General features: G+C 50.1%; 5 protein-coding genes across 6 annotated transcripts; 3 read left to right on the forward strand and 2 right to left on the reverse strand.

Annotated features, from left to right (window-relative positions):
• Positions 1–4674: 4674 nt before the first annotated feature.
• On the reverse strand, positions 4675–12139 carry LOC142818163 (olfactory receptor 5AP2-like). Of its 2 annotated transcripts, XM_089774290.1 has the most exons (2): positions 12124–12139; positions 4675–5621 (listed from the first exon to the last, which is right to left on the reverse strand). In XM_089774290.1, the coding sequence occupies exons 1-2, from the start codon at positions 12137–12139 to the stop codon at positions 4675–4677; spliced, it is 963 nt and encodes a 320-aa protein (XP_089630416.1). The 2 variants fall into 2 exon arrangements, with proteins under 2 accessions (XP_089630416.1, XP_075768307.2); XM_075912192.2 differs by lacking the exon at positions 12124–12139 and having other exon boundaries at positions 4675–5637.
• Positions 12140–12337: 198 nt separating this feature from the next.
• Positions 12338–14157, forward strand: LOC102456873 (olfactory receptor 10A2-like). The gene is made up of 2 exons (XM_089774431.1): positions 12338–12364; positions 13201–14157. Exons 1-2 carry the CDS (start codon positions 12338–12340, stop codon positions 14155–14157), a joined length of 984 nt encoding a protein of 327 aa, XP_089630557.1.
• An 8171-nt stretch (positions 14158–22328) lies between these two features.
• LOC102457117 (olfactory receptor OR9H1-like) lies at positions 22329–23327 on the forward strand. Its single transcript, XM_006122756.3, has one exon. It carries the CDS (start codon positions 22329–22331, stop codon positions 23325–23327), a length of 999 nt encoding a protein of 332 aa, XP_006122818.3.
• An 8762-nt stretch (positions 23328–32089) lies between these two features.
• LOC142821315 (olfactory receptor 10C1-like) lies at positions 32090–33085 on the forward strand. Its single transcript, XM_075912193.2, has one exon. It carries the CDS (start codon positions 32093–32095, stop codon positions 33083–33085), a length of 993 nt encoding a protein of 330 aa, XP_075768308.2. The 5' UTR covers positions 32090–32092.
• A 5933-nt stretch (positions 33086–39018) lies between these two features.
• LOC142821316 (cytosolic phospholipase A2 gamma-like) lies at positions 39019–57570 on the reverse strand. Its single transcript, XM_089774432.1, has 12 exons — positions 57553–57570; positions 57113–57226; positions 55152–55294; positions 53908–54106; positions 51977–52094; positions 50683–50823; positions 47681–47800; positions 47068–47193; positions 43509–43604; positions 41597–41751; positions 40799–40973; positions 39019–39188 (listed from the first exon to the last, which is right to left on the reverse strand). The coding sequence occupies exons 1-12, from the start codon at positions 57568–57570 to the stop codon at positions 39019–39021; spliced, it is 1575 nt and encodes a 524-aa protein (XP_089630558.1).
• Between the last annotated feature and the right edge of the window lie 3494 nt (positions 57571–61064).

Raw genomic sequence — 61064 nt, forward strand, 5'->3', positions numbered from 1 at the left:
TCTTCCGTGTCTCATGCAATCTCTCTCTGCAAAGACTCCTACATTTTGCTGTGGCCACTCCGGCTCTCCGGCGCGACGCATACTCTTGTGTGCCTGGCACGGCACCTCTGCGCCTGCCGCGCTCCACTCCTCCCCGGGTTATATGGAACAGCAGCCTCCTCCCGGCATCGGTTGGACGCTCCCTTTGGGGCCACCAAGAATGATGGCGTAACACGTGCCCACGTGCAGGAGTGGAATTCCTGGGCTGCTTGTTAAACCGGAGAGTCGCTCCGATCCCGGCGGAAACCGCCAGGGAAATCCCCCTTGTGTGTGTCAACACACGCCTGGTGCATGGGATTGTGTTCGGGCTGGCCCGTCTCCGGGAGGGGACAGTGGAACTGGGGGATATTCAGAGAAGGGCAAGAAAGACGATGGTGGTTCTGAAACGGCTTCTGTCTGGGGAGAGAATACAGAAGAGGGCTGTTCCATTGAGAAGAGAGATCACAGATTCCTAGAACACTAGAACTGGCAGGGACCTCGAGAGGTCATCGAGTCCCGTCCCCTGCCCTCATGGCAGGACCAAGCACCGTGTAGATCAACCCTGACAGGCGTCTGTCCAACCTGCTCTTCAATATCTCCAGAGATGGGGATTCCACAACCTCCCTGGGCAATTTATTCCAGTGTTTCACCCCCCTGACAGGCAGGAAGTTTTTCCTAATGTCCAACCTCAACCTCCCTTGCTGCAGTTTCAGCCCATTGCTTCTTGTCCTGTCCTCAGAGGCCAAGCAGAACAAGTTTTCTCCCTCCTCCTTGTGACACCCTTTGAAAACCGCTCTGATGTCCCCTCTCGGTCTTCTCCTTTCCAAGCTAAACAAGCCCAGTTCTTTCAGCCTTCCCTCCTACGTAGGGTGACCATATTTCCCTATGCCCAATACGGGACACCAAGAGGGGGGAGCTGCTGGGGCTCGGGGCTTTAGCCCAAAATGGGGGGGCTACCGGCACTCAGGGCTTCAGCCCCACAGTGGAGGAGGGGGGAGGAAACGGGATGGGGTAGGGGCTGCCCGGGAACGGGGCTTTATCCCCACAGCTGAGGTCACCTGGGAACGTCTGGGTGCACACAGAGGGAAGACACACCTACCCGGGTGCTTTCTATGTTTCTCCCTCGGCTCCCTGCCCGACTCGGGATGCCACGCTCTCGTGCCTGTTTTACCGCTGGCCACGACTAGGTGGCTGCTGTGCAGACTGAGGAACGTATGGACCAGCAGGGGGCAGGCCAATCCAGGACGTTTTGCCCCTTTTTAAGAAAACGGTGGGACACGTGGAAGCTAAAACGCGGGGCAGCCCTGGTAAAAACGGGACAGATGGCCACGCTACTCATAGGGCAGGATCGCGGCGGGTGCTGAACCTCACGCCAACCTCTCTCTGCACTGCAAAAGTTTGTTTGGTGCCTGCGCTTCTGACTCTGGGCAGGCACATGCGTCGCTCCGGTTGTCTGGACACCTACCTCCGTCCTAAGCCCCAGCCAGCCCCTCAAACAGGGGACAGGTCTCCCTCCTTCACCCCCACCAGCCGGAGGGCTCAGAACATGCCGACCTCCAAACAGCGGAGGAGGAAGCACCTGGCCCCGCTTTAGGAGATCCCGATTCAATTCTGCCCTCTGAGTGACTTCAAGAAGGAATATGGCAAACCCCTCTGTGTCAGCTGCCTGCCTTAGTCACTGGGCTAGAGGGTATCCTGGAGGGAGAGTCCCCCCTCCTATTGAAACTCTTGCAGTTCAATTACCTTTTTCCTTAATTACATGGGCCGGAAAAAGAAGTAGAAAACTGCTCTGTCTCTCGCTGGACTGGGGCTGAGAATTCCAATCCAGATTCAAATTCTTTCTCTTACTTCTGTTTAAAACTAACAAAAGGCCGTAGTTCCTCACATCAACCTGTGGAACTCCTCGCCAGAGGATGTTGTGAAGGCCAGGAATTTAACAGGGTTTAAAAGAGAACTAGATACATTCATGGAGGTTAAGTCCATAGATGGCTATTAGCCAGGATGGGTATGGAATGGTGTCCCCAGCCTCCGTCAGAGGGTGGAGATGGATGGCAGGAGAGTCGTTGCTTGATCATTACTTGTTTGATTCACTCCCTCTGGGATACCTGGCATTGGCCACTGTCAGCAGATAGGACTCTGGGCTGGATCGACCTTTGGTCTGACCCAGACTGGCCATTCTTATGTTCTTATGAGACCTGGGAAAGGGGAGAGTTGTCCAAACGCACACAGGGCCCCAGTTCAGGGCATCCGTATCTCCCCTCTATTACCCACCAAAGGCATTTACCTTCCAGGCGTCGCCTGCCTGGGCAGAGATACACGGCTTTTTCTCCTGACTAGGTTTGTCTGCAGCCAGCCTGCACTCGGACTTCCCCGTAAGCCAGGCTGGTCTGAGATGAGAACTGTGTCCCTCGTGTCCTAGCTTGGCCATGTGGGTTTTCTCCCTGTGTGCCGCCCCAGCTCTGTGCAGGTGACTGGCACAGCAAACCTCAAGGGAGCCTTCAAAAGACCACAAGAGTTGTGAAGGGACTTTGGTTTATTGCCGACGAAGCACAGCGCTGGTCCCCGACCCTTTCGACAAGCACACTCGGTGCCCATAGGCCCATGACAATGGGCGCCAGTCAGTCGGTGGTGGGACTTTCCTCTATCTCCTCAGCTGCCAAAAACTCGGAGACTTCTTGATACACCAATACAGAAAAGTTACATGCTTCCCTCTGACGGGTGACAAGGGAGGGATCGTGGGAGGATTCCCTGTTGTGTTCCCTCCATCTGGGGCACCTGGCCTTGGCCACTGTGGGCAGACAGGACACTGAGCTGGACGGCCCTTGGGTCTGACCCCGTCTGTCCGTTCTTACGTTGAGGATGGTTAGCTACCAACTTTAGTAAGATGAAGACCTAAAACATAAGTCAACTCAGCATAGGCTTGGTCTGAGGCCTGAGGCCTGGCCACCAATGGACAAAATGTGGCTCACATAAAGCAAAGCTAAGCCGAGAGCGAGAGGCAGGCCCCTGCTCACAGAACTTGGTACAAACAGGGCTGAGAGAGCAAAACACTCAGGGTACGTCTAGACTACAGGGTTTTGTCAACAGAAGTTTTGTCGACAGATATTGTCGACAAAGCTTCTGTCGACAAAGAGCGTCTAGACTACAGCCAGTTCTGTTGACAAAGCAAGCCGCTTTGTCAACATGACAGTGTGGACGCAAAGGACAGAGTAGAAGCAATAATGTCTTCTATCGACAGAATGAAGGTTTACATATGTCGACAAAACTGCCACTCAAAGGCAGTGTGGACGCAAGTATAGTTTTGTCGACAAAACCCTGTAGTCTAGACACACCCTCATTGGCTACGTCTACACTGGCATGATTTTCCGAAAATGCTTTTAACAGAAAAGTTTTCCGTTTAAAGCATTTTCGGAAAAGCGCGTCTAGATTGTCAGGATGCTTTTCTGCAAAAGCACTTTTTGCGAAAAAGCGCCCGTGGCCAATCTAGACGCAGTTTTCCGCAAAAAAGCCCCAATCGCCATTTTCGCGATCGGGGCTTTTTTTTGTGGAAAACAGTACTATGCTGTCTACACTGGCCCTTTTGCGCAAAAGTTTTTCGGAAAAAGACTTTTGCCCGAATGGGAGCAGCATAGTATTTCCGGAAAAGCACTGATGATTTTACATGAGATTGTCAGTGCTTTTCTGGAAATTCAAGTGGCCAGTGTAGACGAGTCAATTGTAGGACCCCTATTAATGAGGCTTATTAAGTGCTAGCCCATTCGTGCTTAAGGCGGAAGCATAACTGGGAGAATATAAAGCAAACGAAGAACCTATACTTGGCTAAGATGCTTATTAGAGTTCACCCCAACTCCCGCTTTGGGCTCTGAACAGGCCTCCAGTTCACGTTGCCCTCTCCTCCATGACTCTTTGAGTCCCTTCTTCGTGCCCTTTGGGCCTTTTGATCCGGGGGCTGTGCCGTTTGCTGTTAGAAGTCCCCTCCCCAGGGCAAAGACTCGTGAGGTCTGCTCCAGGATGGGACATTTGCCTTCTCCTCTCCCCACCCCCAGGTATTTCCGTGGAAAACCGCTGAACTAACGGTGAAAATCATCTTCTGACGCGCATAAGATTTCAACATTTACAGCGGGCATGTCTCCTAGACGGGTTCCATTCCGCCCTAGGAAACCCAACTTTTCCATCATTAATACAGCGAGCTCCTAGGCCTCTAGCTCTTCGTTCCGTACCTCTTATTGGCATTCCAGAAAGGTGGCCCAGCAGCATTCCCCTCATTCGCAGCCCCATGGCCGACTTCGTCTGGCTTAAGGGTTGTGTGGGGGTGGAGGGCTGAGAGGCGGGCCCAGGAGCAGAGGCTGGGTCCACCTGCGGGAGCCTTTTGGGAGGGTTCGCAGCCTATCTTGGAGTGCTCAGTGAAAACTCACCTCCAAGTGAGGCAGCTGCTGAGTTGGAATAGAAACTAACTCTGGGATTTTGGTGCCTCTCTTTGGGCTACTAGGCACCTACATCCCTCACTGGATCTGGGACATAGAAACCGAAAGACGTAGATAGGCACAAATGGCATTTTTGAAAGCCCCCAAGCCCAGGAGGTGAACAATTGTTGGCCACTTCGAGCTCTGACTGTTCAGAATGGCAGTTCAGAGAGAGGAGTCAACCCCGTCCCCATCATTCCTTCTGAATCGCTGGGCATGCCACATATCTATGGATTAGTTTTCTCAGGGCCTCCAGGACCTCCTTGTTCCTCAGGCTGTAGATGAGCGGGTTGGCCAGGGGCGTCAGGACCGTGTAGAAGAGGGAGAGCACTTTGTTGAGGTCTCTCAAGGAGTCGGTGTCCGGGAGCACATAGACGACGATGAGGGTCCCGTAGAAAATGGTTACCACGATGAGGTGGGAGGAGCAGGTGGAGAAGGCCTTTTGCCGCCCGGCGGCGGACGGGATCCTCAGGATGGTGGAGATGATGCAGATGTAGGACATCAGGGTTAGGAGGAACAGGGGCAGGGTGTCTATGGAAGAGATGACAAAGGTCACCAATTTGACCAGGTGGGTGTCAGTGCAAGAGAGTTTGATCAGGGGGGTGAAATCACACAGGAAATGGTCAATCTCATTGGGGCCACAGAAATGTAACTGGGATATTAAACAGGTTACTATGGTTGTAGCCATCAGGCCACCCATCCAGGACACCGCTGCTAGCAGGAGGCAGAATCTGCCGTTCATAAGAGCTGTGTAGTGCAGCGGTTTGCAGATCGCTAAATACCGGTCGTAGGACATCGTGGATAAGAGGTAACACTCACTCGCCACAAGCACACCAAAGAAATAGAACTGAGTGATGCAGCCGCTCACGGAGATGGTCCTGTCCCCCGTCAGGAGCCCGGCCAACAACCGGGGTAGGATGGTGGAGCTGTAGCAGGTCTCCAGGCAGGACAGGTTCCCCAGGAAGAAGTACATGGGGGTGTGGAGATGCCGATCGACCACAACTAGCGCCACAATGAGGAGGTTCCCGGCCATGGTCACAATGTAGATCACCAGGAACAGCAGGAAGAGAAGAGTTTGCAGTTGTGGGAACATTTCAAATCCTAGGAGGTTGAATTCTGTGATATAGGTTTGATTCTTCCCTTCTCCTGTCTTCATGAGCGGGAAATGGGTCTCCTCTTCCTCAGTTTGCTGTAAGACGTATCTATTGATAGATAAAAAGTAGGGAGAGTTGGAAGAGAATGCAGTGCCATTGAACTCACATTCCTGTTCCCTTGGGCCATGGCTACACCAACCGGAAGATTGACGCTGCCGCAGTCGATGTTCCGGGTTCGATTTAACGGGTCTCGCAAAGACGTGTTCATTCGAACTGAGGATGTGTCTAAACTACACCCCTCTGTTAGCAAAGGGATGTAAATTAGACTCATCAAAAGTGCAAATGAAGCCAGGATTTAAATATTCCACGCTTCATTTGCATAATGGTGACTGCCGCTTTTTTTCGAAACAGGGCTTTTTGAAAAAAACAGCAGTTTAGACGGGGCATTTATGTCGAAAGATCCTGTACTCCTCATTACTTTCGGTGTCATTTTTTGAGGAGTACAGGATCTTTTGAAATGGGGCATTTCTGTAGAAAATGCCCCATCTAAATTGCCGGGTTTTTTTGAAAAGCCCCATTTCCAAAAAAGCGGTGACTGCTGTTATGTAAATGAAGCATGGGATATTTAAATTCCGGCTTCATTTGCATTTTCGATGTGTCTGATTTACATCCCTCTGCCAACAGAGGGATGTAGTTTAGACAGACCCTCAGAGAGCGCCCCCATCAACACCGGTACTCCTGCTTCTCACGAGTACTACAGGAAGCCAATGGGACCAAGTGCTCCAGTCAACCTCCCACTTCATGTGAAAACGTGAGTTAAGATATGTCAGCTCCAGCGATGTAATTAACAGACCTGGAGTCGCGGATCTTATGTCGACTTTTCCCTTGAGTGTCGACCTGGCTTTGGATGTAGAAAAGTTTTCCAAAGGCAGGACACTACTTTATTCAGACTTCATACAAAGTTTTGGAATGGCCGTTCCAAATGGCAGCTACACTGTTAATGTATCTCTCCAGGGTGGTCCTTACCCATACGAAGAACACACAGCTGTGTAGGGAGATGAGATGGGATAACCACGTCTGCACGCCGTATTCAAGATGTGGCACTGTGGATTTAGTTAGCGGTAATACCATAGACTTTCTCTTATTCTCTATCCCTTTCTTAATGGTTCCCAGAATTCAGGTCCCTTTTTTTGACGGCCGCATCCCATGAAGTGGACATCTCCAGAGAACTCACCATGCTGACTCCAAGATCTCTCTCTTAGTGGGAACTGCTCAGTCGGTCCCCATCGTTTCGTACCTATCGTTGGGACCATCTTTTGCCAACAGGCATGACTTTGCATTTAGCAACACCGAATTGTTTCTGTTGCCTGGTCACCCAGTTTTGTGAGATCCTTTTGTGAGACCCAGAATAGCTTACTGCCCCTGTATAAAACTATGGTACGCCAACATCTTGAATACTGTGTACAGATGTGGTCTCCTCACCTCAAAAAAGATATTTTGGCCTTGGAAAGGGTTCAGAAAAGGGTAACTAAAATGATTAGGGGTTTGGAACGGGTCCCATATGAAGAGAGGTTAAAGTGACTGGGACTTTTCAGTTTAGAAAAGAGGAGACTGAGGGGGGATAGGATAGAGGTCTATAAAATCATGAGTGGTGTGGAGAGGGACGATAAAGAAAAGTTATTTATTAGTTCCCTAAATAGAATAACTAGAGGACACCAAATGAAATTAATGGGTAGCAGGTTTAAAACTAATAAAAGAAAGTTCTTCTTCACACAGTGTGTAGTCAACCTGTGGAACTCCTTGCCAGAGGAGGCTGTGAAGGCTAGGACTATAACAGGGTTTAAAAAGAAGCTAGATAATTTCATGGAGGTTAGGTCCATAAAAGGCTATTAGCCAGGGGATAAAATGGTGTCCCTGGCCTCTGTCTGTCAGAGGCTGGAGAGGGATGGCAGGAGACAAATCGCTTGATCGTGTCTTCGGTCCACCCTCTCTGGGGCACCTGGTGCTGGCCACTGTTGGCAGACAGGATACTGGGCTAGAAGGACCTTTGGTCTGACCCAGTACGGCCGTTCTTATGTTCTCTGTACAGTCTGCTTTGGCCAAGCAAAGGAGTCACCTTAGGGCAAAGGGTAGGTCAACACCGGCAGTGCCACATCTGTGCAGATGCACCAACTGGGCCATAGTAGCTAGCGTGGTGAGGATACTCTGTGCCGACTGGGGAGGTCTCTCCTTTATTCCTGCAAGGGGCAGAAGCTATGTTGGCAGGAGAATGTTTTCGATGGACATTGCACCAGTGTGAATAGGACACGGCAACTTGTACGGCTCAGAGGGGTGTCTTTTTCACACCCCTGAGCGACAGAAGCGGGAGTGAGGACCTGTCAATACTGAGAGGGTCAGCAGGGGGGCAAAGCTCCCCTCCGATTCAGAAGTGGCGTCTGCCGAAAGCTGAGCCAGGGAGAGAGACGTTACAGGTACATAACACAGGAGCGGTCGAGGACACATTCAAACACACTTTCCTCGGGACTGCGTTCCCTTGTGCAAATCAATCCCACATCCAGCTTTTTCCAGGAGTGGATCCCTAATTAAATTCCCATGGAGATGCTGACCCCTTTGGAAATCTTACACATAGTCTGGGTCCCCCACGCCGACATGTCCCTGGACCACCATCTGGGAATGGCTGATTTATGTCTGGATGTCCCCACCTCACAGGTCCTTGGACCACCGGCTGGGAACGGCTGATTTAAGTCTGGGTCCCTCCACCCCACAGGTCCTTGGACCACCGGCTGGGAATGGTTGATTTAAGTCTGGGTCCCTCCACCCCACAGGTCCTTGGACCACTGGCTGGGAATGGCTGATTTAAGTCTGGGTCCCCCCACCCCATAGGTCCATGTACCATGGGCTGGGAATGGCTGATTTAAGTCTGGGTCCCTCCACCCCATAGGTCCATGTACCATGGGCTGGGAATGGCTGATTTAAGTCTTCCATGCTGTAGTTTGAATCCATCGTGGCAAAGCACGTCGGTTTATAGCAACCTCTCGAGTGTTAGAAGAACATTCTCGTGACTCTCTGGGTCTCCTCTTCCCCACACTACCCCCCCCCCCCAGCTCCTCCAGCCTCAGCTCGGAGGGCGGCATCCCGCCCCGTCCGAGTCTCTGCCTGGCTCGCAGGCAGGCTCTGCGTTGCGGTGCCCACAGCCGCTCTCCGCAGAGTCTCTACTCAGCAATATTGGGAGCAGAAACGGGACACGTGGCAGGGCAAAGGGGGAGCGGAAGAGAGCAGTAAGTGCACCAGCACATCGTGTGCCTGCAAGACCCTTCCCAGACTAGCAGAGACCCTCACGGTTCCCCGCAGCACCGATCAGCTGTACCTTGAATCCTCAGCATGAAGCAGAAACGTCTCCCTGGACGGGCCTAGCCGAGGGGGTCCGGATCTGCTCGGCATGGCGTCTCAGGCACCCTCACCCCCACGGCAAAGACACCTTTTGATTTGCAGCAGCTGTTCTGGCTCTCCGGCGTGATGCGCTCTCTTGTGTGGGTGACACGGCACCTCGCCGCCAATTGTGCTTGACTCCTCCCTAGGTTATAGGGGGCAGCAGCCTCCTCCCAGGGCCGGCTACGGTTGGGGTGTCCCTTGGGGCCGAGGATAACGATTGTTGTAACATTACCGACATGGACTTCAATCCCCACTGACACCTCTGCGGAATGGTCCTTTGGGTCTTGCCCCACATGTGTCAAGAGACACCCTTGAAATCTTTCCACACTGCTGGCTGCCCCATCTCAGTGAGGATCTTCGGAAATCGAGAAATAGTTCAGAGAAGGGCACCAGAGAGAAGCAAGGGCCTGGAATGGTTTCCATCCAATGTGGGAATAAAGCTTAGAGCTGATGTCTCAGAATCACACGACACTAGGACTGGAAGGGACCTCGAGAGGTCATCAAGTCCCCAGGACTAAGCACTGTCTAGATCATCCTTGCTAGATGTCTGTCCAATCTGCTCTTCAATATCTCCAGGGATGGAGATTCCACAACCCCCCCAGGCAACTTATTCCCGTGTTTCACCACCCTGACAGGCAGGAAGTTTTTTCCTAATGTCCAACCTAAACCTCCCTTGCTGCAGTTCAAGCCCATTGCTTCTTGTCCTGTCCCCAGAGGCCAAGCAGAACAAGTTTTCTCCCTCCTCCTTGTAACACCCTTTTAGCTACTTGAAAAAAGCTATCAAGTCCCCTCTTTTCCAAACTAAACAAGCCCAATTCTTTCCAAGTATTTGATCTGAGGAAGTGGGTCTGGCCCACGAAAGCTCATCATCTAATAAACCATCTTGTTAGTCTTTAAAGTGCTACATTGTCCTGCATTTTGCTTCAACTACCCCAGACTAACACGGCTACATTTCTATCACTAGGAAAAGGTGAGACAACAAAATTGTGATTCTACTCCTCTTTTCAGTCTTTGTTCCCTTACCCTGTGAGTAGCCTCGAGCTATTCCTAACATCCTGGACAGGGATTTAAGGCCCAGCATGCAAAGGGTGCAGGCTAGTAATCCCCTCCCCTCTTGGATTTGCCTCTCATTTCCAGCCTAACACCCAGCTGTTGATTCTGCTTCTCTTTGGGATGATGTTTAACATTGGATGCGGCCAGGGGCGGCGGGTAATGTAGGGAAGGGAAGGCATTGCCTTCCTAAACTCCCTAACCTGCCCAGATGCCCGGGAGGGGCCGGGCTGCACCACGCAGCAGCCCGACCTTGGCCCCCCGGCGGCCGGGGAAGTCTGGGACCGCGCCACGCGGCAGCTGTAGCCCTCATCTGGGATTGGGCAGGGCTTGGCGGGGTGTGGAGGGTGAAGGGCATGAAGGGGCACAGACGTGGTGGTTTTGGGTGGAAGGGGCGGGGCTTTGGCTGCCTTCCCCAGCTAGGCCCTCACCCACCTCCCATGGCTGCAATATAATGGCTTCATTCCTTCTGCTGCTCCGTTCTGACCTTGGGAAGGAGCCACTCGGCATGACTCCCTCTCCAAAGATTGCGAGAGCTCCTTGGTTTGGCCTGCCACTGCTCCCGACAGAGTTCCTGGTCTCACGTCTGTGCTGGGAGCTGAGGGCCTGTGTTAAGCTTGGCTTTACTCGGCAATAAATCATTAAGGAAGAGGCTTTCAATGTAGATAGTCCAGAGCCTGAATCCCATTGGATGTCAGTGGAGCAAGGCATCCGAATCCCCTAGGGCTCTTTGACTCTCGCAGCCCATGTCTCTAATATTGATGGATTCACGACCGGGCCGCTGGCTCTCCCCATGACCTCGGTGAAGAACCCCCCCTTCTATTCCCTGCCACTGAAGCTGGTCTTTGGAGGCCGAAGGACTCTGTCACTGCGGAATGAGGCATGTCCAGTGGGCAGGGCGTGGCCTCGCTCTGCTACAGGCTCCGTGTGTGGCTCAGGGTAAGTCACCTCGGGAAAATAAAAAGTGTCTCCATCCCCTTTCAAAAGAGCCAATGGACTCAATCCACAAAGGGACTCAGGAGCCTAAATCCCAGAATCAGCTCCCATGGCTGCCGTGCATTAGGCATCTGGATTCCTAACATAACATAAGAACATAAGAACGGCCGTACTGGGTCAGACCAAAGGTCCTTCTAGCCCAGTATCCTGTCTACCGACAGTGGCCAGCACCAGGTGCCCCAGAGAGGGTGGACCGAAGACAATGATCAAGCGATTTGTCTCCTGCCATCTCTCTCCAGCCTCTGACAGAGGCCAGGGACACCATTTTATCCCCTGGCTAATAGCCTTTTATGGACCAAACCTCCATGAAATTATCTAGCTTCTCTTTAAACTCTGTTATAGTCCTAGCCTTCACAGCCTCCTCTGGCAAGGAGTTCCACAGATTAATTGTGCGCTGTGTAAAGAAGAACTTTCTTTTATTAATTTTAAACCTGCTACCCATTAATTTCATTTGGTGTCCTCTAGTTCTTATAGTATGGAAACAAGTAAATAACTTTCTTTATTCACCCTTTCCATGCAACTCATGATTTTATAGACCTCTATCATATCCCCCCTCAGTCTTCTCTTTTCCAATCTGAAAAGTCCCAGTCTCTTTAGCCTCTCCTACCTGTGCCCCCAGCGCTACGCTGGACTGGCGAAAGTGGAGGCACATGGAAGCAAGTCACTTCTGGAAACTGAGGCCCGAATGTTTCTCTTGAACTCAGTGAGCAGGCGAATTGAATAGGAGGGGCCGGGATTTCCTACCAGTGGGGTAGCTTGTATGGCGTAGAAGTCTCTGAACACAATGAAGTCTTCTGAACTTCTTCTCTGTACCAGGTAGAACCTCAACCTGTTGGGCAACCCTTCGCTACCTGGGAATTTAGGGGTTGGACGGCCACCTCGGAATGTCTTGACAAAACTCTGTTTGTCAAGTGTGGCTCATGGGGAAGAGTGGAAGACTTGGAGAAGACCACCGGGGGGCTTGGCATACCAGGACATTTCCTGGGGAGATGCTAAGATGCTACCGTGATGGCCACCCTTCTTGATGGACAGATGGATGGAGAGTCAACGCAGTCCGTGTATGATGAAACATTGCATGTAAGCCATCAGAAAGGGCGTCTCCCAACAAAAGCAAAATATTCCCACTGGGAACGTCAGCCCAACGTCACTCGGAACAAAGAGTGATTCTCCATAATTAGCCCTGCTGCGTATTCACGTGCAGAAGGACATTAAATACGAGCAGGCGGCGGTACGTATGACAGGACTCAGGGAAGGTCAACTTTGCTGCTGTCGGATTCCTCACCTATGAAGGAGAATGAAGTCGAGAACCAGGTCAGTTTGTTTTAGACATTCCTTTATTTTTAAAAAATTAACTAGATTATTATCAATGGGGGAGAATTAGATCTGGCCTCAAAACAGCAGGAAGTTTAATGACAGAGAAGAGCTATTCCACTCAACTGTACAATGTTTCATTCAACATGAAGTCCCTTTACCGTTTGCTGGCCAAGAGCCTTTAGCTTGTTTTGGGGAATTCCCAGAACCCTCTTGCTCACCCAACCATTGTAGAGATCCTGGGCAGAGATGAATGGATGTGATGGTCATTGGCACAAATGGAAAATTCATTAATTAACAAAAGGACACGTTTGCCACGTTTGGGCTTGTTTCGTCTTCAGAAGAGAAGAGTGGGGGGGGGGGTTGAGAGCAGCCTTCAACTTCTTGCAGGGGGGGTCCAAAGAGGCTGGAGAGAGGCTGGTCTCAGTGGGGGCAGAACAAGGAGCAATGGGCTCAAGTTGCAGTGTGTGGCGGGGGGGGGTCTAGGTTGGATAATAGGAAAAACTCTTTCCCCAGGTGAGTGGTGAAGCACTGGGCTGGGTTCCCTAGAGAGGGGGTGGAATCTCCATCCCTAGAGGTGTTTCAGTCCCGGCTTGACCAAGCCCTGGCTGGGATGGTTGAGTTGGGTTGGTCCTGCTTTGGGCAGGGGGCTGGACTTGATGACTCCTGAGGTCTCTGCAAGACCTAGGATTCTATGATTCCAAAAATTAAGTGTGCGCACGATGGGGGCTGTAGTGTAAACAAGTAGAGTTTAAGTTTTCCTACCAATTGAACTTTGATGACCACTGCTTGCGCTAATACCTTTGTGGGGTTTTTTAAACACCTGTATCCAGCAGGTGCCCATTTCCAGCACCGCGAAGGACAATCAAAGTGCCACCACCGAGTTCATCCTGCTTGGGTTTGGAGACCTTCATGGATTGCGGCTCCTGCCCTTTGTGTCGTTTTTATTTACCTACCTGATCGCCGTCTCTGGGAACATGCTCGTTGTCTTCGTCGTCTTGGCTGATCGCAGCCTTCGCACCCCCATGTACTTTTTCCTGGGCAACTTGTCCTGGTTGGAGATCTGCTACGTCTCCACCGTGGTCCCCAAGATGCTGAAGACTTTGCTTAGCGAGCGCGAAGTGATTTCTCTCGTGGGCTGCATCACGCAGTTGTACGTGTTTGGTTCCCTGGGCATTTCCGAGTGTTTGCTGCTGTCCGTCATGTCCTTTGACAGGTATTTAGCCATCTGCCATCCGCTCAGCTATTCAACGATTATGAACTTCCGGGTTTGCCTTCTCCTAGCTGCGGGTTCCTGGGCTGCGGGTTTCACGGTTCCTTTGATAAGCATCGTTATGCTATTCAGGCTGCCTTTCTGTCGTTCCAACGAGATCGACCATTTTTTCTGCGATTTAATGCCGCTGCTAAAACTGTTGTGTGCGGGCGCTCACAAGATCGAGGTTGTGACTTTCAGCTTTGCTGCCGGGATTGTTCTAGTCCCATGTTTGCTAACCCTGGTTTCCTACTGTAGAATCATCTTGACCATCTCTCAGATCCCTTCCACCACTGGGAAGAAGAAAGCCTTCTCCACCTGCTCCGCCCACCTCCTTGTGGTCAGCATTTTCTACGGGGCCCTCATTCTTATCTATGGCGTCCCCATTGGGAATCAGTCGCCGGGTCTCAACAAAGCCATCTCTGTGCTCTACACGGTCCTGACGCCCACCGTCAACCCCCTCATATACAGTCTGAGAAACAAGGAGGTCAAGGGGGCCCTGTTGAAAATTGCAATGAAGGCGGTCGCTTTCAGAAGTTGAAGGGCTGTCCCTGACGTAGGAGGTATGGCATGAATTGCAGGTTTTGTCCATTGCTGTCAATGTAGATAGTCGCTACGTTCAAAATACTGGGCCGTATGCGAGAGTGAGTGCGAACAGCCGTTCTCTGAATTTAGCATTGATGGTTTGTTACCCTATTAGGGGTTGTGGAAACCATTTCATATTTAGCTAGAAGCCATTTGTATCACAGAAGCCATTTAAGTTGCCTGCTTCGGCACGTACGCTAGAAAGTGGACTGACCTTCACCGATGTGAGAAAATCCAGGAGGATGAACTGTTGGAATGCGTTAATGAACTATTTTGAGCTGAAGCTCCTACTCCCTAATACCTCTTTGCTGATATTAGTTTCTCTTTGAAGTTCGCTTTGACTTCTTGCCCTGGCATCAGACTTGTTTGGTTAAGGGTATAAAATACTAGGATTGATTTGTATTGGGCAGCCTTACTGGGCCCGGCTCTGCTGGGGTCACGTTTGGCTCACTTTGTGCCTTATTGATCAATAAAGCTGTTTGTTAGCCGCCTAAATACAGGGAAGTCTTTTGCTTCGACAGGGTGTTTTGTAAATTTCAGGCAGTGTCTCCTGTGATTGGACAGCTGTAAAACAGCTTCCACTAAAGTCTATTTTAATGGGGTCTCCTGTATTTGACTCCTGGTGGGATTCTGTGCTGCTGTACCATGTAGAACTTGTGCAGAATTACCGTCCTTTGCAGAATATCGTGCTTCCCCCGCAGAACCGTGGCTGCAGAGCAGCTGGTGGCTATGAGGCTGCCGGACACTGCAGAGCACAGTTCTCTAGCTTGCAGTGAGTGCCGCGCCCAGCCTGATGGGGATGGAGGCTCTGCTCGCTTTCACAGCCTGGCCTGATGGGAGAGGGCTGGGGAGACCCAGCTCTTGCAAAGCGGGAGGAAAGATAGGACCACACGGGGCTGCATCATGCTCATGAAACTCATGAAAGCAAAGGTTATGTAGGGAGGAGGGTCTGGGCTAGGGAGTGCCCCATGGTTGGGCCATAAGGGGAGGGGTTTTCAGATTTCTGGGCTGAGAGGTGCCTGTGACTGGGCTCTGAGGGATCTTCTAGGGCCACCCAAATCCCTTCCACATTGGTCTGTCAGGTCTGGCTTTGTAAAGGTATTTAGGCACCTCTGGGATTTTCAAAAGCTTTGAGGGGGCAGTCACCCCCTCAAGCACTCCCCAGCTGGATCTGGGTAGTCGGAAAGGTTTCTTTCCATCTCTGCTCTTGCTGGAATCTTCTTGTTGTCGCTGTGCGTATTAGTGACTTGTTGATTGGCATCTTGAAATAAATGATTGACATAACTAAAACGGGAGGGATTGTAATGGGTCATTTTTTACAATTGAACTATGCAGCATTTGGCCAAGTTTCTAATGTATTGGCACAGGATGGTTCATGCTTTGGTGCAGAACTCTCCTGGGGTGGCGTTTGTCCACACTTCTGTCCACTCCACACATCTGGAGTGTTGTGTCCAGTTCTGGGCCCCCAGTTACAGGAAGGATGTGGACGCATTGGAAAGGGTCCAGCAGAGGACAACCAATATGATTAGGGGGCTGGAGCATATGGCCTATGAGGAGAGGCTGGGGAATTTGGGCTTGTTCATTCTGCAGAAGAGCAAAGCGAGGGGGGATTTGAGAGCAGCCTGCAACTCCCTGAAGGGGGGTTCAAAGAGGCTGGAGAGAGGCTGTTCCCAGTGAGGGCAGAACGAGGAGCAGTGGTCTCACATTGCAGTGGGAGAGGTCTAGGTTGGATATTAGGAAAAACTGTTTCACTAGGAGAGTGGTGAAGCACTGGGATGGGTTCCCTAGGGAAGTAGTGGAGTCTCCATCCCTAGAGGTGTTTAAGTCCCGGCTTGACCAAGCCCTGGCTAGGTTGATTTAATTGGGATTGGTCCTGCCTAGGGCAGGGGACTGGACTTGATGGCCTTCTAAGGTATCTTCCAGCTCTATGGGTACATCTAAACTACAGACTTTTGTCGACAGAGGCTTTGTCGACAGATACTGTCAACAAAGCTTCTGTCGACAAAGAGCGTCTAGACTACATCCAGTTCTGTCGACAAAGCAAGTCGCTTTGTTGACACAACAGTGTAGATGCTAAGGATAATGTAGATGCAATAATGCCTTTTGTCAACAGAACTCTGTCGATAAAAGGTGTTATTCCTCGTAGAATGAGATTTACAGCCGTCGACAAAACTGCTGAGTTCTGTCGATGTTATGTCAACAGAACTCAGTGGTAGTGTAGACCCAGGTATAGTTTTAGCGACAAAAGTCCACTTTTGTCAACAAAATCCTGTAGTCTAGACATACCCTATGATTCTATGATTCTGGAAGGGGTTGGCCCGAAAGCGGCTGGGTGGCCAGCCGGAGACACCTCACAGAAGCAGGAATCTCAGAAAATGCTCCACGCTCAACCTTTGGAAAACCAGAGCCTGTTTCCATTCACTCCTTTTGGGTTGGCATTTTCCAAGGGAGTCGGCCCATTCATGTGCAGGAGAATTAAGTCTGTCCGGTCGGGACTTGTAAAGCTATTTAGGCATCTCTGGGATTTCAAACGGCCTCTAAAATTCATCAGTTGCAATGTGAGTGATGCCGGCAAGTGCTTTGGAAGGCTCCACTGGATGCCAAAACACCCATAAAAATGTGTCCTTGAATAGACCTTTGGAAATCTTCAAACTTGACCTTAAAACAGTCACTAGAACAAATCACAAATCACAACATTCACTGCAACTTCCTACCTGTCAGGGTATACATTGGAATAAATTGCCCAGGGAGGTTGTGGAATCTCCATCTCTGGAGATACTGAAGAGCAGGTTGGACAGACACCTGTCAGGGATGGGCTAGATGGTGCTTGGTCCTGCCGTGAGGGCAGGGGACTGGACTTGATGACCTCTCCTGTGCTCCTATCCCCTGTACCCTTCACTGCTAACCCCCAGATCTTCCTCCTGCGTCCCTAATCCCTGACTCCAAGTCACTTTCCCTGCCTGGTGGAGGGGCACGGGGGAAGTGGTGTGTGTGTGTGTGTGTGTGTGTGTGTGTGTGTAAAAGCAGTTAACAAAAGCCAACCCCAGCCTTGTGCTGCCCCCACGGAACGGGAGCTCTCACTCTGCAGCCGTGTTCACATGGCTCACGGCCCCTTCCAGGACTGGGTTTCCGTCTTTGCAGGAAATTGGTGCAAATGGGAAAACTCTGAAAAACATTTTTAAAATATCTTTCTTGTTTAGAGTCGGTTTTCCCCTGAGCCCTGCTGGACTTTGCCCCCAGCAGAGGGGCACGGAGACGGCGCAGGACACAAAAGGCCAGGCCAACCCACCAAATCAGACCAGACCCACAGCCCTCCCCAGACCCACATCCTTCCTTGGAGCAGCAAAACTGGGTCTTCCCCAGGGGTAATGTGGGGGGCAGGGGGATGGGTCCGGGAAACTGGGTTCCCTCCTGCTCCATGGGGTCCAAGCCAAGGAGATTACCTGGAGCAGGGAGCGCCCATCGGTTGGGTTAGCCATCCACAGGGTGCCAGGGCTGTCTCCTGCCCATCACGTTTAACGCCAACAGATACCGGTCAGCAGAATCGAACCTGTGACCTCTGGAGCTTAGTGCAGGAGCTGCTGCTGCACGAGCAAAAAGCCAGTTGGCGCCCAGCAAAGGCTGATGAGCAGACTCATTCTCCCTCTGGAAGTGGTCTCGGTCCCACTCCATGGGACAGCACCCCACGCCCAGGCGGTGTGTGGGATACACAAGATCTGGGACCCATCTCCCATGCTCCCCAGCCTCTGCATTCAACTACTGGTGTGGGGACAGAGCAGGTGCACCCGGTGGGGGGATGCGGCAAACTCTGCTAGAGGGAGAGGCATGGGGGGGCTCTGCTGGGAACCGTTAGCTTCTGTTTGTGCTGCCAGACCCAAGCTAGGTACTGGATTAACATTCCCACATAGGGCCCATAGATCCTACTCGCAGCCCCGGCTCAGTGTGCAGCGGCAGTCAAAAAAGCAACCAGATTGCTGGGAATCCTGAGGAAAGGGATAGAAAATAAGGCAGAAGGTAACCTACAGCCTCTCTGTGAACCCCTGGCTCGTCCACACCATGAGTCCAGCCCCCAAAATACACTGGCATTGGAAAGGGTTCAAAAGGGCAACAGAAACGATGAGGGGTTTGGAACGGGTCCCATACAAGGAGAGATTAAAAAGACTGGGTCTTTTCATCTTAGAAAAGAGGAGACTATGGGGGTGAGATTTGACTGAGGTCCATAAAATCATGCTTAGTGCGGGGAAAGTAAATAAGGAAGTCCGCTTTTACTGAGGGTCATCAAATGAAATTATTAGGCAGCAAGCTTCTCCAAACAATGCACGGTCAACCTGTGGAACTCCTTGACAGAGGATGTTGTGAAGGCCAAGACTATCACAGGATTTTTAAAAGAACTAGACCACAATAACAATAACTACATGTTAATAATTAATTAATCATTAATCGTGATTAATTGGCATCAGTAGTTATTCATTATTAATTCTGTGGCTTGTACTCTAAATTGCAGGCCTACATGTCTGGTGTCATGTGGGAGTAGCTAGCCTACACATTGCAATGTCTAATGCAGATGCCATCACATATTCAAAAAGGATCCAGGTCCTTAAGGAGCCCAAATCGCACCGACAGATGCTGCCTTGGCCCTGTTAAAATCGAGGTTGAGGCTCCTCAATCCGTTGGCCATGTCAACAGCACCTAAATCCCTTCACAGATCTGGGCCTACGTGTGGTCTTCGGGGCACGAGTATTGAATGAATGAATCGGGTTAGTAAAGCACCGAAATGCACATTCCTGTTTCCCCTTTATTCACGGTGTGCTCCTTGGGAGGTGGCTGTGGGCTTCTCCGGGATTTGGACAACTCTCTGGTCGCAGGAAAGTTTGGTGCCTGGGCTGAAAAAGCCCCACCATGTTTTGGCTCAGCTGTGCTCAGGCCACAGAGAGAGAGAGAAAGAGAGAGAGAGACTGCCCCTTTTCTGGGGGAGGTGCTGCTTCAGAGGGGCCTTGCAAGGCCGTTTTCCATGGGCCGTGTCTCCTTTGCTTTGACCCTGCACACTCCCCATGAGGTACACTTGGCGCTACACGTGGTGCATCACGGAGAGGTCTCTGGAGACCGACCCTCAGACGGTCACCAAGGCAGATAAAAAGGCTCTGCCTTGATGCAAACATCCAGCCGTTGGACTGAATTTGAGACACTCAGCTCTGGGTGCCAGGTAGGGGGGCTCATTTGTGCTCTGGGGGGGGGGGAAGTTGGGGGGCATTTTTGCCGTTCTGGCTCTATTTCCGGGACAATGAGTTCCACAGCTGTGACAATTCGGGGTAACAGCAGTCCTGGGAGGGGCAGAAAACATCACGCAAAAGAGCTTAATGCAGAAAGCTCATACGCTTCCCTGGTGCATCTCGTGCTGTCCCTGATCAATCGATCAGATCCTCATGTCTCACCAGCCTGGTAATGCCGATGCGCCTCATAGACTCCTAGAAATGCATTCCAGTGTTTCACCACCCTGACAGGGAGTTTTTCCCCATGTCCAACCTAAACCTCCCTTGCTGCAATTTAAGCCCATTGCTTCTTGTCCTGTCCTCAGAGGCCAAGAAAAATAACTTTTCTCTCTCCTCCTTGTGACACCCTTTTAGGTACTTGAAAACAGCTCTCATGTCCCCTCTCAGTCTTCTCCTTTCCAAACTAAACAAGCCCAATTCTTTCCGTCTTCCTTCATAGCTCATGTTCTCTAGACCTTTCATCATTCTCGTTGCTCTTCCCTGGACCTTCTCCAATTTCTCCACAACTTTCTTGAAATGTGGTGTGCAGAACTGGACACAAGACTCCCAGTGAGGCTAAATCAGTGCACAGCAGAGCAGAATTAATTCTCGTGTCTTGCTCACAACACTCCTGTTAATGAAACCCGTTAGCAGGATGCTCATAAATCAGGGCAGTTCTGCACATATCCAGCAGTATCTGGGTGTGGCTGGCTGGGAGGACAGAAGGGCGAATTTCTGAAATGGCTGGGAATGGGACAGGAGAATCAAGTGCACACATCTCCTTATTGAAGAGGTGCAAAGGGTCTGCTACACCGTCACATTTTCAGCCCCAGCCCGTTCAAGAGAGCACGGATGGAAGGGAGAGTGCGGGAAGGCTTAGAGGAATGGCACTCGGCAGGAGAAACCCGCATGGTTTCTGGAACGCCACGTTGGACCCCGGACTAGAGGGTGGGTGAGGCAGAGAGAGTCCAGCCAGAAGCGGTTGCCAAGAATTGGGGCATCCCAAGTCTTTGGATGTCCACAGCAAACCTGACAAAGCCACTCGCCCGACGCAGTTGAGAAAGCGGCCCAGTAAGTCGAGGAAACGTCGTCCCATAGACTGACATGGCAAAGGGCAGCAGGTTGCTTTTAAACGGGGTTTGATCCCATGTCAATGAGGAGGGAAAACAGCCCCCGGGACAGCAGTGGAGTTACTCCTGATTAACAGCGGGGTGTGTGAGAGGAGAATGTGCCCCATTAAAGGGTACAGCTACACAGCAGTGTTACATTGGAATAACTGACCCAACGTCAACACAACAAGCCGTTATTTCAACAGAATGTCAAAATACTGTCGAGCTGGAGCAATTCTTACTCCAGCTCCTGTAAGTCCCATTCTACGAGGAGGAAGGGAAGTTGGAGGAAGAGGGTTTTAACCTAGACTTCCTGCTGTGTTGATAGCGCCGAAAGCCAAAATCAGCTATTTTGTCTTCAGCTACGCAATTGACATAGCTGAAATTGCTTAATTCGGCTTTAGCCCTGCTGTGTACACACCCAAAAAGAGTAAAATCTGTGTTGAGTCATCAGACAACAGGGAAAAAGGGAAGTGAATCTGGCCTCCCAAAAAAAGATTATCACTTTGAAAGAAACTCACAACTGCTCAATGCCATGGTCATCTATCTATCTATCTATCTATCTATCTATCTATCTATCTATCTATCTATCTATCTATCTATCTATCTATCTATCTATCTATCTATCTATCCCCACACACACCCATCTATCTATCTATCTATCTATCTATCTATCTATCTATCTATCTATCTATCTATCTATCTATCTATCTATCTATCTATCTATCTATCTATCTATCCCCATTTCCAAGCAGACCACACAAGACACAAGTGCAGTCAAGAGGAGAAAGGAAAGAACAGCATAGATAGGAAATGCAGATACTCTGGTGACTTTTCCAGGTGATGTAGAAAACCACAGGCACAGCACAGAATCTAATCAGCCACTCTGACCAGCAATGGCAAAGTTGTACTAGCACCAGGGCATCGCGGTTAGCTGTCACCTTCTGGTCACAAGCTCATGGCAGCATTGCAAAGTATTGAGTCTTGGCCAGCTAAGCAGGGAATTTCTTAGACAGAAGAAAAAAATAAGGAGAGGGACAGGAGCATAAATTTCCTGCAGAAAGGGATTTAGGGGTCAAAGTGGGCCACGAGCTAAATATGAGTCAACAGTGTGACTCTGTTGCGAAAAAAGCAAACATGACTCTGGGCTGCATGAACAGGAGTGTTGTGAGCAAGACACGAGACGTCATCTGCATTAGTTGGTGCTGATCAGGCCTCATCGGGAAAGACATGGACGAATTGGAGAAGGTCCAGAGAAGAGCAACAAGAATGATGAAAGACCTAGAGAACGTGCTCTAGGAGAGAAGACTGAAAGAACTGGGCTTGTTTAGCTCGGAAAAGAGAAGACCGAGAGGGGACATGATAGTGGTTTTCAGGTATCTAAAAGGGTGTCCAAGGAGCAAGAAGAAAAAAAATATCCTCCTTCATCGCTGATGACAGACCAAGAAGCAATGGGCTTAAATTGTGGCAAGGGAGATTGAGGTTGTACATTAGGAAAAACTTCCTGCCTGTCCGGGTGGTGAAACTCTGGACTAAGTTGCCTGGGGGGGTTGTGGAATCTCCATCCCTGGAGATATTTATGAGCGGGTTGGACACACACCTGTCAGGGATGGTCTAGACGGTGCTCAGTCCTTCCATGAGGGCAGGGGACTGGACTCGATGACTCTCAAGGTCCCTTCCAGTCCTAGGATTCTATTCTAGGGTCAGCAGAGATGAGTCCCAGCCCTCTGTGATATTTTCCTCTCTCCTTTCCCCTGCAGATCCCAAGTATGAGCGATGGAAATGACACTACGGTGATGGAATTCATCCTCCTGGGTTTCACCGCGAGCCCAGAGCTGCGAGCCCTGCTCTCTGTGCTGTTCTTGCTCAGCTACTTCACCATCCTGTTGGGCAACGGCGGCCTCCTGCTGGTAATCCACCTCGACGCGCGCCTGCACACCCCCATGTACCTCTTCCTCAGCCACCTCTCCTTCGTGGACCTCTGCTACTCCTCCGCCGTCCTCCCCAAGGCCCTGCACACCTTCATGACGGGGGACGGGGCCATCTCCTTCCTGGGGTGCGCCCTGCAGTTCTGCGTCTTCGGCGGCATGCTGACCACCGAGTGTTGCCTGCTGGCTGCCATGGCCTACGACCGCTTTGTGGCCGTCTGCAAGCCGCTGCTCTACACCATGGCCATGTCCGAAGGGGTGTGCGCCTGGCTCCTGGCCGGCTCTTATGTCGGCGGCTTCCTCAACTCCCTTGTCCAGACCCTCTGCACGTTCCGCCTGCCCTTCTGCGGGGCCCGCCGGGTTGACCATTTCTTCTGCGACGTCACGCCCCTGGTGAAGCTCGCCTGCGCCGAGACCTGGCGCAATGAGGCGATCATCCTGGCCTCAGCCTGCCTTATCGGCATCAGCACCTTCCTCACCACGCTGGTCTCCTACCTCTACATCTTCACGGCCATCCTCCGGATCCCCTCCCCTCAGGGCCGGCGCAAGACCTTCTCCACCTGCACCTCCCACCTCACCGCCGTCTCTCTCTTCTTCGGGACGCTGATCTTCATGTACCTGCGGCCCCGGCCCAGCGATTCCGCCCAGCAGGACAAGGTGGTCTCGGTGCTCTACACCTTGGTGATTCCCATGGCCAACCCCATGATCTACAGCCTGAGGAATAAGGAAGTGAAAGAGGCATGGAGGAGAAGGCTTCCTCTCGTCGTCTGTGGGTGGCGTCCTGCCACACGTCCCTCCCCCACGAAACCTGGCCTCGGTGGAGCTTCCCGTAACACCTAGCAGGGGGAAAAGCCAGAGACTCCGTGTCATCTACAAGGGCGTTGCCACAGGACCTCAGGAGGACAGAGGTAGTTAATGGACTCAAGGGCGTGAGGTGCCCAATCCATTCACATCCAAAGAGGGCAATGCCTTTCTCTCTCGGTATCTTTGAAAACCGCTATCGTGTCCACTCTCCTTTTCAAACTCAACAAGCCCAATTCTTTCAGTCTTCCCTCCTAGCTCATGTTCTCTAGACCTTTCCTCATGCTTGTTGCTCTTCTCTGGACCTTCTTCAGTTTCTCCACCTGTTTCCTGAAACGTGGCACCCAGAACTGGACACAATACTCCAACTGATGCCTAATGGGTGCAGGGTAGAGCAAAAGAACGACTTCTCGTGTCTTGCTCACCGCACTCCTGTTCATTCAGCCCAGAATCATGTTTACTTTTTTTGCAACAGCATCACACTGTTGGCTCATATTTAGCTTGTGGTCCACTCTGACCTCTAGATCCCTTTCTGCAGGACTCCTTCCTAGACAGTCACTTCCCGTTCTGTGTGTGTGAAACGGATTGTTCCTCCCTAAGGGAGCACTTTGCATTTCTCCTTATTAAACTTCATCCCATTTACCACTCTGACCCCAGGTGTAATCAAGGTGGCAGGAGGGCGAGCCTGAAGCATGGGCTGGGTGCAAGGCCTGTGGACTGAACCAAAGTCAGCCAACCTCAGGCTCTGAGAAGACGTCAGGCCTTGCTTTATAGCAAAGGCTGGCTTGGAAGTTTATGGTCCAGTACGTGAGCTTGGCAACAACATACCTGGTGTTACTAAGGCTCAGACATTCCTAGGAAGTGTGAAGCGCTAGCTATGTACATGAATACATGCCAGGAGTCCAAGAGTACTGCAGTATTGTGTCCAGTTCTGGGTCCCCCACTACAGAAAGGATGTGGATACATTGGAGAGGGTCCAGCGGAGGGCAACCAAAATGATTTGGGGTATGGAGAGATGACCTATGAGGAGAGGCTGAGGGATTTGGGTTTGTTTAGTCTGCAGAAGAGAAGAGTGAGGGGGGATTTGAGAGCAGCCTTCAACTCCCTAAAGGGGGATCCAGAGAGGCTGGCGAGAGGCTGTTCTCAGTGGGGGCAGATGGCAGAACAAGGAGCAATGGGCTCAAGTTACAGAGGGGGAGGTCCAGGTTGGAGATTAGGACAAACGATTTCCCTAGACGGGTGGGGAAGCACTGGGATGGGTTCCCTAAGGAGGGGGTGGAATCTCCATCCCTAGAGGTGTTTAAGTCCCAGCTTGACCAAGCCCTGGCTGGGATGATTGAGTTGGATTGGTCCTGCCTTGGGCAGGGGGCTGGACTCCTGAGGTCTCTGCCGGCCCTGGGATTCTAGGATTCTAAGAAGACCCTGATACAAGGTTCTGATACAAGCTTCGCTCCTTGAATATGGGACAGGAGCAGCCCGATGTCCCCCAAAGATAATCGCAAGGCAATGGGATAGTAGATGGAGGTGGTTTGAGCCAACCGGCTGCTACAGTCTAGGGCGGGAGGGCAACAAACCTGAGAGAAGGGAAGTGTGTGACTTGTTCGTATCGGTGCATAAAGTGGTCACGGGGGGGGAGGCTCTTTGCCCAGCCAAGGGGGCCACGTAGGGCCTCACTGATAACATAGCTGAGTCTGCTGTGCCTGACGTATTATGTATCTGTAGACAAAGATCTGGGGAGCTAGCACCGGGTCCCCTGAGGAAAAGTCCTGCTCAAGCCCCTTGACCACTCAACGGAGCCTGCGGGTCTTTGGATCTGCTGGGCTGTCTCTCTGCAGAGCAGGCACAGCATCCGGGGAGCTAATTTCTGGGAACCAGATATGGACAGCCTGCGGCGAGGCACAAACTCAGTGGTTCTCCAGATGTTACCACAATGTCTACAGTCACTGAAGTGTGGACACACACACACCTGTGCATGTGTCCCCGTGAGAACACAACATAAGAACACAGACGGGGCCAGACCAAAGGTCCACCCAGCCCAGTGTCCTGTCGGCCCACAGTGGCCAGTGCCAGGTGCCCCAGAGGGAGGGAACAGAACAGGGAACCATCCAGTGACCCCTCCCCTGTCGCCCATTCCCAGCCCCTGACACACAGAGGCCAGGGACATCATTCCTGCTCACCCTGGCTAATTGATGTTCCTAAGCACCATGAATTGATCTAGGTCTTTTTGGAACCCTGTGGAAGTCCTGGTCTTCACCACATCCTCTGACCAGGAGTCGTGCGCCAGCCAAAGGCTGTGTCTGGCCAAGGGCTAGTTCCAATATTAGCTCTTCTAGTCCCATGCTATTTAGGGTTGAGAGGCTGGACTGAGTTCAAACACTTCTCCACAGTTGCTGTACCCCGGCGGTGGGCAAACCAGGTTCACCAGGGTTAGCCTTTGGCAGGCCGACGCTTTATTGACTTGCGTCTCCACAGGTATGGATGCTTGCAGCTCCTGTTGGCCATGGATCGCTGTTCCCGGCCCATGGAGGAGTGGGAAGTCATGTCCCAGTCTGCGCAGCTTCCCATGGTCCGGGAACAACGATCCATGGCCAGCGGGAGCTGTATGCACCCACACTTATTGGGGTGCAGGTGACTATATTGGAGACATCCCACCAAGGACTAACTCTGGTGAACATCCGCCATCTCATTGCCCACCCCTGCTTCACCCACCATCAAAGTTTCAATACTTGGTCCTACGTGCAGCTGTACACATGCGTGGTCTAATCTTGGAGGAAGGACATCAGCTACGTCTTATCGAGAACGTGTCCTGCTTGGAGACCTGCTGCTTCTCCGCCATCCACCAGGCTGCTGACCAATCAGAATCATAGAATGGGAAAGGACCTCGGGAGGTCATCAACTCCCACTCCCTGCCCTCACGGCAGGACCTAGCACCATCTAGAGCTACGGTTCTCAACTGGTGGTCCATGGTGACTTCTTTGGTGATCCACAGGAACATTGTCCAAAGTCACCCGGCGTGAGCAGGTACCAAAAATCTGTTATTAAGAAATAAATTTCAAACCAAAATGGTCGTCGTCTGCTCTTTTTTATCATGTCTCAAAAAGGAGGTGGTCCACAAAAATTTTTTGATTGGCCTGGTAGTCCGTGAACTGTAACAAGTTGAGAACTGGTCTAGACCATCCCTGACAGGTGTATGTCCAATCTGCCCTTCAATATCTCCAGTGATGCAGACTCCACAACCTCCCCAGGCAATTTATTCCAGTGTTTCACCACCCTGACAGGTAGGACGTTTTTCCTAATGTCCAACCTCAACCGCCCTTGCTGCAGTTTAAGCCCATTGCTTCTTGTCCTGTCCTCAGAGGCCACGGGGAACAATTTTTCTCCCTCCTCCTGGTAACACCCAATCTCACGCCCTGGGACAGAACCATTTCTCTCGGTGACTGCAAATGCTTCCCACATGTACACAAAGTACTTTCTTTTTCTTAAAAAATGTTGGGGGGTGCCTAGTGTCTTTTTCACTGGAGAAGGAAGAGATGGCGGAAAAACACCTCAACTATTTATTTTTTCTTTTTGAAAAAATATATCGATTTTCCTATAAAAGAATGAAACCGCAATGCTCGGAAACACTTTCCTTTCTTTTTTTTCATGATAAAAAATTCATTTTTGTCAAAAGAAATGGGTAAAAAATCAACCCAAAATGGCCACGTCTGGGCAACTGGAAATGGGAAATTGTGCACATCTGCAATTGCACCAATGAGACAGGCCGGACATGACTGGTGTCGCTTTATGGCATATTTTCACCGGGAATGACTAACGTGAGCTAAGACCTCTCCGTAGCATCGGTGACTCCCCTGCCAAGCACCCCGTGATATTTCCCGCACACAGAGCAATGATCTTCTAAGGCAGAGAGTGGAAGGATGATTCTTCTGGTCATGGGAGGTTGGTTGCGTCGGGGCAGTTGTTTGTACCATCTGCACAGACGCCGTAGGGCTATCGCCCCCGGCTCAGCCCCTTGGGAGAGGGACTCAAGAGAGACTCAGCCTGCCATGGAGAAGGCTACAAGTAGGAGGAGCCGTCTGGGCTGTGAACGGAGGGGGAAGAGCCGCAGAGCTCAGGTAGACACAAGGTTGTTGCAGGGAGGAGATCCAGCTTCTGCAGGACGGAGAGAGACCTGGCCGCCAAGGCTGGAGAGCTACGACCTCATCGCTGCATGCTCGGGCTGTCCGGGGGTGAGAGGTGAGCTCTGTCTGCCTGCGGGCGTTTCTCTCCCACCTTCTAGCCAGGGGCATGGGGGTGCGTGGGTGAACATGAACGGGTTTAGCCTCGTCTGCCCATCGTAGGGACCATGGGTGTTGATTGCACTGGTGCACCAAGGGGAAACTGAGGTACGTCTTGGGAAAGGTTCTCTGCAAGGTTCTGGGCCGTGGCTTTGGGCCCTGGCCGATTCACACCAGCCTGGGTGGCTGACTCATTGGAGCTATGTCCAATTGGAGCTATATCTGGAGGGAAACAAGACTCCAGGCCAGGAGAAGCTGATAGAAAGGACCATGCTGGTGGCGTGATGAAATGTAAGGGGGGATCCCCCACCTGTGGCCCATCATCTGAACCAAACTGATGAGGGAGTTTTGGGGGATGAGAGGGGAGATCAGGGATGGGGCTTCCTAAAAGAGGGAGTCAGGCGAGCCCCCCTGCTCAGAGAGATGTGGGGCGCTGGTCAGAGACCTGGGCATGACGTCCAGAGGCTGTCGGGTGACTTCTGCCTGGGATCCAGAGATGACCCAGAGTTAAAGAAAAATGGGAAAGCCAGACTCCCTAGCAGCACCAGGCAGTAGGAGGGAATGAGGGGACCAGGAAGGGCTTCCTAGGAGATTTTGAAACCCTGATTTCAGATCCATGAGGGAAGTTAATTCAAAGGCATCAAAAAGGGTGTCACAAGGAGGAGGGAGAAAACTTGTTCTCCTTGCCCTCTGAGGACAGGACAAGCAGCAATGGGCTTAAACTACAGCAAGGGAGGTTTAGGTTGGACATTAGGAAAAACTTCCTGCCTGTCAGGGTGGTGAAACACTGGAATAAGTTTCCTGGGGAGGTTGTGGAATCTCCATCCCTGGAGATATTGAAGAGCAGGTTGGACAGACACTGTCAGGGATGGTTTAGACGGTTCTGGGTCCTGCCATGAGGGCAGGGGACTGGACTCGATGACCTCTTGAGTTCCCTTCCGGTTCTACGATTCTGTGATTCTAAGGCTGCAAGGGCGGGCCTTGGTTTGACAGGGGACGGGGGGAATGGAGCCAGGGGCAGGGTGGGGTATGGGAATAGGTGCCGCTGTCAGAGGCAGTTTGAAGAGCAAGTGCTCTGAGGCAAAAGCAAGCAGCAAACACTTTCAGGGAGTCTGAGCGTGGGGACTGCAAGACTCTGTGAATGTATGGACCTCCCAGGGAACAAAGGGCTGCATCTACACGGCACCGTAGCTCAAAATAAGCAACTTAATTGTGTATCTTATTTCGATCTTATTTTGAAATAGCTTATTTTGTCATTTCGCCATGTTTTGAGATAACCGGCTATTCCAAAACATCCGTCACTCCTCATGGAATGAGGACATTGGAATAGCGAGCCCAAAATAATGGGCTTGCTGTGAAGACACAGCACAGTCAACCTGTGGAACTCCTTGCCTGGTGAAGGCCAGGAGTTTAACAGGGTTCAAAAAAGAGCTAGATCAATTCCTGGAGGTTAGGTCCACCAATGGCTATTAGCCTCTGTTTGTCTGGAGGTGGGCGACAGGGGAGGGATGTCGTGAAGATTACATGTTGTGTTCCCTCCCTCTGGGGCATCTGGAATTAGCCACTGTGGGCAGACAGGACACGGGGCTGGATGGACCATTGGTCTGACCCAGTCTGGCCGTTCTTATGTTCTTAAGACAGGGGGATGCTCCAGTATCCCGAAACAGTGCTGCAGTATAGATGTAGCCAAGATAAGGACTAGAACTGGGAGGAAACTTTCCAACTCTTGGTTTCCTCAGAAAATTACACTTTGGCAGACTGAAATATTTCAGACAATTATGGAAATGTTGGGCTGGAAGGGACGTCAAGGGTTTATTAGGTGCGGCCCCCTGCACTAAGGCAGGGCCGAATAAACCTAGGTCATCCCTGAGAGGGGCATATACAACCTGATCTTGAAAACCTCCCGTCATGGGGAGTCCGTGGAAACCGAATCCAGAGATTAGCTAGAAAATCAGAAACGTGGAAAACATTTCCGAATAGCTCACCTACATCTCCCTTGCTGCAAACTAAACCCGTTGCATCTTGTCCGACCTTGAATGGAGAGCAATTCATAGAATCCTAGAAACGTAGAACGGGAAGGGACCTCACGAGGTCATTGAGTCCAGTCCCCTGCCTTCACGGCAGGACCAAGCATCGTCTAGAGCATCCCTGGCAGGTGTCTGTCCAACCTGCTCTGAAATATCTCCAGGGATGGAGATTCCACAACCTCCCTGGGCAATTTATTCCAGTGTTTCACCACCCTGACAGGTAGGAACTTTTTCCTAATGTCCAACCTCAGCCTCCCTTGCTGCAGTGTAAGCCCATTGCTGCTTGTCCCATCATCAGAAGTTAAGGAGAATATTTTCCTCTGCCCTCCTCGTGACACCCTTTTAGATACATGAAAAACGTTGTCATGTCCCCTCTTGGTCTTCTCCTTTCCAAACTCAACAAGCCCAGTTCTTTCAGCCTTCCCTCCTAGCTCATGTTCTCTAGACCTTTCATCATTGTTGTTACTCTTCTCTGGACCTTCTCCAATTTCTCCACAACTTTCTTGAAATGTGGTGCTCAGAACTAAACACTAGAATCAATCCCTGTCCTCATTATAACAACCCTTGATATAATGGAGGACAGTTATCAGGTCCTCTCTCAGGGTAGCTCTACACTGCCACTTTTCTTCTGAAAAAGCTACACAAAATGTACTCTGCATTTTGAGTAGCTTTTTCCGACTCTTTTTCGGAAGAGGCTGTTCTGAAATTTGGCCCATCTACACTCGGCCAAATTTTGGAAAAGCCTTCACCTTCCGAGGACTCCTCGAGGAACACAGAGCTACCCGAAAGAGCGCGTTTGCTCTTCTGCAAAGAAAGCGAAAGAGGAACGGCGTTCCCTGGATACAGCAGGGTTTTTCCGGGATACCTCTGGTATTCTGGAAACCCCTGCAGTGGAGACATAGACTCAGTCTTCTTTCCTCAAGGATAAACCTGTCCGATTTTTTCCCCCTTTCCTCGTGCTCCGGTTTCCTTTATCATGTGTGTTGCTCTCCTCTGGAACTCTCCTATTCATCCACAACTTTTCCTCCTATGCTGTTCCCAGAGCTAGACACCGTCCTGCATCCGAGGTCTTACGCGTGCTCAATCTAGTTGGTCACTTACCACGTAGGTCTTAGATGTGACCGTGCTGCTAATATATCCCAGGGTGGAATTAAGCTTTTTCCAATGGAATTAGATTATGTATTGCACTGGTGATGCGCTAGGACCCTGCATCCTCCCACCAGACTTTGCTTCCCTTTTGGAGTAGCACCTTTAAGTTTTTCCTTCCTAACTGTATCCCTTTGCAAGTCTCCTGTTTGTCCAGATTGGTTTTATTCTCACCCTGTCCCCCAAAATGTCTGTGAGCTCTCCCACTTGGACATTAGCTGCATATTTTATACACATGCTCGCTACTCCCTGATCCAGTGTGAAATAGCACCAGCCCCCGGCAGAGTCTGGTAGGACCTCACTAGAAACACCCTTCCTGCCTGGCAGTGAACCAAGAGCTACTTTTTGGGTATGTTTCTTTCCATCACCTGTACATCTGTTTGAAAAATAACGTTTGTCTCTGACAGAAGCCATCTCGAGGGAAAGCGAGGGCTTTGCACCTCTCTCTGTTTCAGGCCACAGTCTTGTTTGTCCTCTCTTTTGGGAGGAAATTGGGGGTGATGGTGTTGCTGGTGTATTTGTGTGGGCAGAGTTGGCACCGAGGTTTGTTGCATGGATTGGTTCCTGAGTTAGAGTTATTATGGTGCAGGGTGTAGTTGCTGGTGAGAATTTGCTTCAGGTTGGCGGGTTGTCTGTGGGCGAGGACTGGCCTGCCTCCCAAGGCCTGTGAAAGCGAGGGATCATTGTCCAGGATGGGTTGTAGATCACTAATGATGCGCTGGAGAGGTTTTAGCTGGGGACTGTAGGTGATGGCCAGTGGTGTTCTGTTGGTTTCTTTCTTGGGCTTGTCCCGTAGCAGGAGGCTTCTGGGTACACGTCTGGCTCTGTCGATCTGTCTCCTCACTTCCTCGTGTGGGTATCGTAGTTTACAGAATGCTTGTTGAAGATCTTGTAGGTGTAGGTCTCTGTCTGAGGGGTTGGAGCAGATGCGGTTGTACCTCAGTGCTTGGCTGTAAACAATGGATCGTGTGGCGTGTCCGGGATGGAAGCTGGAGGCAGGCAGGTAAGCACTCAACCTGTGGAACTCTTTGCCAGAGGATGTGGTGAAGACCAGGACTTTAACAGGATTCAAACAAGAGCTAGATCATTTCTTGGAGGTTAGGTCCATCAATGGCTATTTGCCAGGATGGGTAGGGAGGACGTCCCTAGCTTCTGTTTGTCAGGGGCTAGGAATGGGTGACGGGAGGGATCACATGAAGGTTTCCTGCTCTGTTCACTGCCTCTGAGGAACCTGGCATTGGCCACTGCCAGAAGACAAGACACTGGCCTAGATGGACCTTTGGTCTGACACAGCCTGGCCGTTCTCATGCGTTCTTTGTTCTATTGTAGACTTTGGTCCATTTCCCCTGTAGCAGCCATGGAACTAGGAAACCAGACTTCCCTTACCAAATTCATCCTCCTGGGATTCGGGACTGTCTCCAAACTGCAGAGTCTTCTCTTCCTGCTCTTCCTGGTGATCTACCTGGTGACCATGGCTGGGAACCTCCTCATCATGGCGCTGGTGGTGTCTGACCAGCACCTCCACACCCCCATGTACTTCTTCCTGGGGAACTTGTCCTGCCTGGAGACCTGCTACAGCTCCACCATCCTGCCGAGCATGCTGGTCAGTCTCGTGACTGGGGACAGGACCGTCTCTGTGGGAAGCTGCATCATACAATGTTACTTTATTGGTTTCCTTGCAGCCACCGAGTGCTACCTCCTAGCAGCGATGTCCTATGACCGATATCTAGCAATCTCCAAGCCCCTGCACTATGCGACCCGCATGAGCAGCCGTTTCTGCATCCAGCTCGCAGCCGAGGCCTGGTTTTGTGGGCTCCTGGCCAGTTCCATCGTCATGGGTATGTTCTACGCGAACGGGTTGCAATTCACCTTCGGGGGCCCCAATGACATTGATCATTTCTTCTGTGAATTCAAACAAATAATAAATCTCTACCGCAACGTCATCTACCAGATGGAGTTTGTCATTACCATCGTGGCCGCGTTGCTGACCCTGCCCCCGTTCGTGTTGACGGTGACCTCCTACGTCTGCATCATCTCCACCATCCTGCGCATCCCCTCCGCCACCGGGCGGCAAAAGGCCTTCTCCACCTGCTCTGCTCACCTCATCGTGGTGAGCATTTTCTATGGGACCCTGAGCATTGTGTATCTGCTGCCCCGAACCAGAACATTGAGAGACCTCAGCAAAGTGTTCTCTCTCTTCTACACGGTTGTCACCCCCATGGCCAATCCATTCATCTACACCTTGAGAAACAAGGAGGTGAAGGGGACTCTGAGAAAAACGTTCAGTCGATGCAGAGAGGTCACCATCCCTCAGAAAGGACACTGCATTTCTCGAAAGATAAAACCATAGAATCATGGAACACTAGAACAGGGAGGGACCTCGGGAGATTGTCGAGGAACACAGCTGATTTGTGGTTCAGAACTCGGATGCTATGTAGCCCCTTTCCTGCTTCCTCTTTGGTACTGTGAGCTTACAACTGTTGAGGACTGGCAAAGATTTGAAACTGTAAGGCCAGTCACACCCAGGATCCTTATGTTCAGAATAAAATGTGCAACCCCGCCCCCTCCTCCCCCCCGTCTAGACTGCTTTTTTTTTTAAAAAAAAACCTCTTTGCGCCTAATTTGCCTATCTTCTTTTGGAAGCTGAGGGTAGTCTAGATGTAGCCTGAGGGATAACTAAGGATGTAGTGGTAAATAAGAGTCAACAATGTAACCCTAAATGCAAAATAAGCCAACCTCATTCTAGAATGCATTAGCAGGTGTGTTGTAAGCAAGACATTCTTCCGCTCTACTCTGCACTGATTAGGCCTCAGTTGTAGTATTGTGTCCAGTTCTGGGAATCACACTTCAGGACAGTTGTAGCCAACCTGGAAAAACATCCAAAGAAGAGCAACATGAATGATTAAAGGTCTGGAGTTCATAACCTGCTAGCAAAGAGTGACATCATTAGGTTTGTTTAGTCTGGTGAACACCGAGTAGAACCATGACAACAGGTCATGCTCTGGAGTTGACATACCATAAACCGAGCTTCACAGCAGGAGGTCGGGGAGAACAAACACTTCCATCAGCTTCCCTGAATCTTTGTGAATCAAGGAGTACTGGTACTGACCAGAGATGCCCTCCATGTTTGATTTAGCGGATCTTAACTAGACCCACTAAATCAAACGCCAGAAGCTCAATCTCCAGTATGGCCAGTGGAGACGTGGCCATAGAAAGATGTTGTAAAAAGTAGGGTGATAAATTATTCTCCTTATCCAGCCTGGACAGGACAAGAAGCAATGGGCTTAAATTTCAGGAAGGGAGGTTTAGGTTGAACCTTAGGAAAAACTGTCTGGGTGGTGAAACACTGGAATTGCCCAGGGAGATTGTGAAATCGCCATCATTGGAGATTCTTAAGAATCGGGAATGGTGTACATAATGCTGAGTCCTGCCTCATTGTAGGTGCCTGGACTAGGCAACCTATTAATGTCCCTTTCTATGACTGAGCATAATAAAACGTGTATGGATCTGTAGGAACAATTAGGTACAATCCTGCATTCTGCTTCCCCCTGCCCCGACAATGCACTGCATTGAGAAATTTGCTCCATTTAGCTTATCAAGGGGAAAGTTCAGAGGCGACTTCATAACAGTCAATGCATATCTACTGTGGGAGGATATTTCTGATCAAAGAGACCATTTCAGTGTGGCAGAAACAGGAAGTAGAAGATCCAAGGGCTAGATGTTCAGAATAGAATTAAGGCATTTTTTAACCGTGAGGGTAATTAACCATGCAAACAGCTTTCCAAGAACTGTCATGGATTCTCCGTTACTTGGGGTCTCAAACTGAGGCTACGTCTACACTGCAAACTTCTTGTGCAAGAAGCTTTTTGCAGATGAGCTCTTCCGCAAAACCTTCTTGAGCAAGAGCGCATCCTCACTTCAAAAGCACATCAAAACAGTGATGCGCTTTTGCGCAACAGAGTGTCCAGACTGCATGGATGCTCTCTCGCAAGAAAGCTATTCACAGAATAGCCACCAGAGCACCTGTGCGTCTTTCGATTGCCTGGTTTTGTGCAAAAAGGAGTTATTCCTCATAGAAAGAGGAATACCTACACCACAAAAAAACCCTCTGTTCTTTTGATTCACTGTAAAATTACTTGCACAAAAACTCACTTGAGGTGTGGACGCTCCGCAAGTTTTTGTGCAAAAACGGCAAGTTTCCCACAAAAATATTTCAGTGTAGACATAGCCTGAGGTTGGTTGGTTTCATCTGGATGCACGAATCTTTGGGTGACATTCTCTGGCCTGCAGAATGCAGGCGCTCAGACAACATGATCGCAATGGTTCTCCCTGGCTTTGAAATCCACAGATCTGTGACCTAATACGTCACTGGTGTCCCTAACATCAGTTGTCCCGTGAAAACGCACTGAAGGTCAATTTGGTCCAGTGCATAGATCCCTGGAATGATACAGTGACCAGCAGCATGGTCCTCAGGAGGGCATGTCCCATGGGTGGCCTCAGTTTCCCCAATTCTAAAATGCAACCTCTCATTTTGTGATGAAGGGAGGCACGGGAAGACTGCCAAAGGCATGGAAAGCGATGTACGATTGGGGCTCTAATCTCATTTTTTGCCTTGGGAATTCTTCCCCGATAAGTTCTATGGAAAGGATAAGTGTTGTTAGGACAACCCAGCAAACAGCCATTGTCCGCATGGTGACTAGCGACCCTGGCAACCTTTACTTGCCCTGTGAACTGTCCGTCACAGGTAGTTGTCCGTGTCACTGGTCAGAGCTGGCTGCATCTTCGACCTCTCTCAGTGCAGGGGGTGGACTCGATGATCTCCCGAGGTCTCTACCAGCCCTAGGATTCTATGCACTTCTCTGGGGCGGGGACCCAAATTATCCCAGTCTTTGGACTCCAGCCCCAGGTTGCGTCACCAATATACCAGCAGGCTCTGCAAGGTGGAAATTTTCGGGCAAAATCTCCCACGGGGAGCAGTGCCCGAGGTGGGCACGGTGACCGAACCAGCCCTATGGAAACGAAGTATCATTGAGTCTCAACAGGAGGAGTCAAAGCATAGCACGACAAAGGGGGGTTGTTTCCAATGCAAACAGCTGGTATTCAGCTCTCTTACTGGAAGCGGGGGCCGGCTGGTTTTATCCAGGCACCTCACTTCTAGTTCTGGATGAAGCGGACTCTGTATCGGCAGCCTCCACCTTCGACTCTCCCCAGCTCCAGTCTAGCAGCTCGGATTTCCAGCCCCTCTCAAACTCTGTGTTTCACTGTCCTACTGTCAGTGCTGCTGTCCGCAGTCAGCGCTATGGGGTCATAAAACTTCCAAGGCACCGAGAACAACACTGGCCTCAGAGTGCCAAGAAACGTGGCTATCCAATGTGGTCTGCAACCCTCCAGCAAGCCACTCGCTCAACAGACAGACAATGTAGCATCTGTAGAGTTTACCCCGCGTCTCTCCTTGTATGTGCCAGATGTGCACTCAAACACCGGTTATCAACTTGCCGTGCCTCTTACATGGTGTTTCCAGCTAGTTATAGGCCTTTTCCCCATTCACGAACAATGACCTCAGGGCTATTGTTTTCTTCCTGACCCATTTGTGGACTGTTTTGATTCCCTCAGTGAAGAGACATAACAACTCCCTCAGCTATCATGTGGAAATATCTGTTGCATAAGCAAAATTGACTTCTGAACCTCAAGTGGGCTATTAATGAGGTAAGTTTTAATGATACAAAGACTCATAAGAAAGATTCCAGTTTTCTTTCTTTCTTTCTTTCTTTCTTTCTTTCTTTCTTTCTTTCTTTCTTTCTTTCTTTCTTTCTTTCTTTCTTTCTTTCTTTCTTTCTTTCTTTCTTTCTTTCTTTCTTTCTTTCTTTCAACAGTCAATGAATGTACAAAAAGGTTTAAATGATTTACAAATTGTATATACTTCAAATATGACGGACCGACACCATTCAACCCCGACATCTGCTCAGACTGAATGGCATTAGGAGGAGCATGGCCAGCAGATCCAGAGAAGGGATCATTCCCCTTTATTCAGCTCTGGAGAGGTCACATCTGGAGTATTGTGTCCAGTTCTGGGCCCCCCACTACAGAAAGGATGTGGACGCATTGGAGAGGGTCCAGAGGAGGGCAACCAAAATGATTCAGGGGCTGGAGCACATGACCTATGAGGAGAGGCTGAGGGATTTGGGCTTGTTCAGTCTGCAGAAGAGAAGAGTGAGGGGGGATTTGAGAGCAGCCTTCAACTTCCTGAAGGGGGTTACAAAGAGGCTGGAGAGAGGCTGTTCTCAGTGGGGACAGGTGGCAGAACAAGGAGCAATGGGCTCAAGTTACAGCAGGGGAGGTCTAGGTTGGATATTAGTAAAAAGTCTTTCCCTAGGAGGGCGGGGAAGCGCTGGGATGGGTTCCCTAAGGAGGGGGGGGAATCTCCATCCTCAGAGGTTTTTCAGTCCCGGCTTGACCAAGCCCTGGCTGGGATGATTGAGTTGGGATTGGTCCTGCTTTGGGCAGGGGGTTGAATTCAATGACTCCCGAGGGCTCTGCCCGCCCTGGGATTCTAGGATTCTAAGAAGACCTTGATACAAGGTTCTGGTCGTGCGTTGGGCCGGGGTCTGGACTCGACGACACACTTGCATTCTTACAAAACCCTTTACTGGAGGATCTTTGTAACTCACAAGAGCCAATTTCTCTGTGGCCGTGTCACACCCCATGTAGCTGGAGAACAACCCGGATACAGTTATTGACCAAAGCTGAGCCCTCTTTCTCTCCCGTGTCTATCTCTCTCCACAGCAGCCTGAGTAGTTCACTGCCCTGTAGCAACGGCTCCAGGGTTCCTCCCTGTTTGTTGCAACTCCTATGGACTACCGACCCTTGAGCTGTCATCGAATAACAGCGCCACTGAAAGGCCTTGTGGTGTAAAGCAGCAAGTCCGTGTGAGCGAGGGGATCCGAAACAGAGTGCAGTCCTTTGTGCTCTCGCTTACTGGGCAGCCCTCCGAAGATGGTGGAGCAAGTCTGGGCTCTTGCTAGTGATGAGGCTCATGGGGTGAAAAATGATGGGGCATTCTAGTTTATTTATTGAATATTCATCACATGGAAGGAAGAGGGTTGCCAAGGGTTATTCTCACACATGGCACAAAAAATAATTAGGAAATTAACAGCAATAAAAAACCTCAGCATTGTAAATAGCAGTCCAGAGTCTAACCTCCCTGTGAATCGTAGAATCCTAGAGCTGGAAGAGACCTCAGGAGTCATCGAGTCCAGCCCCCTGCCCAAAGCAGGACCAATCCCAACTAAATCAACCCAGCCAGGGCGTGGTCAAGCTGGGACTTAAACACCTCTGGGGATGGAGGAACATCATCAGCTGCAGTGAAGTTACTCCACATCTACCCAGGGTGTAAATGAGATTGTTAGATGCCTCACAGCTCACCACAAAACTCCTTTCTTATTTCCTTTCCTTCCGTAAACTAGGAGAAACCACACAGAGATCTTGCAGACACACGTACTTCTAGACAGCTGCAATGTTAACATTTTGCAATGTCTACGTGAAGGGGATGTACGGTGACCAGATGGCGAGCATGACGGACCTGAACTCTTTTTTAAGGTGTGGGGTGAGGGTACATTTGAAGAAAAAGCCCTTCATATCTGAATGGTCTTGGCAGTATCACGATGTGTCATCAACCAAGGAGACTGGAGTGTGAACACTGAGGAACCAACATGTATGTGTAAGTGTCTTACAAATTCTATCTACGTTTCATAACTTTTGCATATGAATTTATCTATAAATTAATGAGAAGTCCTGTGGCACCTTAGACACTAACAAATTCATGTATGTAGATATATAGTATCACGTGCTTTCCTGAGCAAAACCCACATCTTCAAGTGGGATGATCTTCAGATGATCCATCTATGTTACCATGAACTACTATTGATATATTTATTCATCTAATAATCATCATGTACTATCTATCCCCACCCCCATCTATCTATCTATCTATCTATCTATCTATCTATCTATCTATCTATCTATCCCCACACACCCCCTCTATCTATCTATCTATCTATCTATCTATCTATCTATCTATCTATCTATCTATCTATCTATCTATCTATCTATCTATCTATCTATCTATCTATCTATCTATCTATCCCCACACCCCATCTATCTATCTATCTATCTATCTATCTATCTATCTATCTATCTATCTATCTATCTATCTATCTATCTATCTATGTATCCTTGCATCCAGTTTTCTGTCTTTCCTGAACAAAAAGAGATGTGTTTTTAAAATTATTTGGGGGTGAGTGAGGACACAATTTGCTTGATTTCCTCCAGAATCTTATCCACGTTGTTGGATACATTCTTCTTCGCTTTGGTGAGGAGTTCTTCCATATCTTTCTTTGAATAAGACATATTTGTGGTGGCAAACTTGTCTCTGCACTGCTCTATCTCGTTTGCTCCTAAAAGAGGTAGGGAAGTGCAGAAAAGAGGAGAACAGCGGTTTTGTTTATACACTTCTCCGGCACCCAACAGCACAGAACCACGCACCTAAAGAGGCAGGGGAGCAACTCCTGATGTTTTCATAGAATCATAGAAATGTGGGGCTGAAAAGGAACTTGGGAGACATCTCTTCCAGCATCCTGTGCTGAGGCAGGACCAACTGAATCTAGCCCAACCCTGAAGGGTGGTTCTCCAACCTGTTCCTAAACCATCTCTTGGGGATTCCCCTACATCCCCCTGGAAGGCAAAACTACCAGGATGTTAAAAAGGTTTTCCTAGTTTCCCTCCCTCCACAAAAAACAAACAAACAAACAAAGATGTGACTGGAGAACTAGTGCTGTTATCATCATCTCTCTATGTATTTTAGAGAGTTTGTATATTTGTCCATCTGTCTGTGACTCCAGCTGTCTGTGAGTCTGTGTGTTCAGGAATTCCTCCTAAATTATAAGAGTTAGGATCCCCAAATGTGGTTGGCAGTTTACTCTCATCCTACTGTACAGCAAGGGCAGGGTTTGGTTGTGCCAGGACAATGGGAAGTGCCTGGAATGGGGTTGTTTTCCCTAACACAGAAAGGGAGGGGCCTGAGAGCAGTGACAGGTTTTGACCACAGGGGGCAGCGAGCGCAGGGGAGAGCTACACTGCAGAGTGACCACAGGGCAGCGGCCGCACCAGGCAGTGAGGGGCCAGCTGGGGTCGGTGCTCTCCATGCTGCAGGCCCCCAGCCTGGGTAAGTGGCCTCCCGCCCCCAAATCCCTCCCCCAGGTTTCGGCCACAGTGCCAGAAAGGGGGGGCCACTGGCCAACAGCCCCCTCAAGCAGCAGTGCTGCCCCCCTCAGGAGCTGCTGATTGGAGGGGGCAGCCAGCCCAGCCCCATCCCACCATGGGGAGTCACCCGGGGGACCAGCCACCTTCCGCTAGCAAAGACCTGCCAAAGTAGCACAGTCCTGACCTCCAAGAGGAGGACTAGCACCACCCTCAGTACCATGGGCAGGCCTGGTAGCGCCCCCCCCCCCATGACCTGTCAGCCAACCGACCTCAGATCTCCCTTTTCCATCCTGGATCTTACCCTCAGCCCTCCCCCCACTTCCCCTCCCCCGCCCTGACTCCTGCACCCCCACCCTCTGCCCTGAGCCTCTCCACATCTCCTAGATTCCTGCCCTGAGCCCCCCATACCTACTAGACACCTGCCCTGACCCCATTCCCCGAGCCCACCCACCCTGCCTTGATTCCTGCACCCCTGCAGCCCTAGCCACCTGCACTGAAGCACCCAGCAACGCCAGGAAATCTTCCAGCATTTGTCTGACAACAGGCCCGGGACCTGATCCTGCTGGCCTCTGCTCAGCACATCCTCCTGCAGCCAGGGGAGGCAGAGGACTGTCTCCCTTCCCCCGCTCACACCTCTGGAAGCCTGGGATGGGACAGCAGAGTCTGGTGGCCCCTCTGAGCAGGGATTTTGTGATGCCCAGAGTTATTCTGTCCTGGCGGTGGCTAATCCAGCAATCAGACACCTAAGTACCATGGGGAATCCACCCCACAGAGTTGCAGAAGAACATGAGCACAACTCACTTACCGGGGCAGTTTTCCGTGTTGAAGAGCGGGAAGTGCATGACGGTGGGACCAGTCTTTCCCTTGAAGATGTAGCAACCAGAGGGCTTGTCTCGATCTTTCTTGTCAAACTTTTGGTCATCTACCGGGGGAAATGGGATCCGATTTTCCTGGCAATTCTTGGACGCGCTCGTGATGGTCTGGAGAGGAGGGAAAATGGATTGTAAAATAAACCGTCAGCATTTCCACTCGCACCGTGTGATCCCGCTACTGTGGCCAGGCTAGAGCGTTAGAGGTGCACCTAACCTGAGAGACACAAGCATTCCAAGGAGCCTCTATGGAACTGATGGACAGGACCTCCCCAGGCACGACCCGATTGCCACATCCCTGCAGCCAGAATCGTTGTGTAACAGCACTTACACTATGGCTGTGGGATTCAAAACCTCCCAGGCTGGTGTCACAAGGAGGAGGGAGAAAAATTGTTCCCCTTGGCCTCTGAGGACAGGACAAGAAGCAATGGGCTTAAACTGCAGCGAGGGAGGTTTGGGCTGGATATTAGAAAAAACTTCTTACATGTCAGGGTGGTGAAACATTGGACTAAATTGCTGAGAGGGGTTGTGGAATCTCCATCCCTGGCAATATTGAAGAGCAAGTTGGACAGACACCTGTCAGGGATGGTCTAGATGGTGCTTGGCCCTGCCGGGAGGGTGGGGAATAGACTTGATGACCTCTCAAGGTCCCTTCCAGTTCTGTGATTCTATGATTCTAAGGTTTCTATCCCAGTTCAGGCTTTGGGCGACATCACATAAATTGTAGATGTTACCTCGAAGGGATCCCCCGAGCTGAAGTCGAAGGAGAGGATCAGTTTCACGTTCCTCTGTGGGCGCAGCACCAGGGGGTAGGCGGAATTGATAGCAAGGCCGGCGTCGATCAAGTAGATTAATTCTTTGTTGGTCAAGCCAGCGGCTTGGGCCGCACCTGCAAAAAATGCATCCAGGACTTGTTTTTGGGTAAGGATTAAACTCCCTTCAAAGCTCCAGGAAGGGTCTGACAGCTGAGTGAGCAGCTCCCTTTGGGGAACAAACAGAGAGCAAATCATTGGGATGCTCCTGTTCTGCCCAGCTAGGAACTCAGCGGCAGGCCGGCTGCTGCTGCTAGGCGGGGGCTGGGGAGACAGCTGGGCTGCCTTGACATTCCCAGCACTGAGAGCTCCCAGAGATAGGAGGGAATCCCTAGAAGCATAGGGATGAGCTCTGCCTTCCTTCCACATTGCCCTGTGGGATGCTTACCCACAATGCTTTGCTTTCTCACCAGAAGAGCTAGCCACGTGGCCAGGAAATGCAGAAAATGGGAGGCAGAAAAACCAGGTTGACTGGTTTTCAGTTTTGCCTGTGGACAGCATCTTTGTCTCCAAACGTTCTCCGTGTCGATACAGCCTAAGAGCCGCAGCCTGGCAGCCATCCTGCCCTGCTCCAGGTCACCGGCGCGGATGCCTGGCCTCTGACGCTGCTTTCAACCCTCAACACCGGCCCCGGGCTTTTCACACCAGCTCAGACTAGGCATGACTCCTGCTCCAACCACTAGGCATTAGGGTTGCCAGATGGTTTAACAAAATATACTGAACCACCCCTCCGCCCCCTCCAAAAAAAACACTCTGGGAAAAATTTTTGTTGAGCAAAGAAAAAAAGTCGCTGTACCTTTAAATTCCCACACTCCTCGCTCCCCCCACCCTTGCCAGACATGGTGGTGGGAAATGTCCCCATTGGCCTTCTGGCGGAGGAAAACAGAAAATACCCAACATTTTACATGTCCGGTATTTTCTGTTGTTTTTTTATTAGATGGAAGGTGCAATTACCGAACCAGACACCTGGCAACCCTATGTAGGCAGGGCTGCCCCATCCCGGTCACCGACAAGCCCCTCATTCCAAGCGAAATGAGTGGGAGTTAGGTGCAGAGATTTCAAAGTTGTTTCAATTCCGCCGTTCCTTTCCTGTTTGTCGTGAGTGAGATTTCATTGCAAGAATTTCCTAGAAAATCATGATAGGGTTTTGGTTTGGGTTTTGGTTTGGGGGTTGTTGTTTTTTTGTGAAAATGTTGATTGTAAAATATAATCTTTTCCCACTTTGAAGAAAACTATTATTTATGACAAACATGGGCCAGTGCTCTGTTGCCTTAAAGAGGATGGGGGACGCTTTGACATCTCATTCTAATAAAACCAGACAAATAACATTTCCACCCCAGCTTCCCAGCTCTCAGGAGAATGCAAAACAAAGAAAACCAAATATTCAGAGAAGTTTGTTGGACCCCAAAGCAGAAATTCTCTTTTTACCGCCCTTCTCTTCTCCCTCTTGAGCACGAGAATATTCAGACATCTGTGATTCCTGCTGTAGCCCTCACCAACCTTGCTCTGTGACCTAGACATGATCGTTTTGTGGTTTGGCACCTCAGTTCACCTTCAGCTACACGGAAATAAAAACATTTCTCGGCCTTGCCGGCTGTTCAGAGTTGTCAACAGGAACTTGGGGCATATGGCCACAGAAAGGAGGCGTTAGGTAGGTTACAAGAGACAGAATTTGTGAGAGATTTCATGACATCTTCTCAGAGCTTTCAGGGCTACAGGAATGCTGCCCTCCCCAGCACTCTCACCCCGCACCCGACCCTCTGATGCCCACAATCATGATGCCACAGGGGTAGGGCTCCGCGTGGAAAGCGCCAGTCCAAAGGAGGTTGCTCACCGCTTCCGTAGAGGAAGTTGTGGGTGGTGCCCCACGTCCAGGTGCAGAGGCAGCGTGCCATTTTCCACAAGAGATTCGACATGTTCCATATGAATCCTGGGAAGGCAAGAGCAAGGGGAAGGGGACCCGAAGGGGAAAGTCAATTCAAACAAAAAGCTGGGAAGACTCTGTGGACACATTCGGCCTTTCCCCCCTTGAACATCGGTGGGTGGGCAGAGATGGGTTTTGTGGATCCAAAGGCCCCCAGGTAGCTTAGTGCCCCTGGCAGAGTAACTGCTTTGAACTCAGCACTTTGAGAACCCTCCTCTCTCCCTCCGCCCCACGACAAGGGGCATTTCTTTGCATTTCCGTGGGTAAAACTGAGGGCCAATTTTGAGATGAGCCGCTACAGGATGGGGAGGGGAGTTGAGGAAAGAGCAGCATTCGGGAGAGGGGCTCGCTGGGTGAGCAGTGACCAGACAGGGCCAAAAACTGCTTGGGGTCAGGAGGAGTTTGAGGGGGCAGGGTCTTTTCCCGAGAAATTGGACATTTAAATTCCCTTCCCCCAGAAAACACAATCGCCTCTGCCCAGCTGCAGCCCCATGGGGGGAAGTGAGGTGGGTCAGAACAAACGGTGATGGGACTTGTCAGCTTAGAAAGGAGAATCCTAGAATCCCAGGGCTGGCAGAGACCTCAGGAGTCACCGAGTCCGGCCCCCTGCCCAAAGCCGGACCAACCCAACTCAACCATCCCACCAGGGCTTGGTCAAACTCAGACTTAAACCCCTCAAGGGATGGAGACTCCATCCCCTCCCTAGGGAACCCAGCCCAGCGCTTCCCCACCCGCCTAGGGAAATAGCTTTTCCTGGGGGATATAATAGAGGTCTGTAAAATCATGACATGTATGGAGAAAATGAGTAAGGAAAAGTTATTTACTTGTTTCCATAACATAAGAACTAGGGATCACAAATTGAAAATAATAGGCAGCGGGTTAAAAACAAATAAAAAAAAGTTTTCCTTCCTGCAGCGCACAGTCAACCTGTGGAACTCCTTGCCAGAATAAATTGCCGAGGGTGGTTGTGGAATTTCCAAAATTGCAGATATTTAAGAGCAGGTTACATAAACATCTGTCAGGCATGATCTAGACCAGGGTGGCCAACCCGCAGCTCACGAGCCACATGCGGCTCTTCTCCCCCAAACGTGTGACTCACAAATCCTCTGCTGAGCTCCCCCGCATGACCCCTGCCCCCCCCAGCTCTCCCCAGCAATCGGCTCTCCTGTGCTCACTGGGGTGGCAATTCAAAATGGTGCCCAGGATGGCAGCCATTGAACAAAAAGCCTCAGTTTGTTTCTTAAAGGGGCAGCCTCTTTTTTTTCTCAGCAATTCTGATGCGGCTCTTTGCAGTTTTTCCACAGCTGTTTCAGCTCTTTGTTAAGTGGGTTGGCCACCCCTGATCTAGACGGTGCCTGGTTCTGCTGTGAGGGCAGGGGACTGGACTTGATGATCTCTCAAGAGCCCTTCCAGTGCTCGTGTTCTGTGATTCTATGAATCTTTGTTTCCTACCCTTTAACCAGATGGTGGTGATTTTAGCATTTTATTTTTACCCCTTAATCTGAGGGGGAAACCAGTGGAAGAAAGAAGTGAAATGTCTGAAATGCTGAATTACACAGGGAAATAGTGAAACCATCAATTGTTTCCCTTTTAGACACCTCTGGTTCTTTGCTCCCACATGTGAAGCAGGAATTTGGAAATTTGGAAGCCCGTCTAAGTGACCAACGTTTGTACAAGACTTGCCTGCAGCTTCCTGTTCACATTCCCAGATGAAGTGAGCTATCTCCCAAAATCCTTTTGTCACGATGTTCCAGTACGGGAACGAAGCCAGGTCAGAGCTCGTCAGGTGATGATTTCTGATACTTTCTTCTGCATAAATAATGGGTGAAATGAGCTTAGACGGGAGATAAGTCAGAGAAGGCTCATTGGATCCGTTTCAGGGCACAGGGGGCTAAGGCAGGTGTGGCAGCCACTAAAAAGCAATAGGTTTTAGGGTGATAATTTCCTCAGGCCCTTTTGAAAACCTGAGCCTGTGTGTACTGGACCAGCCACGGGAATTTGTGGAAATACTGGCAAACACACAGATATTGTCAGCATGCAGCAATTTATTCATTCATTCAGCAATTCATTTGTTGACAGCAATTCATTCATTCAGCAATTCATGACATCAGACATTACCTACGGCATCACAGGCACTAGGTTTACATGATTAGACAAAGGAACAGGCAGTAAATCTAGTCCCACCGATCCACTTGCCTCTCTGGGTTTCCATTAGCTCCCTGAAGACTCTCTCGCATTCTTTCCCGGCGGAGTCTTGCACGTGAAGCTCCAGGAAGAGGACGACACCCCAGCAGTGGCCAGAAGAACTGTGAGTATCTGGAAGGAACGAGGACATGATGTAGCCACCAGGCTGCTGTTAATCCTGGTGGCCCCATGGGCGCAGAGGGGACAGTCTGATGCTGCCAGACCCCAAAGTCTCCTGGGCACCAGGATGCAACAGCCCGTGGAGGTCAGAGTCGTGGTTGCTGAGTGTGTCTGTACGTGGTACATCAGGCACACCCGGAGAAGGAGGTGTGTAATGGTTAGAGCTCCCCTCCCCCAACACCTGGTTTATGGCGCCAGCCACCTGGAGCAGACCAGGACAGCGGTGTACTAAATTCAGGATAACCCTGCTCCATCAGGGATGATAAACATTTGGCTGCGTGCGATTTCTTAGGCTACCTCAGTATCTCATGCCCGTTCTGCACAGGGAACTAGCACAATGGGTGTCGGGCTGGTGAGTCTTGCCCACATGCTCAGGGTTTAGCTGATCGCCATATTTGGGGTCAGGAAGGAATTTTCCTCCAGGGTAGATTGGCAGAGGCCCTGGAGGTTTTTCGCCTTCCTCTGTAGCATTGGGCACAGATCACAGCTGAAGGACTCTCTGCATGTTGGAGCCTTCAAAGTATTTGAAGGCTTCAATATCTGAGACATAGGTGAGAGGATTATTCTAGGGGGGTGGGTGAGATTCTGTGGCCTGCACTGTGCAGGGGGTCAGACTGGATGATCATAATGGTCCCTTCTGACCTTAAAGTCTATGAGTCTATGAATACATGTCATGAGAGCCCCCAAAGACCACAGGCTCCAATAAAAAACCGAATCAGGTTTATTGTGGAACAAAGTGCATTAATAGTCATCAGTAGCCAGACAGCCCAGAGCCCTGATGCGTTTGAACCCATGACAATGGACTTGACTTGGTCACTAGTATGGGTTTCACTATCGCCCCCCAGGCCAGCCAAAGAGCTGGGCTGAATGGCCCCCACATTGATAGACGATTGCAAAGGTGCCCAGACTCCTTTTTCCTCTTAAAGTGCGGGAGGGGGAAGAGAAGAAAAAAGAACTGAAACACTCGAAATGATGAAATAGTGAAATGACCATTTTTTTCTCCCACATGGGACACATCTGGCGCATTGGCTCCCACATCTGGAGGAATAATTTGGGAAGTCCAGACACCGTCTGTCTAAGAGACAGCAGAGTCTGGAAGACTCACCTTGAAGTTCAGTTTTAAAACCCGCAATGAGTTTAGTGAACGCTGCCTTTTTTTCCCCCCACGTCTCTGAACTCCAGGTCTTATGCACCTCGAGGCACTTCAGGTAGGAACTCTGGGTTTTCCCACCTGCTCAGAGAATGGGCAAAGTTAGGTTAGATTTGAGACGACCAATGGGAGGCTCATTCAATATGCTCTGGAGCTCAGGGATGTTCAACGGGTGCAAATGCAGTTGTGGTGGCCACTAAAAAGCAATAGGATTTACGGGTCAAATTTTCTCAGGCCCTTTTGCAAACCTGAGCCCGTGTGTATCAGAATGGCCACGGGAATTTGTGGAAATACTGGCAAACACTGGGATATTGTCAGCACGCAGCAATTCATTCATTCACTCATTCATTCATTCATTCAGCATTTCATTTGCTCCATTTATTCACTCATTTCATTCATTCATTCATTCATTCATTCATTCATTCATTCATTCATTCAAAGCAATTCATGCTATCTGATATTTCCTAAGGCTCCAAAGGAAGGAGACTTTGGACCCCGTTTGAAAATCCCGTCTTGCTTGATTAGACACAGGGACAAGGGATCAATCTAGCCCCGCCGATCCACTTGCCTTGCAGCGCTTCCTTTAGCTGCCTGAAGACTCCCTCGCAGTCTTTCCCGGCTGAGCCTTGTTTGTAAAGCTCCAGGAAGAGGCCAGCGCTCCGGCAATGGTCAGAAGGAGAGTGAGGAGCTGGAAGGAACGAGGACATGATGTGGCCACCAGGCTGCTGTTAATCCTGGTAGCCCCATGGGTGCAGAGGGGAAAGTCTGATGTTGCCAGACCCCCCCAAGTCCCTTGGGCACCAGGATGCAACAGCCCGTGGAGGTCAGAGCCCTGGTTGCTGAGTGTGTCTATGTGGTACATCAGGCACACCCGTGGGATGAGGTGTATAATGGGTTAGAGCTCCCCTCCCCCGACACCTGGCTTACGGTGCCAGCCACAACTAGCCACCCCCACACCCTGCGTCTGGTCCTGGATCCCCAGCTCTACGGGAAATGTCCCCTCCCTCGGCGAGGCGGCGGCGGGGGAGACGTAACCACAGCCCCGCTGCCCGACCTGCCGTCGCTGGGTTTCCCAGAGCTCCCAGCGGTGACGGGAAGGGAGGGATTCCCCGCACAGGCTCAGCTGTGAGCTCAGTTGGGTTCGGCGGCTGAGCCCGCTCTAGGGAGGGAATTTGTGCACGGTGGGATCAATCCACGTACGGCCGAGAACCACAGAATCTGAGAGACCTCGCTGGCCTCCTGGGAGATGCAAACAGCCCATTCGAACCATCTAATTGCCCTGCCCTGAGGCCCACCCTGCCTGCCAAGATGTTCATCCTCCTCACCTGTCTGCCTCATTATTTAGCACCCTGTTGGGTTCCCCCCTCCCCAGCTCTCACTTGCATTGGGCTTAGATTTCTCTTCCTTGCTCATAACTCCACCTCCAGCAGATGCTCAGGGTCCCCGTGTCAGAAACTCCACCTGGGGTCAGACGGCAACGGCGGGTAGATAACTTGCAGCTCACTCTACCCTGCCAATGCGCAGTGGCTGGATCCCCCCAGGGAAAGGTTCTTCCCCTTGTGGACTCTCGGTGCGTCTCAGAAATTCTCTTCCATTGGATACAAGTTGTGTGGTGGGCAGGCGTTAATAACTTAACTTCGGGATTAGGCTGCTCATGACTTCCCAGCAGGCCTGGTGATACTTTCCTAACAGCACTTCCTGCATTAAAAACTGCCAGCTGGTCATCCTTTAAACTTTCCACAAGAAACTGATCATTCTGACAAGCTTTGGGAATGGATGAATTTTGGTGGCAGTTTGGAACAAGTTGAGTTTGAGGACATTTATCTAATCTGCTCTCAAATATCTCTAATGATGGAGATGCCACAACCTTCCAAAGAGCAGCCCCTAGTGAGATTTGAACTCACAACCCCTAGTTTGACAGGGCTATGGAGTCTATCTCACCATAGCACCCTAGAACTGGAAAGGACCTTGAGCAGTCCTCAGGCTAAAGAAAAACCTGCCAGAAATGCAATGACCTACCTGCTGTAAAATGTGCACATTGCCGGGTTTTTTTCAGACTTTGGAATTTTTCCTTAATAAGATCTCAGAAAAACAAAACAAAACACATGCGTTAGGAGTCGTTTCTCACAGCTACTGTGAGTTAGTGAACTGTGTAATCGAGGAAATCTCGTTCAGGGTCTGAAATGTGAGGTGGAGTCATTTTTTTCATTAAATTTGGGGTTGTGTTTGATCTAGGTGTCCAGGACCTGATTTTGGTCCGGCTTCCGCTGGTGTAACTCGGGAGGAGAGCAGGCAAGAGAACAGAATTTCCACGTTGTGGGAAATTTTGGACATTCTGAAATCATGCTGGTGCCAATGCAGTGACTGGTAGCAGGGGACGGTGTCACTGGGATGAATGGTAAGGAACTGGGACCATTGCTACAGAATGGTGGGGTGGCTCTTCCATGAGAGACCTGTTCCAACTCAACGGATGGCCCAACCCTACCTTCAATAAGCAGAAATGTCAATACCTAGTAAAAAGTTTATGTTTTCCTTCATGCTTCCAGGGGCACTTCCCCAGAGACCTGAAAATAAAAAGGAAAAGACCTGATTTGCCTCAGTGGAGTGACGATGGCACCAATACCCTCTCTAGACGGTGGACCATTGGTAGAAAAGTCCAGTGGGCGCTGGCAGATCAACCTCCGATGGGCTATGTGCTTTTGCAACTTGGTTCACTCATTGGTCCTGACTGAAATCGGTTATTTTAAGTAGAGGTGGGCACAAGTTTTCCCATGGGGGAGGTCTAGGTTGCAGATTAGGAAAAAGAATTTCTCTAAGAGAGTGAGGAAGCACTGGGCTGGGTTCCCTAGGGAGGGGCTGGAATCTCCATCCCTAGGGGTGTTTAAGTCCTGACTTGACCAAGCCCTGGCTGGGATGGTTGAGTTGGGTTGGTCCTGCTTTGGGTAGAGGGTTTCACTCCATGGCTCCTGAGGTCTCTGCTGGCCCTGGGATTCTCTGATTTTTTGCATCCCCAAATACTTTTTTTTTTTCTCAAAATTGATTCTATGAAAAGGACCATTGGAAAGAGGAGGTGACAGCAGTGCGACGGGGTGAACATGGCCTGGCATTTTCCTCCTGCCCCTTCTCAAGGGGAGGGGAACTCGTGCGGGTGCACCACTGAACTCTGGGTCTCCGCTGACCACGGGCAGTGGCTGTGAGCGGGGTGCGGAGGAAGAGGAGGGAGGGGTGCGTTAGAGGGACATCGGTCTGTGGGACAGGGTGGGGATCGGTGCCCGAGGACCCCCCATGGACTTTGGAGGGAGAGTTTTGCTTGTGGTAAGATGCGCTCGAATCCCGACAGTGGGGCTCTCTCTGCTCGACACCGGCTGGGTGCATGGGAGGGGGGATGTTTTGCCTCTGAGCTGCACTCAGGGGTGCTGTGTAATGTTCAGGGTAAAGACTCAAGCTGGTTCTCTGTCCCACTGTGAAACAGGAGCCCCAGGTATTGCACCGAGCCCTTCCCACTGCCAGCCCCCCCGGCAGAGCGGTTACACCTCGCCCAGCTGGGAATCAAGCGACTTCGTGACTCACCTTGCAAGTAGCCGATGTGTTTCTCTTTCTTCTGTTCTCTCAGAGTCCCACCATGGAATTTGCTTCCCAAGGCCTTAGTGCTCACGAATGCCCCCAGGCCAGAGAGGCCAGACTCATGGGGGGTGTATTCAAACCAGGGCCCTAGGAAATAGAGAGAGGGAAAGAACATGAGAAAGTAAGAACAGCCACACAGGGTGAGACCATCCAGCCCAGTGTCCTGTCTGCTGACAGTGGCCAATGCCAGGAGCCCCAGAGGGAGGGAACAGAACAGGGAATCATCCAGTGATCTGATTCACCAGCTCTGCCCAGCCTGGATAAAAGCCATTGATGGACCCAACCTCCATGAATCTAATCTAGCTCTTTATTTGAACCCTGGTCTTCACAACCTCCTCTGGCGAGGAGTTCCACAGGTTGACTTTGCGCTGCATGAAGAAAAACTTCCTTTGGTTTGTTTTAAACCTGCTATTAATTTCATTTGGTGACCCCTAGTTCTTGTGTAATGGGAACAAGTAAATAATTATTCACTTTCCCCACAGCAGTCATGACTTTATAGACCTCCCCTTTAGTCTCCTCGTCTCTAAGCTGAAAAGTCCCCGTCTTTTTCATTTCTCTTCCTATGGCTCCCGTTCAAATTCTGAACCATTGTGGTTGCCCTTTTCTGAAACTTCTCCAAGTGGTGTGTAAAATGGCCCCTTTGAAGTGCCAATTTTTTGTTCCCTTTTTGTCCAAGGGCAATTAAGTTCTCAGTTCCTCCTCCCCTTGGAGCAAATAGATCGATTCAATTTTTCAGTCTCTTCTTTCGTCCGTGGTCATTTTCTCCTGTGACCTCCTCCTCCTAGTGTTTCCCTCCTAAGCCATCATGTGTTGTCCTTGCATATCCCAGAATCCTCCTTGCTGTGGGGCCCCTTCACCAACCCATCCCTCAGTCCAAAGAAAGGTGGAGAGGGAAAATGCATCATAATGAGTCAAATCTAAAAACAATACATTTAACGGTAGAGCTGATCGAAAAGGGAAAAGCAATGTCACGTTTTCTGACGTTTCCCAACTTCTTTTCCTTTCACAGAAAAGATTCGTTTCTTAAACACATTTGGCCATTTATAATAGGTGTATTTAATAGACATTTGCCTTGTTTTCAAAGTCACTGTTGAAATAATCATGGAAAATTTTTGTTTTTTTAACTTTTTTTTGTGGACAATGAAGAACGTCAATAACCATTTTGGCAATGGGAGTAATGAAAATGTGATTGAAATGTAGAGAGAGATTGGAAAGGTATGAAAAAAATACATTTCTTTACCTGGGCTTGTTTTACCTTCTTCACTCAATTTACTAATTTCTATTGCAGCATAGATGGGGTAAGGGTTAGTCCCTTTTGTGGAGGCATCCGTGTGTTCAGATAACTTGGTCGGATCATGCTGGAAAGGTGAGAATTGATTAGTATCAAAAGAGAAAAGTTTTGGTGATGTTCCCAGAAATTCTGTTCCTTGCTATAGATTGAACCTCTCCAGTCCAGCACACTTGGTTCCGAAAAAGAGAATTTTCCGGACCACGGAAGGTCAATATTGTCTATCCACATTACTAGCACTTCCTCTGCTTGCTGGGCTCTTAGAAGACATTTCGGGGTAAATTAGAGCTAAATAACAGCACAGAACAGAGAGACAGGGCTGGTGGCTGTAAATAAAGTTGATAAGACCGTTGGAAACTTGGCCCCACCCATGATAAGTGGACATCCAGCTAGGGGTTCTGGACTAAAGAGGTTCAACCTGTAATTAGTTCAGGCTACCAATTAAACCGAGACTACCATCATCTTCATCATTTTCCCCTCCTTCTAGCATGCACTGTGCTGAAAAAACAAGCAAGTCTTTACAGGCCATCCTGGAGATTTCCAAATGGGCTAAGGGAATTGGACCCAGAGTTTCAAAAATATTTGGCACCTAACGATGCAAAGCAGCATCTAAAGGGCTTTTCAAAAGCATCTAAGCAAGGTCAGTGCCTTAGGACAGTGTTTCTCAACCTTTTTTTTTTTAATAAAGTACCCCCAGTCCCTACAGTTTTCAGACACACACACAAAAAAATTCTACCTTTGCCACACATTTGTTTAAACAACTTAATTGTAGCCGGGCGGGCAATGACATTTTTGTGTGTAAAAAGTACAAATATAATCAAGTGCTGTAAAAATTAAAACAAAAATTCAGTTTTCTCCAAATTTCAGTTGTTGATGGATCCCCCCAGATGTCTCTCAGGGATCCCTAGGGTACTCATACCACTGGTTGAGAAACCCTGCCTTAACACATGTCTATCCTGGAGAAAAACAGTTTGCTCATCTGATTGAGAGAAATACCGTGTGTTAAGATGATAAGAATATCAGAGGGAAGTCAATTCAACCCAAAACAAATATTTTTGGAGTTCTGAAATTACTCATGAATTCGGTCGAATGTGGTGAATTCTTTCATCTGAGAAAAAAATGCAAATTAAAAATTGAAATGCTTTCTTTGGGCCTGTTTGAAATGAAACATTCCAACTTGGTATTTTGAAATGGAATTTTGCTGGCCACTTTAGCTAATAGGGAAAAAAATCCCATTTCCAAGAAGTGACTTGAAATTTATGAAAATAATTTTAGGTTAAATAATCTTTCGGAAAAAAATAAATAATGAATCCTAAATGGTCAGTGCTGAAGAATCCACCATAAAACTTGATAAATTGTTCCAATAGTCAATTACCCTCACTGTCAAAAATAGACGTTTTCCTTAACTTCAACTCTCACTCACTGGACTGTGTGAAGCCTTTTTTTCCTGTGAGATAGAAGAGCCCATTGATAAAAATTCAAGAGTATGACTGAGAATTTCATTCCTTCTAGCTTTTTTTCACATCAATTTACATTCCAGAAAGCCCAGGATTTTGGGATCAGATGCTAGGGTGAGATTGTCACAAACATCCAAAGGAATGAGTAGTCAAATTCCCAAGAGTTTTACTGGGCAATGTGTCTCCAAATCCCTTAAACAGCCTGGAAGGTCTCACTTTAGAACTGTTGAAATACCACAGTGATCTTTGGGAGCTCCAGGGAAGAGGCTGAGGCCTACAAAATTACCAGGAGGGGTCAGAAAGCTTTCAGATATGAGCAGGACTTATTCATCCTACCACTCTTTTATTCCTGAATCCCATGTACTGCCGAGAGAGAGAGAGAGAGAGAGAAAGAGAGAGAGACTCTGGATTTACATGCAAACCTACCAGTTTCAATACACTATAGACAAAGAAAGCGTCCCAGACATCGGTCAGAGAGAAGAGTTCGTCTTCAGCTGCCTGTATCACCAAATTAAACTCTTCTTTAATATGCCAGGAAGTCTCACAAAGTTGGTCTATCAGGGGTTCTTCCAAGTCCTCTATTTTCTCTGCCCAGTCCTTCTCCTTGTAGAGGGTGGACATGCACCTTGGAATGAACCAGAGAGGGGTGTGGCTGAGACTAAGGACGTAGAAGAGGGCACCTCCCTCCCCCTTTTCATCTTCAACCTTCTGTTTCTCATGCAGAACGATCGTTCGGGCAAGTTCTAACACCACTGAGACTTCACAAGAAATTCATCCATGGCTGCCTGGCACCATGGCCTCTGGGAAGTTCATGCCAGTCATAGGGAGAGAGCCAAGACCCTCTGCTGAAAGCCAAGGCTGGGGGGAGAGGTAGATACGCTGGAGGGAAGGGATCAGAGTGACCTAGAGAAATTGGAGGGTTGGGCCAAAAGAAATCTGAGGCGGTTCAACAAGGACATGGGCAGAGTCCTGCCCTTGGGACGGAAGAATCTCAGGCATTGCTACAGGGTGGACAATGACTGGCTAAGCAGCAGTTTGGCAGAAAAAGGCCCTGGGAGGGACAGAGGAGGAGAAGCTGAGGATGAGTCAACAAAGCGCCCTTGTAGCCAAGAAGGCTAACAGCATATTGGGCTGCATTAGGAGGATCATTGCCAGCAGATCCAGAGAAGTGATTATTCCCCTTTATTTGGCTCTGGTGAGGCCACATCTGGGCTGTGTCTAGACTGCACCCCTTTTGCGGAAAAGAGATGTTGATTAGACAAACCGCAATTGCAAATGAAGCGGGGATTTAAATCTTCCCCATTTCATTTGCATGAACATGGCTGCCGCTTTTTTCCGGCTCGGGGCTTTGCCGACAAAAAGCGCCAGTCTAGACGGGGATCTTTCGGAAAATAAAGCCTCTCCAGTGCACCCACATCCTTTCTGTAATGTGGAGCTCAGAACTGGACACAATACTCCACATCTGGCCCCTCCACATCCTTTCTGTAGGGAGAGGGGCCGGAATTGGATGCATTACCCCATGCTCCCTGAGTGTGGAGTGGACACACCCCAGGTGCTTCTGAAGACGTCACTCACAACGCATGGAAAACGTTCAGGGCTGAATCATCGTAAGAATGCTCCAACTCTTCAGGAAAAATGGCTCATTCACCCTTCTACAGACGTGCACCTACCAGGTGGATCCCGACACCCCGCACAGGTACATGACGGCGTCCAGCAGGCGTTGTTTCTTCATCTCCGCCAAGGTTCCCAGAAGGGCGATCATGGCCCGCAGGCCCCCACCCGATCCTAGCTCGGCGATAATGGGCATGGTCTTCTGGGAGAGGGGAAGAGAAAACGACAAATGAATGAAGAACGCTGAGGCCTCTCTGGTACCCAGCTCTGGTTACAGACCCGTTCGAGAAAGGGATGCATGTGAGGGCCTACAGGGCACTTGAAACCCCCTGAAGCAACACGGGTTCCTAACTCCCTTTGGTTTCCATTGGACGTGGAATCTGGGTCAGATTTACTAGAGCTTTTTACTGTCCCCATGACTTACAGGAGCCATACCTGTCTGTCTGTCTGTTTGTTTGGAACAAATGTGTCCTGTAGAAGGACTCGTCTCTGTGCCCTCAAAATGTAGGAAAGGCAGCTGCTCAGGAAATGATTTTTATTCCTATAAAATTTGGCTCTTTCTTTCTTGGAGGAACCAAACTGTTCATCAAAAAATTAGGAAGTGGCCACCTCCAAACCCCCCCCCCCCCCCATGATCCCCCCATTGCCTGCCTGCCCCCCTCAATTTCAAAATGTTAAGATTGAAAATTTAATTTTTTGTGCATAATGGACATTTTTTCACAACACAGAAATTGTTCATCCAAGAGGCATTGAATGCAAAGTCAGCCCGTTGTGACACTAATGCGCTAACAGGTCAGTGAGCACTAGAGAGACTGACCCTTGAGCACCAAAAAGCTCCAGGTCACTCTCCCTTGGGAAGACGGCTGTGAGAAGGAAGCAGGGAAAGTTTCTTAAGCTGGATCTGCAAGGCCCAAAGAGAGGAGACATCCCTCAGGTGTGTTGGGTGTGTAGAGCTCCCTTCCTTCCAGGATTACCACTTTTTAATGCTAGGTAACTCTCCTGGGGGGTTCCCCACAGCTCCACCATGTCAGTAAGAGAGGCACCACAGCAGGTAGGCAGCAGTAGTTGGCTTTTACCCTCCGTGCAGTTCAACCAGCAGAGGGCACTGTGATGCATGTAGGAAGCATGTTACACAATCCCCATCCATTACTGATCTGAGCAATCTGTCAGTCAAGAGTAAATAGCGGACTCAACCCAGCTCCCTGTCCCTCTATGCTCCCCGGGGATGGCTCTAATGGCCCCTTTCCATCTGTCCTCTGCTGCAGGCATGTTCTGGCTTCACAGTCACATGGCAGGGAGTCATTAACGAGCAATGACCGAATTCATATGCACCTGGAGCCCTCTAGAGGTCAGCCCCAGACAGGCCTGTGGGGCAAAGGGGGGAATTTCCCTGGGGCCTGGTGATTCCATGGGGCCCAGTGTTCCTGGCTGCTGCTGCTGATACCGTGACAGCAGGGTGGCCGGAGCCCTGGGACCTTTAAAGCGCCACCGGAGCCCTGTGCAGAGTGTCCTGTATGGCTCTTAGGGCTGCCTGCAGAGACGGAGCTGCTGAGGGCTGCGGGGAGGGAGGGGGCCATGAACGGCCCTCTGGGTGGAACAATGTATTCTGGGAGGTCCTGAGTAGAGGTTGCCCCTGCCCCTTCAGCCAAAAGCTCCGCCCCTTTGAGGGGTCAGAGCCAGCCCCTCCCCCTCCCAGCTCACCGAGGGCCCTGCAGAGGCTGTTGTTTCCCCTGGTTTCCCAAAAGCCCCATCCGGCACTTACAAGCATGTTACTCCTTTGGTGACGTGTGTCAGGGCTTGTGCCTCTAGCAGTGAAGGCCAAAGGATAGAAGCGGTGGATGTCTGTGGCCACGGGCTGCCCCCCTGCGGTTCGGGAGTGTCACGCTGGATAGGGAGCCCCTCCGTGGGGCCCGATTTGTGAGGGATTTCCTGCCACTGAACCAGGCACCTCAATCACCACAGCCCTGCCTGACGGGCTAGAGCGTTCTCCTTAGCGCTGTAGGGCATGACGGAGGCCTACCTCATCACAGGCAATACCAAGGCTCTGGAGACACTTCAGGACTTTCCCCTTTCTGTTCCCACTGGCTTCCTTCTCGCCCGCTGACAGCTCCTGGGAGAACCGGACAGCGTCATCCTGCCAAAAATAAAAAGCCAAAAAAATCCCCCAACTGATCTCTTCAAAGGCTGCCAGAGAGTAGAGATATGGGGGATGGGTGCAGCTGGCACAGGACCCTCTGAAATTCCCTCCTAATATTTGTATCATGTCTAGAGACCTCAGCCAAGATCCCAGGGCAAAGGATCGATTTTTCCATTCACTGGATGTTCTGAGAAATTGGGGGAGGAGGGGAGATGGGACCAGTTTGAGTTGAACCCAATCCGATCATGGTAAAAAGTTTGGTCAAATGGAAAGAAAGCGACTCTGGGCTGAACACAACACTTCTCAACAAACAAATAATTTACCTTCCCTGACACAGACATTGTCACGGCCTCTTCCAGGTTTCCCCTTGGAGCTCGTGGGGAGATGGAATTCTTCCTGCAGAGGTAAACGGGCTCTTTAAGGAGCGTCTAGATGGGAGGGACAGGGCAAAATCAGACAGCTGTTTTCTTCTTTCTGTAACTGTTTCCTAGAAAAGGAACATTGAATATAGTAACATTGGGATATTGAGCGGAAATTGAAAAAGTAAATAAAGTAGGTAGGAGCCCAAATCCCACAGAACCTCAAGCTGGAAATCTAACAGAAAACAAACTAACATTGAGCTTGGTTAGTTTAGAGGTTCCACTTGCCAAATATAAAGGTAGTACGTAGCTTGACAGCATGCGTCACCATACAGTTTTTGAAAGGTTTTCACTCCCCCTTATATTCTGCCCTCCCTCGACAGAAGAAAGGGACATTTTAAATATTTTACAACGTGGAGACTGTTTAGAAAGTGCACGACAGAAAACTTCATCGGGGAGTCTTATGTCAAGGCAGGTTGAGAGAGAAACACGTCGAAAACTTTCACTCGTCCGTATGAGGGAAGGTAAAGAGAAGAATTCTTCTGAAATATTAAAAAAGCACGTGAAATTTAAAAAGGGCCTCGAAGGAGAGGAAAGGCCAGATGGCAAAGAGGGGCTGAAAATGAAAAATTGCTAAGTACAGAAAAGCAGCAGGGCAGGGAAGGAGGGACAAAGAGCTAACTTACCCTCGAGGCCGTCCGGGGAAAGACAGAGGCTCACAGCCCCACGGGGGTAGTTATCCCACCTGTGGGCTGGACCAATCTGCATCACAATACCCACGTCTTTTATTAAAACCAGAACTGTCTCCCTCTACTCCGCCCCCTCCCCTCCCTTGAGCCATCTTGTTCTTATCTAAAAAAACAGGCCCCAGGTATTTCCCCATGATTTAGCACTTTTACGTAGTGTCAATGAAAAACCTAGCCTGCACAGACAGACCACGGTCAAAACCTCAGTAACAAACAACAAATTTATGAACAACGAGGAGTCTTGTGGCACCTTATAGACTAACAGGTTTATTGGAGCATGAGCTTTCATGGGCAAAGACCCACTTCATCAGATGCATAAGGTGAAAATTCCAGAGGCAGGTATAAATATACAGCCACATGAAAAGAAGGGCCTACCAATCAAACCATGTCTAGAAATGTTTCTCTCTATTTCTTAGGGAGGGGAATTGGAAGCCGTGCGCTTTTACAGCAACGTGGGTGTTTGCAGAAATAACATCTGTGCATTTGTGGGCCAGAGATAAGAAGGCTGCTTCTTCCCCACATTTTAACAAATTCAGGTGAAAGCTAGGTGACATTTTGCACAGGAATGAGCACTTAAAAGACAAGCCCATCTGAAGATACATGTTTCCATTGTGAGTAACCGCCGGTTTATATTCCCCTTATTCTGTACACCAGCGGCTCAGAGAGAAGTTTATTTCTCCCCCCCCCTCCCCCCCATGTTTTAACAAAATCACTTGAAAATTCTATTAAGCTTTGTAAAGGCACAAACTCTTTAAAAGGCAAGACTGTCCAAAGGTCTATGTAGTGCTTTTTCCAGTTGTGTTTCAATAACAAACCAGCATGCAGAGAACCTGTGCATATAAGTAATGTATTGTGAAAAAAAGTTTTTTCCCATTTTTAGTGGCAAGAAATGGAAGAGGCCTGCTTTTTTAGCGAAGCCATTGCTAGCAATGTGTTTCCATCCCTTGGAATGTATTTTTGTGAAGGTCGTGTTCAGGTTTTATTTTCTTGGGATTGTAGATGTTACTGTGATCTTTGTTGCATTAGTAGAATATCTTTTTGTTTTGTTTTGTGTTTAAATGGTTGCAACCCGTGTGCGGAGGCAGATATAAACTCCTGTGTTTGTTTGGGGGGATAGCCATTAACCTCCCCATCCTCAGCCTTCCTTCCATGGGTTCCTGCCCACAGCTCTGGGCACTGAGAAGAGCAGCGACCTAGCTAAGGGAGGGGCAGATCTTTCTTCTAGATGCCCTTGTCTAGCAGAGTCCTGACCCCACCCCAGTGCCCCAGAGAAGGGGTGAGGGCTGGAGGGGTACTGGGGGGCAGGGACTGGCTGCTGGAACCAGATTCATTTTGCTGCTTGGAATCATCTCTCCCGGATCATGTCCTGCTCAGTATTGCTGGAAGGCTGGGAACAAAGACATGTTCAGGCTCTGTAGGGGAGTGGTATCTAGTGGTTAGAGCCTGGAGGATGAGGGACAAGGGCTGGGAACCGGGATGTTGGCAGCCCTAACTGGCCAGAGCGATCTGCATGGGCCCTGCTGTTATCCACAGAGTCCTGCTCTTCCGTGGGGTGTTTTCCTGTGGGGTAGGGTTGGGGGGCAGAGAAGGGAAGGATGCCGGGGTAACAGTGGCCTAAAAGGCTAGTGTCCTTCTGGATTGGATTAACAGGAGGGCAGGTTGGACAATCAACTGTCAGGGATGGTCTAGAGGTTGCTTTGTCCTGCGATGGGGGCAGGGGACTGGACTCGATGACCTTGCGAGGTCCCTTCCAGTTCTAGTGTTCTAGGATTCTAGGATATGGAAGAAGTTGGCCTTCTCCAGACAGCTCTGGGGAGGCCTCCACGGGGGCCCAGGGACAAATCTGGCAGCCCCGTTTCAGGGAAGATGTGGGCACGTTGGCGAGAGTGCAGAGAAGAACAGAAATGAGGAAAGGATGAGAGAACCGGAGCTAGGAGGACTGATGAAGGAAACGGAGCCTGGGTCGTGCAGAAGGGAAAGAGGACCGAGGAGGAATCCAGTGGACAGAGATCCCGGACCCCCATGAGGACAGGACAAGAAGTAAAGGGCCGAGTGTGCAGCCAGGGAGATGCAGATTAGAGATGAGAGGAAAGTTTCTAACTCACAGGGCAGTGAAGTCCTAGACCAGGTTCAAGTGGGTTGTGGAGTCCCCTTCCCCCTTGGACTGGAGTCTGGAGTCACTAGGGGTACGTCTACACTGCAGGCTTATTTCAGAATAAGCTCTTCCGGAAGAAATACTCCGAAATAGCTCATTTCCACATAGCGCATCGATACTGCGGGGAAGCCTTGAAATGAGTCCAAGGCCGGCTAATGTGGACGCGCTGTATCGATTTAGAGGCACTGGGGAGTAATGACTCTGAGTGGCCCGGGGGAGGCGCTATTTCGAAATAGCAGCACTGGCGCAGCCACACTCCCGCTATTCCGAAATAGCTCGTTCGGAAGAGGCGCGATCCCTCGTGGAATGCGGTTGACAGACGTCGGAACGAGCCACCCGTCATGTCCGATTTATTTCGCAATAACGGAATTGCTGTGCCGACGCTCGCGTTGCTGTTTCGGAGGAACGGCTGCTGTGTTGACACACCTGGGCTTTGTCTCAGTGCAGGGGTTGGACAGGTTGCCCTCTCAAGGTGCCTTTGTGCCCCACGGTTTAGCACTCCCATGGCTGCTCTCGGTGCCCTGCTGTCTGGCGGAGCTGCAGGCCATGGGGTGAAGGGAAGAGGTAGGGGGAGT

The sequence above is a fragment of the Pelodiscus sinensis genome, chromosome 30 (genome assembly GCF_052426305.1).
Source record: "Pelodiscus sinensis isolate ZL-2025 chromosome 30, ASM5242630v1, whole genome shotgun sequence".
NCBI classification, from domain to species: Eukaryota; Metazoa; Chordata; order Testudines; family Trionychidae; genus Pelodiscus; species Pelodiscus sinensis.

Bases quoted from the DNA above. Each gene is read 5' to 3' on its own strand.
- LOC102456873 (XM_089774431.1), top strand. From the start codon at position 12,338: ATGAAGGAGAATGAAGTCGAGAACCAG. The intron at 12,365-13,200 runs GTCAGTTTGTTT...TGTATCCAGCAG, and splicing joins AGAATGAAGTCGAGAACCAG to GTGCCCATTTCCAGCACCGC.
- LOC102457117 (XM_006122756.3), top strand. From the start codon at position 22,329: ATGAGCGATGGAAATGACACTACGGTGATGGAATTCATCCTCCTGGGT.
- LOC142821315 (XM_075912193.2), top strand. From the start codon at position 32,093: ATGGAACTAGGAAACCAGACTTCCCTTACCAAATTCATCCTCCTGGGA.
- LOC142821316 (XM_089774432.1), bottom strand. The intron at 52,095-53,907 runs GTAGGTTTGCAT...TCACCTTTCCAG, and splicing joins TCTATAGTGTATTGAAACTG to CATGATCCGACCAAGTTATC. The intron at 50,824-51,976 runs GTAAAGAAATGT...TCTATTTCCTAG, and splicing joins AGAAGGTAAAACAAGCCCAG to GGCCCTGGTTTGAATACACC.